General features: G+C 46.3%; 1 protein-coding gene across 1 annotated transcript; it reads right to left on the bottom strand.

The window, feature by feature from the left end:
- Positions 1 to 18,710: 18,710 nt before the first annotated feature.
- RHEBL1 (RHEB like 1) lies at positions 18,711 to 57,435 on the bottom strand. The gene is made up of 8 exons (XM_078685762.1): positions 57,201 to 57,435; positions 47,990 to 48,061; positions 47,298 to 47,365; positions 45,760 to 45,842; positions 38,946 to 39,002; positions 38,592 to 38,639; positions 38,420 to 38,504; positions 18,711 to 19,963 (listed from the first exon to the last, which is right to left on the bottom strand). Exons 1-8 carry the CDS (start codon positions 57,244 to 57,246, stop codon positions 19,871 to 19,873), a joined length of 552 nt encoding a protein of 183 aa, XP_078541888.1. The 5' UTR covers positions 57,247 to 57,435; the 3' UTR covers positions 18,711 to 19,870.
- Positions 57,436 to 72,089: the final 14,654 nt, after the last annotated feature.

Here is a 72,089-nt window from a genome sequence, read left to right as displayed (position 1 = left end):
CTCTGTCGGTACCACCACCGGATCAGAGGGATCTCTGGCCTCTAACCAGGCCTGCAATGCTTTAAGAAAATCTTCCTTAACTTTGAGGCCTGTTGTAGGAACTTTAAATTGCTTGCAAAAGGATTTCAGCTGCTGTGACTTGTAATCCTTTATCTTACTCCTATCAAACTCCTCCACAACAACAGGGGCAGTGACTCCGGCATCACTCATGGTCAAAACTGGCAGTTTCAAAAATCAAGTTCCAGGAAAGCGGAGAACAAAAATAGAATATCCAACCAAGTAGATTGTGAATGCGCTATGGTCTGCTTTCACTATGTAGCGTACACTAATCACTGCACATGGGTCATAAATGCAAAGTTCAAATCCTCACCGCTGACCCACCAATGTTAGAAGCGGCTGTCTCTAGTTGGCAGAGGTATACACTTCTGACAAATAGGGGCACACCTTTTCTAGTCAGGGCAAGGGGATCACACACTTAGATAACCCCTGCTCACCCCCTTGGTAGCTTGGCAAAGCAGACAGGCTTATCTCAGAGGCAGTGCGTTAAGCATTTATGACCACATACAGTAATAAAGTGAATACACTACAAATGGACACGACACAGTAGTATTATAAAAATAAGGATTTTTATATAAGGCTTAGCACAAGACCAAATAACGACAAAAATATACCACAATCTTAATAAATACTCTTGGAAGGAAAAATAATAGTTCAAGCGTAGTTTCTTCTTAGCACACAGCCTTTAGTATCAAAAGCAACTCTTCTTCTTTAAAACACAGTTCTTAGCAACAATGTAACCCACACGGGAGTCACACGACGTCGAGGCAAAGTTAATCCAAAGGTTCGGCGTCGACCGCGAGGAGCGCTACGTCGAGCCTGGAGTCGCACAGACCCCCACCACACAGTACCTTGGAAAAGTGAAGCACTCGATCAGCGGCGTCGGGTCTTCGGCGTCGATCGGGCCTCGGAGTCGGGGCGATCTGCAGCGGCGCCGACCGAAGTCAGGCAGGAGCAGCGGTCACGAGGTGCAGCAGGATACGGCGTCGTCGATGTCGATGTTGCAAGAGTGAGCAGCGCTCACGGCGTCGAGAGGGCTCGATGTTGATGCGATCAGCAGCGGCGTCGACACAGGGTCACTTGGAGCTGGAGCCGAACTCGCTACTCACTGGCGTCGCTACTGGTGTCGATCGGGCCCGGCGGCCGGCGTCGAAGGTGCGGGACACTGGAGCCGTTACTCACGATGTCGAGCTGGATTCGGCGGCGTCGTCGGCGTCGAGATTGCTGGATTCTTCAGAGGTGCTGGATTTCAGGTTCCAGCAACAAGCACTTTTAGCAAAATAGATGAAGTCCTTTAGCCCTGTGACTTCAACAGGAGACTGGCACTTCTTCCAGCCCTTGGAGATTTTCTTAGCAAAGATTGAGAGTACACACACAGTTCCTCTCTCCTGGTTCCTTGGCAAAAATAAAGAAGCAATGCAGGATTCCCCCAACAAACAGCACTCTGGCAGAAGGGGTAGGTAGTCCTTAGATCAGAAGGCTTCTTGTCCTTGGTTCAGGTTTCCTTGTCAGAAGTGATCTAAATTCTTGGTTCAGGGGTCCTTCCTCTTATACCCCTTTTTGGCTTTGATCCCTTTGTCCATGCAGGGGAATTTCCCCCCATCTTGGGTTTGTTGTGGGTGTTGCCAGGCCGAAGCACCTGGCCTATTCACTGTGCAGGGCAGAGTCTTCAGCCGCCCAGCAGGAGCGGAGCCAGCATTGTCACTGGCAGGGGCAGGGCCATCAGTTGCCCGGCAGGAGGTGGGCCAGGAAAGTCCCAGGCAGGCACAGAGTCATCAGTCGCCTGGCAGGGGGGCGGAGCCAGCATTGTATCAGGCAGGGCAGGCTATCAGGAGCTACTCTTCCCCTACTCTCAATGCAAATGCCCAACTCATCCCACACTGACTCATTCAGACCTCTGGAGCCACCCAGCTCCTGTCACACGCACACCAGAACCAGCAGAGACCGGTAGACAGTTAGACAAGAAAATAGCTACTTTCTAAAAGTGCTATTTTCAAACACAGAGTCCAAAAACCATCCACACAAACGGATGCGTTATTAAACCCTGAGTTCAGGGATACCAAACTCGACATTGCACCATGCTCCCCGAGCCCGCTAGGATTATAGCATTAATAATCCTGGCAGCCTATTCTAACTGATGGAGAGCAGGTTACCTTACAATAGTGGAAAACGAATATGGCTGTAATTCACTATTAGGACATGCCAACCTTGTCAGGCTTGTCCTACCTTATGCTTACAATGCACCCTGCCCTTGGGCCTACCATAGGGGTGACTAACATGAAGTTAAGGGAAGGTTTAGGGACTGGCAAGTAGGTGTACTTGCACAGTCTGCGTGACAGTACCAGACTGCACGTGGTCTAGCAATGGTAGACCTTCAGACATACTTTTACTAGGCCGCTCTTGTGGGTGGCACAACACGTGCTGCAGGCCCACTAGTAGCATTTGTATTTACAAGCCCTGGCACTCCTGGTGCACTCTACTAGGGACTGACAGTAAACCAAATAAGCCAAACATGGAATTCAATCAATACAGCAATTTCACATAGGGAGCACTTGCACTGTGGCACTGATCAGCAGTGGCACAGTGTCCAAAGCATTTACCAGCAAAAACATCGTAAACAGAGGAGGCAAACAGAAAAAAGGGAGGAGAGACTCATGCCAATGATGCCAGGTCTAACAGTCCCCATGGCAGCAGGAAGGGCGAGAAGCAGGATGGAATGGGTCCCACGCCGACTGTGATGGTTAAAGTTTTGGTGCTGCATGCCTGCAGGAAAGCGCAGCCACTCACCAGCAAGATCAGGGGTGCCAGAGTGCTCGCAGGTCTGAGAATCTATGTCCAGGACAGCCAGCAGAAGGCACACAGTTTAACCCAGTCTTTGCCACTACTGCTCCATCTTCAGTTCTGTTGTTGGGAAGTGCTTCAAGTACCCCCAGGATGGCATGGGTCAGGGCCCCAGTTGATTCCCTGAAGCAGTATGAGGGTTATAGGCTCGCCCAGCTGCTACAGGGTGTTGCGGTCTTCCTCTTAGCCCTCTCATGCGCAGGCCCACCTTTGCCAAGTGGACTCAAATAGACCTGAGGGGCACTCCTTTTCACCGCAGTGTTCCCACTCGTTTCAATCAGCTCAGACCCTGGGAGGGAGAAATACTGCAGGAGGCTCTTGGATCAATCAGCAAAGCACCCGGAGGACTGTTTCTCATCTCTGCATAGTAGGCTCCAGGGAATCGTGGTCTCTGGGGAGGATGCCACAGCTACATGCCACACCCATGCTCTGAAGGTCCACGAGGCCTTTCCAAGCCCCAAGGGACCTCCCTGTGTCGCTCTTGTGGTGTGATGGTGGGCACTGTAGCACCCAGTCAGTGCGGCTGTGGCATTTGGGCTGGGTCAGGCTTACCCCTTAAGCATTGCGAGGACCCCAGCCCATCTACTGCACCCGCAGGAGGGTACAGGCCCTGGGCACTTCCGGAGTCAGACACTCCTGTTGAGGTCTGGCTGGCATGGACAGCCCCTGCTGTACTTCCGCTCGAATACTGGCACTAGTTTGTGCCAATGGCAATATATTGAGCCTAGGCTGGTAGGATGGTGATGAGTTTGCCTGCTTGCCGACCCAGAGATCAGCTAGATGATGTTCACCATCAATGGCGGCTAGACCACACCCCCCATATATGTTTACTTTGAAAGTGCTATTTTTTTAAAAACTAGTTTACTATGTCATAAACAAATGCGTTTTCCTGATTCTCATGAAATAGACCTCAGTTCGAGCCCAGCAGCCATCTTTTTTAAAATGGATGTTTCCCCTGCACGTTTCACAGATTTTTATTTCTGCAACACATAGGAACGTAAAATCAGGTTTATTTCCATTGTCATGGTTAATGCTTTTCTCGATTAATCTTCCTCAGCTCAGTCACAAAACTGTTGCAAGGTCCTTCCGTTAGCTCACTGTACCATATTCATTCATAACAGCGTGCTGTTATTCATTTAATTTTTAATCGTGTTTAGAAATTATGTTTTGAGGGCACACTACCTTGCATTTCAACTGGAGGCTACCCCGGTCCGTCATGGTCGACACCGCTTGCACGGAGGGAAGGACCTCATTAGTTTCACTCTGAGGCTTCTCCCCGCACACTCATTTCCAGCGGTCAGCACTCTAGTTGTTGACATTTTCTCTATATAAGGCCACGCAGCGGGCGCCAAAGGCAAGCCCGTCTGCGCCTGCACCAGGCCCAGGGCCGGAAACCCTGGTCCATGCGCTCCAGATAAAATTCCTCTGATTACATATTCTGGTGAGAGCTTGCTGCGCCTACGCCCACTAATGCATAAAACTTTTTATCAGTTTGACTGTCCCTTATGCCCAGGTTGCGACAGCTTGCTACCAGCGATGCAGGTCGAGCCTCCTAGTTGTCAAGAAAGCCCACGGTTGCGGGACCTCACAAATAATGAATCAACTAGCACTCATCAATGCTAGATCATTGGTGAAACATAAATATGAAATTGCAGACGTTATTATAGATTACAAAATTGATGTTTTATTTCTGACAGACTTGGGGTGATAATTCGTCAAGCTTTGATTTCAATATTGCGACCCCACCAGGTTATAGTTATTATAGACTAGACAGGCAGTTAAAAAAAGGTGGTGGTCTTGCGGTGATATATAAAACCGAACTAGGTTCCTTCTGCTCAAAAATAGATACACCAGCCTGTGAAGCATTGCTTTTTAAGATCACTCTTTCCGCCCAAGAATCTTTTAAAGGCCGTCTGATATACCGTCCGCCAGGTCCTAGAGATGAGTTCCTAGTAAATATCCACTCTTTGCTAGAGTACAGCCTCCCCTCGAAATCTTTTACAGTGTTGGGAGATATGAATCTCAATTTGGAAACTAGGGAAGACAGAGACACGGAGGAATGCTAGATCTTACTGCGGAATGCGGTCTTAGTCAGTTGATTTTGGGCGCTACACATATGGCAGGACATACTCTTGATGGCCTGTTCACTAATGACCCAGCTATCTCTAAAGTCACTACTTTTCCGGTAATCTGGTCGGACCACCAAGTTATTTTATTTAAATATAAGTGTTCAGATTCCAATAATGAGAACATAAAGACTATAAGTAGGGCTTGGCAAAAAAAATTACCATAGTACTTTGGTCAATAAGCTTGGCAATAGTGAAGAGAAGGTGAAGGATGATGCTGACATGGCAGCTACAGAATATACCCTTTGGCTTGAAACCAATTTTGCAAAATTAGACCCCAAAATGCAGATTAACAAAACACAGAAAATGACCCTCGCCCCCTTGGTTTTCTGAAGCATTAAGGGTAGATAAGCAAGCATGTAGGAGACATGAAAGGATTTGGTGGAAAAAATATGAACTTAAGAGAGAAAAATAGATATAAACCTATGATCTCAGTTAAGAAAAAGTTGATTGAAGAAAAAACTCTATTACACTACAAAGATTGAAAAAGCTAGTGGGTCAAGTAAAGAACTTTTTCATACCGTGAAAAATTTAACTACAGATCAAAGAGATGACCCTACTACCTTTAGTCAAGAATTTTGCGACGCCATGGCCCTTTCTTTTAGATCCAAGGTGGAGCATATTTATGAGCAGTTCACTCAATCAACTTCAGCGGATAAAACACCTTTAAACGATACTACTGAGCATACTCTGGGGTTCAACTTTGCGCCAACGTTGCCCAAACAAATCACCAAACTAATAACCATGATTAAGTCTGGTTCCCCAGAAGATCCTTGTCCTCACAAAATTTTACAATCTATTAATAATCTTGTTGGTCCCCATCTCTCTAAAATATTTAACCAGATGATAGATCAGGGATCTTTCCCCACTATATGGAAGAAGGCTTGTATCCGGTCTCTCTTGAAAAAAAGCAACTTGGATGCAATGGACACTGCCAATTACCGTCCCATTTAGAGAATTCCCCTGCCAGCCAAGATAATGGAGAAGATCATGAATGCTGAACTGGCAACTTTTATTGCTGATAATCAGGTTTTAGATCATAGCCAGTTTGGTTTTAGACCGAACCATAGCACTGAGTCTGCTCAGATTAAGACCACAGAGGAAATACGCGTGTCATTGGACAGCGGGGGTTCAGCGGCCTTGGTGCTGCTGGACTTATCCGCTGCATTTGACACAGTGGATCATTCTCTTTCAGTTCAACGTTTAAAAGAGATTGGAATTGGAGGCAAAGCCCATGCCTTACTGACATCTTTCTCATCTGAAAGAACTCAATCAGTGCACTTGGGGAATTTTAGGTCGGCATCTTTTTCTCTCCCATGTGGAGTCCCACAGGGCTCCTCATTAAGCCCTACGCTTTTTAATATTTACGTAGCAGAGTTAGCACCTCTGATTAGAAGCTTCAATCGTATTCCAACGTCATATGCTGATGATACTCAGCTGGTGATTTCTACAGTGGATAAGGACATTAACCATTCACTTAACCCCTATAATTGTATGTTGTCTCTTAGCCACTGGATGAGCACCCATTGCTTGAAGTTGATCTCGAGTAAGACGGAGGTGATAATGTTTGGAAATCTCTCTCCCTCCTGGTGGCCGGACAATCTTGGACCTCCCCCTACACCTGCGGATAAAGCAAAAAATCTTGGGGTCATTATAGATGGAAAGTTGAACTTTAAGGCCCAAGTCTCTAAAGTAGTGTTGTCTTCATTTTACATGATTAAGACGATTAGGAAAGTTTTGTCATTAATTTCTAAATCCTGCTGAAAATCAGTGGTGACTGCCTTAGTTTTGTCCAAACTTGATTATTGTAATAGTTTGTACATTAAGGTTCAGTCTGCCCTTCTTAGGAATTTGCAGGCAGTACAATATGCGGCGGCAAGACTGATCCTGGATATTCCAAAATTTCAATCAGTAAGAGCCGAATTGAAAAAACTCCACTGGCTGCCAGTCTGCCAGCGGATAACACTTAAAACTAACTGCATTGCACATAAGTCACTACATAGAGAAGGACCAAAGTTCTTATTTATTTTTGAGATTTATAAAGCGCAAACAAAAGCCCTTGGGCGTCTCGGCGCTACAGATTCAGTGAGGATGTAGGAAAAGGCTGGGTTTACTGATTGAACAGCTGCTTTTTTATCATTTTGCGAAATTGGAGCAGTGAAGGAGCAAAGCGGATCTTTAGTGGTAGAGCATTCCATAGCTTGGCTGCTGTCACCACAAAACGTCTGTCTCCCCAGGCCACTGTCCTGGTACAAGGCACCACTAGCTGATAGGCAGTTGTAGATCTAAGCTGTCTGGTGGGACAGTATACAACCAGCTGTTTAGATAAAAATGTTGGGCCTTGATTGTGAACAGCTTTGTAAGTCAGACATAAGGTCTTGAATTTTATGCGATTCTTGATCGCCAGCCAGTGGTAGTTCCGAATAACTTGTGAGATGGCCTGGAATTTGGGTGTCCCTGAAAGCAAACGAGCAGCTGCATTTTGGACCGTCTGTATTTTTTTTATGACCCTGCATTGTGCATTTGCAAACAGTCCATTACAGTAATCTAATGACAACATTACCAGAGTGCTAATCAGTGTCTTCCCTGCACTTTCTGGTAGGAATGGGATACGTTTTTTGATCATTTTAAGTTTACAAAAGGCTGTGGACGTGACTTGGTTGGCATGGGAAACAAAATTTAAGTTGTCGTCAAATATTATTCCCAAGTTCCTAACCTTTGAGACTGGTTGAGGTGTCGGCCCCATTGATGGAGGCCACCATGAACTAGATCAGACTGGGGCTAGTTTCCCAAAAATAACCACTTCCGTCTTCTCGGAGTTAAGTTTGAGGCAGTTACTGGCCATCCAGTCCTTGATGGCCAGCATGCCTTCTTGGAAACATTTTGCCACTTTATCTCCATTCCTGTTAATTGCCAACACCAGCTGGGTGTCGTCGGCATAAGAGGTTTAGGCCCATCCCATGAGATTTTATAACTCTGGCTAAGTCCGACACATAGATATTAAAAAAGTGTCGGACTTGGGGATGAGCCTTGAGGAACTCCACAGGGGAGGGTTAGCTCGGCCGATCGAAATGGCCCCAGGCTAACTGCCTGCGTTCTTTCCGACAGGAAGGAGAGAAACTTAGAGAACTTGTTTAGATGGTACTCCCCAAACAGAGTGCTGCGGTCAGCTAATGCTTACCTTATGCAGCCAGCCAGGATCCATAAGATGAATTGGGGTGGGAGGAGTTTAGCTTTTAATACCATCAAAGAATGGAACTCTCTTCTGTTATATCTCAGAAAAATTACCCATCATCTTGAATTCAGGAAACCGCTTAAAACCTGGTTATTCCAATAGTAGTATAGTTGAGCACAGCATTTTTTGGTCCGCTAGCGCCAAGACGCCTGAGGGTATTCATGCACTGTACAAATTCTATTAACATGAATCTAGTTTGATCCACAATCTACAGATGGCATTAGCATAGAGTGGCAGGATCAATATACATGTGGTGGAATAGTGCTCAGGCAATGATGCTTAGTGAAACTGTCCTCAGATTTGCTGAGAAAGTAACATTTTCAATCACATCATAATAAATCTGCAGTTTTAGTAATTTCATATGTGAGAATAATGTATACAAACTCTACATTTTGGATTAATTGCATCTAAGGATGCAGTCTGATTTAATTGTGATGCTCACCTGGGACTTTAGTATTACAGAGAAGTGAAAAATGAATAATATTTTATTTCCTGAGCCCCTTCATGACAGACTCTGTAAAGCATTTCTTTGAATTTTTGTAATAAAATCTTTAAACTATTCTGAGGACCTAGAACTCCGTTACTGAGTAAATACGTTTACTTATCTGACTTTTATTCTGAAATTTTGATGGTAGATACCTCACCTTTGGGACACTGTTTCATGAAAGTGAGATTGAATAGTCTTCGATTAATTGAATTGTGGGTGTTTTTTTGTGGTAAAAGTGGAACCCCCTAAATTCACAGTCTCATGCTGTCTTCTCAAAGATGTATTACAGCTTTGGTACACTCCGGGTTTCCTGGGCTGATAGCATTGATGTATCCTCTTCCACACTGGTTTTAGTACGTGTAGATGGCGAGACCAGAGCACTTTGTATGTTTGCGCCTGGCCCGGTGGGCTCATTTATGTTCATTAAGCTGGTGAGGAATTCTGCGGTCGCAACTAAACATTTGGGTCCTTGTCTCTATGATCTGAATCAGCAAAGAGACTATCTTAAATGCCCTGAACACATGGAAACAAAAAGACATGGAGCTCCTGTTCAACATTTGATCCCCTCACATGATGTTTTTACAAGAAATTAATTATATAAACCAGGTCTACTCTAGGTTTGGTCACTATACTGTTATATAGGGAGTAAGTATGTCTAGGTTTGTATTGGTGACTATAAGGCTCAAGTCAATTCACCAAGTAAAAATGTTATATTCACACATAACGAACCCGCTGGAAATCACTGAGCTTAGCAGTAGACGTAAGGCAAGATGAAGGAATAAGGCTCTCAAACAAAACTGGGCACAATTTCCAAAAAGTATTTTTGCTGCTAGTAAAGAATTTTATGAACTGGCTTATATACAAATAGGTCGATTCATAAAATTTCAATTCGAAGTGGGTTGCAGTTTGAGGAAGTGGGTAGACTATATCCTTTGATCACCTCCTTTAAACTAAACTAAACAAAAAAAACAGCACCCCTCCATCCACAGTTCTAGGGGGTGTCTTTGCACCCTCCTTCGAATTTTAGTGTACTGGATTGCCAGTTAGACAAAAAATTCCATCTCAAACCCAACTTCTAAGGAGAAAAGTGGGGGGCGGGGTTTGTCTGGCTCCAAGATGGCTGCCTTCTAAAGGAGCTCCGCGAGCCCGGCGACTAATCCTCCAAGATCCTATTTTCCAGCCAGGCTCTGCCTGTCAATTTCTACTCGGGCGCCCTGATGAAAAGACAGCACGGAGGGCCTCGCTGTCCTGACGATCCTTGACCCGGGGAGTGCAGATACAGAGCCCTGCCGGGAGTGCGGCCTTCATGGGCGGTGTTTGCCGGTACTGCCCAGAGTACGTTCCTGCATCAGGTGGCGCTGCTGATGGACCCGTTCTCGGAGGGGGTCCTTCTCGGACTGTGCTGCCGGCAGTCAGGGGTGGATCTGCTTGCCCGCATGGGGGGGGGGTCCGAGACTCCGCCAGACCTGCGGCTGCCTGTACTGACTTAGCTGCCTCTGCAAAGTGGGCGCCCTGCTCATCGCTGCGCTCGAGGCACCAAGAGTGGCAGAATCGCAATAGATATTGGAGCGCTAATCCTACTTTGGAGAGAGGCTTTGGAAGACAGGAGGGCGGAAATGAGGCCTCTCTGCTGCTTACCTAGGTGGTCCCCGTTGCTCTGCGGGAGGCCTGCCCCATCCACGCATATCTTATTTGGGCCTGCAGGGGGCAGATGCTCGTTCCTTGTAGCCTCCTGAGTGCCACCCAAACCTCAAAGGTGAAGGATGAGGTGGCATAACTGCACACGATAAGGAAGTCGGGGTAAACTTTAACAGATCGACCTGCAGGGTGCTCTCCATACTGCCAGCATCTGTCTGACATTTTGCGGATTGGCGCTCAGGGAATCTGTTTAACAGCGGAGCGGGGATAGCTTCCCCTTTATCCCGAGCTGAATACAGTGTCCAAGCCCAGGAAATCATTCCCTCCCCACACAAGGGGTGCATGGACATTGTATGGTGAGCTCTGGCATCGTCTTGGGGTGAATACTGCGCCTCGTCCTATCTGGCAGCATAGGCCCTAACAAATATTAAACTTTGAACGCTGCTTTGGAGCAGCGAGTTTGGTCTTCACCTGTGCCTTTGGGGGCTTTCTGACCCAGTGGGTTTCTGAAATAGAAGTTTGGTGGATTTGTCAGTGGGGCGCTCTGATTGCTCCGATCATGAGGAGAACAGATAAGTCACAATCAAGGCTTCAGTTTGAACCCCGCAAAACATCTAGGCAGCAGGATATGGATACGAATGCTTCAGACTCTGGCTCTGAGACAGGGGAAACCACAGCAAATCCTGATCTGAAACACATCCTAACAGCAATGCAACGCAGCCTGACCAAAATTGATGGTAAAATAGACGAAAATAGACGCATTATCATTTCATATGGACAGAATGTCTGAGCGCCTTGACAAGAGTGTCTCAGATGCAAAATACGCTGTGGTCTCTGGTACACTTGCACCACGAAGATGGACAAAATCCTACAGGCATGCAAATCAAGGCAGAGGAATTGGAGGCGCGCTCTAGGCGCAATAACATTAGGTTGATTGGCATTGAGGAATCCACCAACATTCAGAATATGGAATTCTTTGTGGAGCATCTACTGGTGACCCTGTTTGGTAGAGATACTTTCGCAACTGTGTTTACTGTTCAACTGACCCATAGGTCATCGGCCCCCAGACCAGTCTCGGGTGCACCCCAAGGCCCATCATAGCCAAGCTGCTTAATTATAGGGATCCTGATGCAGCCCTACACCAGGCCAGAGAGCTACAGTCACTGACTTATGAAGGCATGGACATATCGCTATACCCCGACTTTACGCAGCAAGTTCAGGTTGCCCGTCGCCAGTTTCTATCGAACAAGAGAAAGCTCCGGGATCTGAACTTAGACCATAACATGATGTATCCTGCTAAATTGCGCATTCAGGTGGATGCTAAAGCTCATATCTTCACGGACCTGAAGCAGGTTCTACATTTCTTAAAGAAAAGGGAGAATGATAAGGCTAGTAAGGAACACTCCGACTCTTCTGTGGCTACAGGGGGAGCTGATGCGGAGCGGACAATAACTCCTTCAAGTGACCCTGTCCGTTGATTTCATTTAAGGAGTCCCATCTTGGAGGCGTTATGGACAGCTTATCTGTGAGCTTATTAGGGGTAACCCAATAGCCATCCAGTTACCGTCCTCTAAGGTAGTTTGGCACACAGATCTAATATGGGCTTGCTTGGGAAGTACTTGAAGTTATGTTGAGTCCCTGTAAGACCTGGTTTAATACTAGTATAGGCTAATCTGTACTCTTCATATCTATTTGATGGTTGCAGCTATGGTCACACACTGGTGAGAACTTCTCTATTAGCACCCGGAGTTACTTGCCCCAGATAACTGTTCTTGAGTACTGAATATGGGGCTGTCACTGTTCTATCTATAGTGTCTCATGTTATTGTGCTAAAGTGTCTTAGTTTTTTTACAATGTTTAAGCCGGCTAAAAGTAGTAGTAGTACACCAGTAACATCCTCCCTTGCGTGTTACACACTTCATGACAAGGAAACAGTTTTTTATTTTTAGAATTGCACTAATTTAGGTCATGTTTTGTTACAGGATGGTGGGAAGTATATAGGCTATGCCAAGTTGGGGACTGCATAGTGTGGGCAGGGGGGTTATTGTTTGCAAATTTACAGTATACATGCAATATGTACATAATGCTCAAATATGGCTGATGATGCAGCCATGGTGGTCAGAGATAGACCGGTAGTGTACTCTATGGCTTCTAACAAAATAACACACACCACTCCCAACAGAGTCAGATTTGTGACCTGGAACTTTAGGGGCCTCAGCGACTTTCGGAAATTGTGCAAAGTTGTGGCGTATCTAAAGCAACATACAGTAGATGTTGCATTTATACAAGAAACACATCTGCCCCCCATAGCAGCATGCTCACTCAAACGATTGCAAGGTCATTATAGTGCTGCTGGGTTTACTACACATGCTAGGGGAGTCCTCACATGGGTAAATCCAAGATTGGGTATCACATTGGAAGAAGTAGACATTGACCTCAATAGTGCATTTGTGATATCCCGGTGCCATAGGGAAGGTTTGAATATTCACTTAGTCAATGTCTACTGCCCGAACTATGATGATCCGCATTTTTCTTACACATTATCTGGCGGTATGTTGAAAGAACCAGACATACCACAGTTTGGGGGGTTCAACTGTGTCATGAACCCATCCCTGGACCGCTCTAGGGGCCATCCTCTGCGTCCCTCTGCGGCTGCTAGAGCTATAGAAGACATCAGTGGACAACTGGGCCTTTTGGATGTTTGACGTGCGAGATTCCCTGGCACAGAAGGTTTCACCCACTACTCTGCCCCACATGATATCTATCTACACCAGAATGGATTACTGGTTGATTTCCAGATTGCTCCTCTATCGCCCCCCCCCCCGAGTGGTCGCTTGTAATCCGCTTCCTCGTACATTCTCTGATCACTCTCCTGTACTGTTAGACATCGATATTCCCTCATAGAGGAGCGCGCCCTTCACATGGAGATTTCCTCAATACTAGACTCAATCTTTAAGGCAGAGTTGGCCTCATCTATCGAAGACTTTTTTAGGTCTCGCCTGTCGATGCGCATGCGCATCGAGCTTGCGAGACTATGGGGGCTTATCCACTCTTTATCCAACTTGCAAGGAATCGTGGCGATTCCTTGCAGTGCCCGTGACTTTTAAGCTCAATGCGCATGTGCATTGAGCTTAAAAGCGCGTGCACAGCCGCCCGCATTCCTCCGACACCTTTGAAGTGAAGCTTAGCTTCACTTCAAAGGCCCGGCTTCTTCACACCCACATGCCGCTCTGCCCCGCTCCGCCCCCTCCCCGGAGTCATCCTGCCTGCCCAGACTTCTCCTCCCCCCTACTTACATCCCGCTTTCACTTGTTAACTTTACCGCTGTCCGGGTGGTTCCATGTTATTTCTTTAACTACCTGCTCGTGACTGCCCGTCCTCGTGCTGGCACTGTGCTTTCCTCTGTGAACTTTAGGACTTCTCCATATAACTGTGGCATTCCAGAAATTCGTCATTGGAACGCAACGTGCAACGCATTGACCCGACGTTGCTCTTTGATTGCGCACCTAGAAACCTTGACGCGCAAACCAGCTTCATTCTCCTTGGCTGACACACCCAGCAGCCTTTACAGACGGACAACAGCGTGTACAACAGCTTTGTGCCAATACTAACGTGCACACCAGCTTTGTGTCCATTTTATGTACACAGCAGCTCCATGCTCTATCGCTCACGCGCACAGCGACGCTGTGTGCACTTTAATGCTCATTCGCTGGCACGCACAGCACATTTGTGCAAGTATTTGCATGTCTACCCTGCAATCCTTTCGCTGATACGCACAGCTTGATTTTAAAATTGTGTGTATAAGTTACAGTTCACTCGCTGATGCACACAGCAACTCCGCGGCGCTGACGCGCACAGTTGGATTTTAAATTGCGTGCCTACTTTACAGTTTACTCACTGATGCGCACAGCAGCTCCATGCTTTCTTGCAGACTCGCACAGCAGTGCCCAGTGCAGACTTTTACGTTCTTTCGCTGACACGCAGAGCACTTTTGTACAAGTATTTGGTCGTCTACCCTGCAATCTTTTCGCTGATACGCACATCTTGATTTTAAAACTGCGTGTCTAGTTTACAGTTCACTCGCTGATGCGCACAGCAACTCTGCTGACGCGTTTAGCTGGATTTTAAATTGCGTGCCTACAGTACAATCGCACAACACTTTAGTACAAGTATTGCGTGTCTACTCTGCAATCTTTTCGCTGATGCGCACAGCAACTCTGAGTGCAGTCTCTTTCAATCGCTGACACACACAGCACGTTCCCATCTAATTGTGTGTATACAGTACAACATATTATATCCTATGTCTTCATTAACAATATAGTGTATCTGTACTGAATATATATCCAGCATTTCAGACTGCATTTCAGAGCTTTTAGAAATGTTTATGGCTTTTTTTTTTTGAAATTCTTTAGCATTGGCTACAGGAAACAAAAATGCTAAAGATTTACAAAAAAAACCCATAAACAATTCTAAAAGCACTAACTCTAATGCTGCGAGACCTATTGCATTTCCAATGCTTGTTTTTAGTGTTAACATTGGGTCGGTTCATCATTTTTCTACAGTGTGAGACATTTAAGGTGTTTATTAGAGGGGTGGCCATCTCACAGCATACGGTAGTACTTTGCTCATTGCAGAACAGGCTGTTGACTCTTGAGGGGCAGATGGCTCGGTTGGAGCAGTCTCTCCTACAATGTGGCGACGCTCGGGTCCTTGAAGATCTGAAAAAGGCTCTTGAGGAACATCAGGAAGGTGCGGATAGTGAAGTGAAGCACATGGGCAAATATACTACAGCCAAGACATATGGCGAGGGGGAGTGTCCCAGCTCAGTACTTGCTGCACTGCAACCACGCAAAAAAGGCTAGCTCGATAGTAGAGTTGCGGGACGAGTATGGCAGCTCGTTGTAGGAGCCCTCAAAGATTTCTGATAGATAACGCAGACACTATACAGAGCTCTATAGCTCCACGGTTGTACTACACGAAACTGCTATGCAAGATTACTTAGAGCACATACAAATACCATGGCTTACCAACGCCCAGAGAGCACCTTATGGGCCCCCTTGATCCCGAGACCCATACTGCTCTTAATGCTATGCGAGACGGCAGAGCTCCAGGCCAAGATGGGCTTACAGTGTCCTTTTATAAATAATTTAAGGAGCTGCTCATTCCTCATCTAGCCACATTATTTGAAGAGATGGTGGAGGGAGGTGTGATGCCTCCCTCTACGAGAGAGGCATTAATAGTGACCCTATTGAAACCGGGTAAGCCTCCAAATGAATGCTCCTCCTATAGGCCCTCGTCACTTCTGAATGTGGACACAAAACATTTTGCCAAAATCTTAGCGAATCGATTGGCTCAGTTAGTCCCATTCCTGGTTAGACCGGAACAGGCGTGCATTGTTCCGGGCCGCACCTTAACATATAATCTGAGAACTGTATTTGGGCCCATTCAACATATAAAACCAGAGGTCAAAGCTGCTTGCGGTCTTCTTAGACGCGGAGAAGGCATTTGATTCAGTGGAATGGGCTTTATGAAAGCAGTGCTACGATGGGTTTTTGTGGGTGATGTCTTTCACAAACTGGTGACAATCTTTTATAACTTGCCGGTAGCTAGGGTTAGGGTGGGTGATACGGTCACGTCCCCTATTGCTATTTTGAGAGGCACTCAGCAAGGTTGCCTGTGTCCCCGCTACTATACGCCATTGTGGCACAGCCATTGGCTTGTGCACTAAGAGAGTACCATGGACACAGAGGAATTTGTTTTTTGTTTTCATAGTTCTCATTCTATATGTGTATGCTGATGATATGCTTTTATACATACGAGAGCCAAGAACAAATCTCACCCCTGTACTTACCATGGTTATGAGATTTGGCGCCACATCTGGCCTCAGTCATCTGGGCTAAATCCATAATGTTTCCACTGACTCCTTCCATGACACCTACTAAGCTGGATTTCCCTTTGCAATGGTCCTCTGATTCAGTTCGCTATTTAGGCATTAAAGTGCACACGGATTCGGAACTGGTGCTCAACGAGATTTATGGGAAGGCTATCTCCAAGCTTGAAGATGATGTGGATCGATGGATTTGTCTCCTATTATCATTGATATGTTGCATCTCCCTTATGAAAGTGATAGTTCTTCCCAGATTTCTATTCCTGTTCCAAAACATTCTGATAATACTTCTGAAGCATATGTTTAAAGTTCTCCGCTCAATATTAATAAAGCTTGCCTGGGTTGAGAAGCAACCTAGTTAAATCAGACATACTTACATTGCCTTATTCCATGGACGGCCTCAACGCGCCAGATCTAGAATTATATTACAGAACTGCGCAGTGCTCCCATGCGCACTATTGGATTCATGGCCCGCAGAACCTTCTGCACTTGAAAATTGAAAGGGTGGCAGATGGTCCTCAAACTCTCCTGCCAAAGCTGTTTCAGGCCTCCATCAGGAGACCCGGTACACTTGACTATTAATTCTACTGTCCATGCTTGGCAGGATTTATTAAACCGGCAGGCAAGCGCCCTCATGTAAAGTTAGCAGAGAAAAGGAAGTAGTCAAGTCAAGCTCTAATACAAGCTCTAATGACACTAAGTATTAATAAGATGGGAGATTTATTTTTAGATGGAGGAGTCGGCAGGTGGGCTGACATTGAAGTCGAAGGAGATGACATCACACCACTTACACAATATCACTTCTATAGTGTCAGACATGCTCTGCATGAGTTGGTGGGCAACGACATGCAGGAACCCCCAGAGTTACTGTCCCTTTCTTTCCTTCTACGCTCCACCTGCCCCTCTAAGAATGTGACTACTATTTATAATTTGACGCAGGAAACTAGGAGGACACGTTCCAATAAAGCCTAACTAGATTTGCAGGGCGGTCTAGGTATAGATGATAACACTTGGCAGTGCGGTTGTGAAATTACTAAACATTTCACTAAACGGAAAGCACCGCCTCATTCACTTTAAATTCCTCAACAGGGTCTATTGCGCTCCGAGAGACTGTTGGTATGGCCTGCGTGACTTGGCCGCTTGCTATCGCTGCAGAGAGGGTGAAGCTGGGTTCATGCATGTTGCCGGTTATTGCCCAAAGGTTACAACATTTTGGGACAAGGTGATCCGAATACTAAATGAGGTCACATGGCTCTCACTAAAACTAGACCCGCTACTTGCCTTGTTGGGTTATACCAAAAATCTAAATAAGGAGGTCAGACGTTTGGTAGCAATGGGTTTACTAATTGCCAAGCGCAGAATAGCAATGCACTGGGCTAGGGGCCCAGTTCAGACCATAGAGGATTGGTCCAAATACATGTTATAGTGTAACAAGCAGTCAGAAATTTACAATGAGCGGTTACCTCCTCAGAATCAGCCTAAAGGTTTTTGGGGGCTATATCAGCAATATCTTGTGGGAAAGAAAACTGGAGAACCAGAAGGAAATGATGATAATTAGATTTGCTGAATCTCAAACTGTATTGCAACCCAACTGCTTCTGCACATTTGGGGGTAAAGTCTGATGTGTTCTTGGGAATTCAATAATATGTATGCATATATTCCTATTGTACGTTATTAAGTGCCTATAATATATAATTTCTCTAGTTGTGATATTAATCACGCTTTAAGAACCCGCTGTGGGTCGGTGCTGCATCCAGCCAATATCACTGTGTATCATTAAGAGCTCATGTAATACTGTAAAAGGTTTAAATAAAATAATTTATGAAAACTTCTAAGGAGAAAGCACCAATCAATGGAATCAAATGTTTTCTCTGCACCTAAGAACAACATGGATGGCTTATAATTCCATACACTATAGAGCCTGTAAAGCTGCAGTCTAATGGATCTTCGGGACATGATGCCAAATAGTTTAAGCGTGTAAGGGTTGGGATCATTGGGTGTACTGTATTGGCCAGGACTATTGCCACTATGTTTGGCTCTATTTGTAGGAGGGAAATTGCACAGCAGGGTGATCATTCAATCACTGTTATTCAACATTATGTATATCAATATTCCAGGTACGGTTTTGCAAGGTCATATACTTCAAGCAAACCAACTTGGCTGAACAGTCTTTTGAACTGGATCATTCAACCTTAATATTTGGCCACCAACAGATCTCAAGAGGAGATATTTTTTTTATTTTTGGGCAATCACTAGCATGTCACCTGGACCTTGAAGAGACAGACACACAATTAATACATCTTTAAAAAACAGTCTTAATCTGGTTATAAATCCTCTGATCCTTTAAAATGTGAAAAAATGAAAAACTGGATAATACTATACCAGTGGTCAGTCTTACTATGCTGCACGAGTCCAGAGAAAGAAAAAAAACACAAGAAGTTGAAACTGAGTAACCATTTTATTTACAAAAAGCAGAAACTCTCCAAAATATATCAGTTTTTGTCACTTGTGTAAAAACCTTCACAAAACAAAATTTTCTTTGAAATAAAGAACAAAAAATACTTATTAAAAAACTAAAGTAAATAACTCCCTGCAACCACCCCCTAACAGCTTTAAGAAACATTATTTACTACAAAATTCTAAACAAAAGGCACAGATTTCGGAGGAGAGGGTAACCACCTGGTGAAGAAATGACTCTTCACATGTGCACAACCATCTGCGCAACAAGCACTCCTGCCTCTTTTCCTGTAAACCATCACTAAGTCTGTTTGTGCAACACAGGGCCCAACTCTGCTCCACCACAATCATACAATATACAAAACAGCAGCAGCAATAGGGTTTGTGGGGAATACACCGCCTCGACACCCTGCTGTAGCAGGTCTTGCCATGGAGGAACAGCAGGATTCTCATGAGGCTCTGCGTCAAGAGAATGCATACATCCAGTGCAAAGCTTCTGGAGCAAAGCTCAGGGAAACCCAGCAGAAGCAGCCTTTGCATTGGACAGCTCCACTAAGACGCCCTCACTCAAACCTGAACATTTCAGTCAAGAATGAGGAAGTTCATAAACTGAGGTAGAACGGACACATTCACAGTATGAGGCGCCCCAACCAGCCATCTGAGGCCAGTGAGACGCCTTTTGTAAACACCCACTCAAGGGCCCGACTGGACATAAATACATCAAAATCCTGCAGAACATAAATTAGATCATGTAACACACCCTCCGCCAATCAAAATACTGAAGTAAGGGGGATGGGGGAGAGGAGGAATACACAATGCATGTATGCAAAAAAAGAGACAAAAAAATAAGTGAATGACTATATTGCCTCCACCTCATCTAATCCTGGAGTGTGGAGTTACAGACTCTGCCACTTTATATGCAGGTGACAGAGCAACAGAATCAGGACTTTGCACCTGGTGAGGGCTCTGCATAAACCGATAGAAGTATGGAGTTACCACAGTGAACAGGACCAGTATAGAGATGAAGCGAAATTTAGGACAGAGGCACATATTAAACTTCACTTCCTGCAGTCCCACACTGTACATAAGCCAGCGGCATAGAGCATTCCCTTCAGCAACAGCTCCATAACAGGGTGAAGTGCTCACATCACAGTGCACTTCTTTTCATCCTCACCAAAGGACCGCTCCACACGGTCAATCTCTTCGATGATCTTTGTGAAGATGATGCAGCTCTTCTGTGAAAAGAAAGAAGATCAGGTTGCAGGTATGGAGCAAGGGATTCAACGACGGGCTAGAATGCGAGAGCACACGGTGCATGCCGTCAATGAAATGGTATTACAACACAACAGGCACACTGTAAATGGAATCTTCACAACACAACTTCTGTTTGAAAGTGGAACTGCTCATACATTTAAAAGGTGGGTTTCTTGGAATGTAAGGTTGTCTCTGCAGAAGACTTGACATTCCCATTTTTTCCTCCTCAAACAGCTGTACGTTTTTCATCAACTGCCACTTCTGGTTTCAGATAGGTAGCTCCTTAATAAATTGCAGAGGTATTTTTGGAGTCGTTAGTCGGATTAACTTAGAGGCGACGTGAAATACAGGATATTTGGATCACCACAGCGTGCATTAAGAAAAAAAACCTGTTCTGGGAACGGAGGACATAGTAAAGCAAAGATGCATTTTAGCCTTTTTTTTTTTTTAAGTGCTGTGGAGCATCAGATCAGTTGCTATGAAGATGGTGCTATGATGGGGCATTAGGATTATGGCTTAAGTCCTGCCTTACATTTGAATGCAGTAGATTGGAGGAAACTTGTGGTTCACCTTTGGTCGAGGTCTGACTTTTTTTGGCTACGAGAGAATAATTAAACATGTTTTATAAGTTTTGAAAATAGAACATATGAAACCATACAGCCATCCCGTGCTGCTGTTGAACCATCGTATTCTAAACAAGAGCAAGTTAACCGCCATACATGAGAAAAATCAGATTCCAGACCCCCCCCCCCCCCCCCCCCCTTCATTGGCTTTAAGCCTAATTTCCATACAACCTGGTACTATGGTTTGAACAAAATACTTTGACTAGGGGGACTAGGAAAGGGCTGCCATGTGTGTCAGTGAGAGTGTGGTCCTTGGGGTTTGTATGAACATGTGTGCATATAAATGAGATGTGTATGGGTGACTGGGAGCTTGTGTCGCATGTACCTATGGCGCAGGACATACCGTTCGTCATTTATGGCGCTTTTACATGTATAATGCAAATATACAACTTTTTTTGTATGGGAGAAATGTTACGTGCAGAAAAAATGCCAGCAAAAATGTACACGATATGGCACATTTCTGAACTGGGGTGGCAAAGTGAGCTAAAGAATGATGATGGATTCAACCCAGATCTGTGACTGGGGGCGAGTGTTTGAAAAGTTTCAGCTCTCTGTCCATCATCTCCTTGTGTTTGCCTTGAAATACAGAGATGCCATAACTTCAGTTTATTCCTCTTTATAACCTTATTTGGAGAAATTCCACAATATAGCGTTTAAATGGTAACAAAATCCCAAATAGGCTAAATGTTTTTTTAATTACTCCATGTGACCCTTTCAAATGTGGGGATAAGCTCTACTCCCAACTAACTATAGGGTAGCTGAGCACTATTAGCAAGCTGTGTAATACTTTTTAAAGTAAAAAGGTCCCCATCTCGCTGGATGATTTTATTTAGTACGATAATTCACTGTGGTATCAAGTAAAACCTTATGGTAGGTTTATGGTTATCTGTTTTCTACACACACACAGCAAGCAAAAGACTTCAATCCATTGTTTAAAACAAACCAAAAAACATTTGAGTGTATGCTCATTCTTTCAGACACCCACATGGTAGACAACTGACAACATGTGAGTTATAAATTTATAATAAAAAGGGTATTATTAAGGTATAATGCTGAGAGATTCATACAAGTGTATTCTTCTATGACTGATAACGGTACTATCAAACACTAGTGTACGCTAATCTGTTTAATAAAAGAAATGCAGATTGCAGCTTTACACGAACACAAAATATTTAGGAATACGCTGAATTAAATAATAAATATGGAAAAAAACAGTGGAAATGTTAAAGCCCTGGACATAATTATTATTATAAGTCGCTGGCTCTGCTTTCAGTAGTGTTGCAACAGAAACCATTGGAGTCAAAGCCATCCGAGAGTCTAAAAATCAGCGCCCTTTTCTAGATGCCATAGAAACGTTTGTGGTAGTAAAATAATCTGGAAGATAACAGACACAGAAGCAGTATGAATTTTCCTTGTCCCTTGGCTTGAAAGAGTATTTATTAACCTTGGTTTACGTTGGGATCCTCGGACACAGATTATGATGGTACAAATCACTACCGAATTGAAGAAACTGGCAAATTACACCAGAACCTGCTGAGGAAGCAGGCATCGGTTAACAGTTCATTTACACAATATATACAACTGGGGTGTGTCAAAGTTGCGCCAGAGGGGGGGGTGGGTGGTGTGTGTGTGTAAGAGAGCGCGGTTAGGGGCACACCTGCTTGTGCATTTCCGCCGATCTCTTGGTGTAATTACTGGCGTTGTAATGGAGCTTACAGGTGAGCAATCCGAGCAACATAGATCAATGCCACCAAGAGCACCTGGTCACAAAAGGATGTCAGTCAAGGTGGTTTTGCAGGTTTATGTATTACAAACATGGCATTCATATATATTCATTCATTCATATTCTCTCTCTCTCTCTCTCTCTCTCTCTCTCTCTGTCTGTCTCTGTCTGTCTCTGTCTCTCTCTCTCTCTCTCTCTCTCTCTCTCTCTCTGTCTCTGTCTGTCTCTCTGTCTCTCTGTCTCTCTGTCTCTCTGTCTCTCTGTCTGTGTAAAACAGTGTACCAAGGGGGAACCAGACAAACCTCTTAAGTGGAGCTTTGTGGAAAACATGTAATACAAGCGTCTCCGACTGCAACTTGGGGCAGTATATAAAATCAGTTTACTATTCTACTTTTAATAAGCCACTCAAAATGTAGACATAGCAGTCAGTGTCTGCTCATGTTAATGGTGAAAACACAATTGCTTATGTGAAGTCAGCATTGTTTCAGCAATGCTCTTAAAGTAGTGTTCAAAAGTTCAGGATGCTTCTATTGTGCTGGATGTTTCATGTAGATCAGTGATATTCAAGGTGTGGCCCTCATGTCCTTTATGTGTGGCCCCCTGGTCAACAGCAGCACTGGGCTGCTGTTTCTCGACTCAACACGAACATTGAAAAATATGTTAAATGAAGGGGAACATATTTATTTACAGCTTAACTGACGTTAAAGGAAGTAATTAAGGTGTTGTGCACTACTTAAATTTAGTAACACCTTAATTTTAAAGACGTGTTGCAACTGTAAAAATCTGATAGTCTCTTGAAAATTCAAAAAGTGTATTTCATTAACATACAGAAGCATTTCATCTTAGTACATCAGATTATATCAGCGCATTGAGAATTTTTTTTCTTTAAGATGATAGTTTGCAAAGATGATTTAGAAAAATGCATGCTTTCCCTCCACCTGGCAACTCTGCAAATAATGAACTAAGAGGCAAATCCGTTGTTTTGTTTACCCCCCGAGTGGCCAGTGTTCCTATTACACATGGATAACATTATAGTTTAGCAAATAAAAAGCAAGAGAACGTTTTGTACAGTGCTCATCCTGAAGTCATGCATTTTGAGGTCCTCTTATATGTGATAATGAAGAAAACGAAGGTAAAGTGAGGGACATCTTAAGGATTTCAGAGCCCTGGGACAAACATTTGTGGGGCCCCCGTTTGGAACAACTTTGAATTTATGGTTCAATTTCAGCCCTTTCATGCCCTTTTTAGGTTTCGCCTGGGGCCGGAGCTCCTAGCTCCGCCCAGGTGAAATCTTTTGTTTTGCAGTATGGGGGACTTGAATCCGCCCCTTCTTCCATTGGCTAGCTCCATAAATGGAAGCCAGCCATTGGAAGCCGGATCTGTCCGTCAAGGCCGGACCAGATTCGTGGGCGTTCCCGAGATTTTTTCCCTCTCCACCCTTTTTGCATCGTCATCGGGCGGTGGGCGGAGTTTCGTTTTTTTTTTAGGTGTTTGTTTGTGTCATTATGCAGACCACGGCCGCCGGAAGAAGTCCAGATGAGTGCCCGTTCCCGCCCCCCCTCCCGCTGACCGTATGCCCGTTCCCCCCCCCCTCCCGCTGTTCGTGTTCCCGCCCCCCTCCCGCTGTCCGTTCCGCCCCCCCCCCCTCCCGCTGGATTGGCTGAGAGCCAGGGTTGCCAGCCACTCACTCAGAGAAGGCGCCATTCCAATGCACCGGACCCCGGCCCAGGAGCAGACAGCAGAGGAGGTGCGGACCCACCCGTTCAAGTATGTTCAAGTTTTTCTTTTAAACTTAATTTTTAAAACCCGTCACCATCCCTGCGCGACCCCGCGAGTATTGCAAGCCGCGAGGTACGTTTTAAAATTATTATTAATCCCCTCCCCCGCTCCCTCTCCCCCGATGCTCTCTCCACCGTTTGTTATTGGCGAGCACCACTGAAACACCATTTTCTAAGATAGAATGTGGGGGTGTTACATCTGGTGCATAGCAGTTCGACTTAATTGTTGTAGTACTCATATATCGTATTACACCCCTCGTGAGGTCATGACGCGCTGTGAGGACGAGATGCACACTACATGCTGGCAGAGTGCTTGGTTGGAAGGGTTTTATGGGAGCCGATGTCATAGGAACTTGGAAGCATTTTCAATATTCAACGTACGAGACCACCAAGTAGACAAACTGACAGCTGAAGAACGTGACTTTTCTAAACGAGGGGCCCAACTGCACTTGAAAACAGTTAACACAAATGGATGGAGTGGCTAAAAACAATCCCGATGTGTCCGGAAACCATCCTGACGGAACAAGCTGAGAGTAGGCAGAATACATGAGCCCTGCCCGGATCAGCCAGGATTCTAGTTTCCTTGGAACTTAAAAAAACTGAAAGTAAAGACAAGAGCGGCATGTCTAAAGAGTTTGGGTAGGTGCCCCCTCCCTGCCAGCGCTACTCGGAGTGTGACTGGAGTGTCAGGGAGCAAAGCCCGCTGCCAGGCAGTGCCGTCTGCAGCCGCACAACATTGTCTCCGGCAAACAAACACATCTGCCTCTGCCAGTGCGTCCCCCACTGTGCCGCCCATCTGGAGCAGGTGAGCTAAGAGGCGGGTCGCAGGGCACAGCGGGGCCCAGGGGAGGGGGAGATGGCACGTCGGGAAAGCGGGCAACGCGGCACAATGTCACATCCTGCTGGCGTTGTGTGCCGAGAAGCAGATTAAATTCCCTTCGTTAGCGACTGTATTTTTAATGGCTGACTATGCCTAAGTAGGCAGGACACTTGCAGTCTCACCCTCACCTCTGCCATATGCTCACGCCATGCCATGGCCTGCTAATAAGCAAGCTACCACCGCCACGGCAGGGCTTGCTAATAAGCAAGCTACCCACGTGGTTACCACAAACCGGTGCTGGCGTATTGGGCTAGTAGTTATGCCCCCCTGGTGGCATCCAAAGAATCCTACGCAATAGCCAGGATGTCCGCAAAATGGCCTGGCGAGCAGACCACCTACCTGGAAGTGTGCGCGCGCCCTGAAGCTCATATGTTAGGCCAAAAGGACAGCAAATGAGCCCTGTATGTGCCAAGAGGCAATTTAGTTAGTTGGCAGCATGCGCTATAAAGCACAATTCTAAACACAGAACGAGTCGCTTTAAAGGTAAACCGGGCACGAGGTATGCGGCGCAGCTCGGGCACAGGTTACAAGCTGCCCGAGATGTGCACAGCTATACTATAATTATGCGGTACATTATTTCACAGGAGGCAAAAGTGCCCGACAAATTATCTACCTGTGGCTATTTTACACAAAATGGAGATCATTGTAGAGGAAATACATTCATTGCGCCCATCAGAACAGGGCGCTGAAGAAGCAGGTGACAACCTACTGGTAATCATTCAGACTATACCCTCGTCCACCGCCCAAGAAACACAATGCCCATTGCCCACCTTCAGAGCGCTGCGGCGTTCTGGAAGTCCCCAAGTGTTCGCAGGATAACGTCCCTCCCTTATCTCTCACTCCCAAATCAAACGAACACCAACCTATCAGCAAGGTGCAGAACTCGCCCTGCGATATGTAATCCGGCAAGTGTCTCGGCTTGTCACTTGGGTGGGAGTAGAAAGCCAGCAAGGTGTTCAGCACGAGGACTCGTATCCTGTCCCCTGGAATCGAACTAGAAGCCTGCAGCAGGTTCTGAGGAGTCTCATAGGCTGCCGTCAGGTGTGAGCTTAACGCATCCGCGGTGCATTCTGTGAGGAGACTTGTAGCTTGTCACCTGGGTGCAGACCATCAGACTACAATGAATATTCTGGGAGGTCTCCTAGTTTCAGTAGGCAGGAACTGAAAGCCTACAATGTGTCTTTTTCTCCAAGTGTTGCAGCCTATCACCTCGGAGCAGACCACCACCACCCTGAGATGGGTTTTCTAGGTAGAGTCTCACAGCATGCCACCTGCGTTACATCCTGTCACAGAAGTGAGAGAAGAGTTTGGCAGACTGGCCCCCTTCAATGCATCTCCTGGGCAGTCTCCTAACCAGGGGCGTAGTTTTGTCAATGACATTCAGGGGCTGCGAACCTCATTTCCCCCAAGTAAAAAATAAAAAAGTAAAATAGCGGATGGCTGCAGGGTAGACAGGAGATGACCAAGGTTTGCTTTGGACTGTTTCCATGAGAAACAGTGTCAGTACTGAATTGAATTAGGTGGGCCTCTCTTTAAAGTGGCACACTGGGGAGAAAAAAATGGTGGTTTGGAATGATGCCCGTTGGTGACGAGCTAAGTACATCCATCACCGCTACCTTCTTCCCGGAGGACTGGAAACAAACGGAAGTGAGGCCCCTCCTGAAAAAAACATCTGCAGACTCAGCCAAAATGAAGAACTACTGGCCCATCTCTCTGCTCCCCTATCCAGCAAAAGTATTGAGAAAGCAGTAAACTGAAATGAAATGAAAAAAGTATTTGTACAGCGCGATTGCTGCCCGAAGGCGTCCAAGCGCTAAATGAGAGGTATATTTGCTGCAACAAAAAGAGGGAGGAGTAAACAGGGAGGCAGTGCTTACAGCTGGACGGAAAACAAAAGGGTCTTTAATTGTTTTCGGAACGAAAGAAGATTGGGGTTGGATCTAAGCTTCAGAGGAAGGGAGTTCCAATGTTTGGCAGCATTGAGAGAGAACATCCTGCCACCTGCTCTCAATCTCCTAATTCTGGGGACCACAGCTAAAAAGGACTGACTAGATCTAAGATTTCTAGAAGGATGATATTGAGTTATCAGTTGGTGGTTGATTGCTGGGCCCGAGCCCCAGAAAGACTGGTGGGCGATGCACATCGCCTTAAAAATGATTCTCTGTCGTACAGGCAGCCAATGTAATTTAATCAGCCCTGGTTTGGCAGATTGCCTGCGAGGCAGTTGGAGCAGGGTTCAGGCGCTGCAGTTCTGCACAATCTGTAGCTTACGTAGAGTGTAGTCCGGAGCACCGAGATACAGCGCGTTATTGCAGTCCAGGCGAGATTGAATAAGGCCCTGGATGGCTACCTGTTTGGCCTCCATCGGCAAGAGAGGGAGGACTTTCCTCAACATCCGAAGGAGGCCAAAACAGGTTGCGGAGAGTTTTGTAGCATGGATGTTAAAGGAGAGAGCCCTATCCAACCAGACACCCAAGCTCTTTATGGTGTCCTTTGGAGAAGGGGGGCTACCTAAGCAGGGGGGCCAGAGAGAGTTGAAATGTGCTGGGAAGGAGGATCCCAGGAGCATCAGCTCCGTCTTATCTCCATTGAGTTTTAGGGAGGATGCTGTCATCCATCCCTTAACTGCTTCCAAACAACTCCGTAGCCTCGATGGGGCAGATTGATCATCCTCCTGCGACAGAGAGACCACTAGCTGGGTGTCATCTGCATATGATATAATTTTTATGCCAAACGGACGGACAACCTCAGCTAGTGGTCTCATATAAATGTTAACTGCAACTCACCCAACACCTACAAGAGCACAAACTTCTGGATCCCTCCCAATCAGGATTTCAAACTAACCACAGCACCGAGACAGCCTAGATTGCAGCCACAGACTACATCAGATCCCTGGACAGTGGGGAAACAGCAGCCCTCATCCTACTGGAACTGTCAGACACGTCATCACCAGCAGACTGAACTACGGACATACCCTATGTAGGAATCACTGCACGTCTCCTGAAGAAATGGCATATAATACAGAACTCAGGGGCAAGACTCGTGCTCTACCTCCCCAGAAGAGCCCACTTCACACAACATTTCAAGGCCGGACCAGATTCGTGGGCGTTCCCAAGAATTTTTCCCTCTCCACCCTTTTTGCATCGTCATCGGGCGGTGTTTCGTTTTTTAGGTGTTTGTTTTCGTCATTATGCCGACCACGGCCGCCGGAAGAAGTCCAGGTGAGTGCCTGTTCCCACCCCCCCTCCCGCTGACCGTGTGCCCGTTCCCCCCCTCCCGCTGTTCGTGTTCCCGCCCCCCCTCATGCTGTCTGTTCCGCCCCCCCCCCCGCTGTCCTGTGCCTGCCCGCCCCCCTCCTGCGGTCCGTGTGCCTACTGAATCCGCCCACATTAGGTCGTCAATACTGGAGACTCCGAGCTATTCCCGCTCCAACATGTTGACTAATACTCAACAAAACATTCTTTCTTCGTCTGGTTAACCAGGTCAGTCTACAATTAAATTCCTTTCTAGTTGGCGACTGAGTTCGCTCCCATTGGATGATGGCAGCATGTTAGCGCCACGGGGACGGATCCCCAGTCCTTCTTTGTTCACGCACGCACGGTTCCTAACGTAGCGTCCGTCTGCTGTTTCTATGTGGGCGTTGGAGGGCTCGCTGCCCCCAGTTCCGGCCAGCCCCTCCCTTACCCGGAGGAGTCGCCGAGCCTAGGAAGAGTAGCCAGGCTGGGAACAGCCGCTGGGCGTGATGAGCGACCCGGCACGGGGCTGGATGGGGGCTTGAAGGGCAATTGCTGATATAGGGGAACGGGCATGTCGCGAGGCAGCATGGAGCAGGCGGTGATCCTACGGAGCTTTATCCAGCGGGTGAGAGCCATGGAGAGGAAGGACCCCTGCGGTGACGACAGCTTCTGTAGCGACTTCATGGTGAGTCCTGGGCACTGGGATGTTTCAGTGGTACCGTGGGAGCTGGATGTATATGTAATTAAACTAATTCGGGACCGAAGGGTAAACGCACGAGCGTCGGTGGTCTGTGCGGGAGGGGCACTGATAAGCTGTGGAGGAGAGGCTGGTGGGCAGTGTATGTTATGGTCCTAGCTGGAGAGGGACCGATGAGCCGTGGAGGGTAAACGCAGGTAGGCTGCGGAGAAGCATTGGGGCGGTATAACGGATTATGACAGTTCCATACAGCGGTGGCTCTGCCGGTGGTGTGTTCAGGACAGACGCTGTTGGGTATGAGCTGTTTTGTTCTGTAGGAGAGATGCAATGTGTAAGAGGCAATGGAAGCTGCAGTAGATGCTATCAGTGCTGGTATTAACAGTGGTAGCTTAGAGCTCTGCAAAAGAGCCATTGGTTAGCTGTGCACGAGGGCCATTCGGAAGGCTGTAGGGCAGTGGCGCTACATGATGGGCCCTGTGTGTCTGCAGAAAGGATAAGGGCGGTAAAGTTCTTCCAAACGAGCAAAAGCACACATGTCCCATCTGAGACTCTGATGAATTGGTGAAGGATGAGTAGGGGCAAAAGGATGGGGCATCTGTTATTCCCAACATTGGATTTTCACATCTGACATATTGCCTACTCCTCAAATAATGAGCGGGTCATGTTTCTTACTAGTTTCTGCGAGTAATACTTGGCTGGGTGTATTAGCTGTCAAACCATTCATTAAGTTTGCCGTAGCATTTAAAGTAGTAGTGACTGCTAGGTCATGTTTACTGAGCCGCGAGTGTACGTTGACGGGTTCATCTTTGATTAATACTCCCAGAACACGAGTGAAGGGGGCTGGCAAACTATGCCCACCTCTTGAAGATTTAGCGTGTGCTTTTCCATGATTGCACCTACTGTAAGGTGGGCCTGTGTTGCACAAACGAGGAGAATTGGTCTGTTGGCTTAATTGCGCCCCAATCCGTACCCAGTCTTTCACCGGGATCCCCTTGTTCTCTGTGGTGTTCATGATATACGGATGCCCTCGGACCCCAAGAGGCCGTTGCTGACCGTGTGTCATGCAGGGATGGTTAAGCCCTCGGATGTTGCGCAAGGCTGACGGGATGTTGGGAGGGTCTGGGAGTGAGAGGAAGTGCTTCCCTGCCCTCTCGCTGTGCTTGCTTCCCTGCCCCCTCACTGTGCTTGCTTCCCTGCCCCCTCACTGTGCTTGCTTCCCTGCCCCCTCGCTGTGCTTGCTTCCCTGCCCCCTCGCTGTGCGTGGCTCTGGGTGGGTGGGTGTGGCTCTGGGTGGGTGTGTGTGGCTCTGGGTGGGTGTGTGTGGCTCTGGATGGGGGGGTGTGGCTCTGGATGGGGGGGTGTGGCTCTGGGTGGGGGTGTGTGGCTCTGGGTGGGTGTGTGTGGCTCTTGGTGGGTGTGTGTGGCTCTGGGTGGGTGTGTGTGGCTCTGGGTGGGTGTGTGTGTGGCTCTGTGTGGGTGTGTGTGGCTCTCTGTGTGTGGCTCTCTGTGTGTGGCGGTGGGTGGGTGTGGCTCTGGGTGGGTGTGGCTCTGGGGGTGTGTGTGGCTCTGGGGGTGTGTGTGTGGCTCTGGGTGTGTGTGTGTGGCTCTGGGTGGGTGGGGGTGGCTCTGGGTGGGTGGGGGTGGCTCTGGGTGGGGGTGGCTCTGGGTGGGTGTGTGTGGCTCTGGGTGGGTGTGTGTGGCTCTGGGTGGGTGTGTGTGGCTCTGGGTGGGTGTGTGTGGCTCTGGGTGGGTGTGTGTGGCTCTGGGTGGGTGTGTGTGGCTCTGGGTGGGTGTGTGTGGCTCTGGGTGGGTGTGTGTGGCTCTGGGTGGGTGTGTGTGGCTCTGGGTGGGTGTGTGTGGCTCTGGGTGGGTGTGTGTGGCTCTGGGTGGGTGTGTGTGGCTCTGGGTGGGTGTGTGTGGCTCTCTGTGTGTGGCGTGGGTGGGTGTGGCTCTAGGTGGGTGGGTGTGGCTCTGGGTGGGTGTGTGTGGCTCTGGGTGGGTGTGTGTGGCTCTGGGTGTGTGGGTGTGTGTGTCTCTGGGTGTGTGGGTGTGTGTGTCTCTGGGTGTGTGGGTGTGTGTGTCTCTGGGTGTGTGGGTGTGTGTGTCTCTGGGTGTGTGGGTGTGTGTGTCTCTGGGTGTGTGGGTGTGTGTGGCTCTGGGTGTGTGTGTGTGGCTCTGGGTGTGTGTGTGTGGCTCTGGGTGTGTGTGTGTGGCTCTGGGTGGGTGTGTGTGGCTCTGGGTGGGTGGGGGTGGCTCTGGGTGGGTGGGGGTGGCTCTGGGTGGGTGGGGGTGGCTCTGGGTGGGTGGGGGTGGCTCTGGGTGGGTGGGGGTGGCTCTGGGTGGGTGTGTGTGGCTCTGGGTGGGTGTGTGTGGCTCTGGGTGGGTGTGTGTGGCTCTGGGTGGGTGTGTGTGGCTCTGGGTGGGTGTGTGTGGCTCTGGGTGGGTGTGTGTGGCTCTGGGTGGGTGTGTGTGGCTCTGGGTGGGTGTGTGTGGCTCTGGGTGGCTGTGTGTGGCTCTGGGTGGGTGTGTGTGGCTCTCTGTGTGTGGCGTGGGTGGGTGTGGCTCTAGGTGGGTGGGTGTGGCTCTGGGTGGGTGTGTGTGGCTCTGGGTGGGTGTGTGTGGCTCTGGGTGTGTGGGTGTGTGTGTCTCTGGGTGTGTGGGTGTGTGTGTCTCTGGGTGTGTGGGTGTGTGTGTCTCTGGGTGTGTGGGTGTGTGTGTCTCTGGGTGTGTGGGTGTGTGTGGCTCTGGGTGTGTGTGTGTGGCTCTGGGTGGGTGTGTGTGGCTCTGGGTGGGTGTGTGTGGCTCTGGGTGGGTGTGTGTGGCTCTGGGTGGGTGTGTGTGGCTCTGGGTGGGTGTGTGTGGCTCTGGGTGGGTGTGTGTGGCTCTGGGTGTGTGTGGCTCTGGGTGTGTGTGGCTCTGGGTGTGTGTGGCTCTGGGTGTGTGTGTGTGGCTCTGGGTGTGCGTGTGGCTCTGGGTGGATGTGTGTGTGTGGCTCTGGGTGGGTGTGTGTGTGTGTGTGGCCGTGGGTGGGTGTGTGTGTGTGTGTGTGTGTGTGTGTGTGGCTCTGGGTGGGTGTGTGTGGCTCTGGGTGGGTGTGTGTGGCTCTGGGTGGGTGATTGTGTGTGTGGCTCTGGGTGGGTGGGTGTGTGTGGCTCTGGGTGGGTGTGTGTGGCTCTGGGTGGGTGTGTGTGGCTCTGGGTGGGTGTGTGTGGCTCTGGGTGGGTGTGTGTGGCTCTGGGTGGGTGTGTGTGGCTCTGGGTGGGTGTGTGGCTCTCTGTGTGTGGCGGTGGGTGGGTGTGGCTCTGGGTGGGTGTGTGGCTCTGGGGGTGTGTGTGTGTGGCTCTGGGTGGGTGTGTGTGTGGCTCTGGGTGGGTGTGTGTGTGGCTCTGGGTGTGTGTGTGTGTGGCTCTGGGTGGGTGTGTGTGGCTCTGGGTGGGTGTGTGGCTCTGGGTGGGTGTGTGGCTCTGGGTGGGTGTGTGTGTGTGGCTCTGGGTGTGTGTGTGTGGCACTGGGTGTGTGTGTGTGGCACTGGGTGTGTGTGTGGCTCTGGGTGTGTGTGTGTGTGGCTCTGGGTGTGTGTGTGTGTGGCTCTGGGTGGGTGTGTGTGGCTCTGGGTGGGTGTGTGTGGCTCTGGGTGGGTGTGTGTGGCTCTGGGTGGGTGTGTGTGGCTCTGGGTGGGTGTGTGTGGCTCTGGGTGGGTGTGTGTGGCTCTGGGTGGGTGGGTGTGGCTCTGGGTGGGTGGGTGTGGCTCTGGGTGGGTGGGTGTGGCTCTGGGTGGGTGTGTGTGGCTCTGGGTGTGTGGGGCTCTGGGTGTGTGGGTGTGTGTGGCTCTGGGTGTGTGTGGCTCTGGGTGTGTGTGTGGCTCTGGGTGTGTGTGTGTGTGTGTGTGTGTGTGTGTGGCTCTGGGTGTGTGTGTGTGTGTGTGGGGCTCTGGGTGTGTGTGTGTGGCTCTGGGTGTGTGTGTGTGTGGCTCTGGGTGTGGGTGTGTGTGTGGCTCTGGGTGGGTGTGTGTGTGGCTCTGGGTGGGTATGTGTGGCTCTGGGTGGGTATGTGTGGCTCTGGGTGGGTGTGTGTGGCTCTGGGTGGGTGTGTGTGGCTCTGGGTGGGTGTGTGTGGCTCTGGGTGGGTGTGTGTGGCTCTGGGTGGGTGTGTGTGGCTCTGGGTGGGTGTGTGTGGCTCTGGGTGGGTGTGTGTGGCTCTGGGTGGGTGTGTGTGGCTCTGGGTGGGTGTGTGTGGCTCTGGGTGGGTGTGTGTGGCTCTGGGTGGGTGTGTGTGGCTCTGGGTGGGTGTGTGTGGCTCTGGGTGGGTGTGTGTGGCTCTGGGTGGGTGTGTGGCTCTGGGTGGGTGTGTGGTTCTGGGTGGGTGTGTGGCTCTGGGTGGGTGTGTGTGGCGCGGGTGGGTGGGTGTGGCTCTGGGTGGGTGGGTGTGGCTCTGGGTGTGTGGGTGTGTGTGTCTCTGGGTGTGTGTGTGTGGCTCTGGGTGCGTGTGTGTGGCTCTGGGTGCGTGTGTGTGGCTCTGGGTGCGTGTGTGTGGCTCTGGGTGCGTGTGTGTGGCTCTGGGTGGGTGTGTGTGGCTCTGGGTGTGTGTGTGTGGCTCTGGGTGTGTGTGTGTGGCTCTGGGTGTGTGTGTGTGTGGCTCTGGGTGTGTGTGTGTGTGGCTCTGGGTGTGTGTGTGTGTGGCTCTGGGTGTGTGTGTGTGTGGCTCTGGGTGTGTGTGTGTGTGGCTCTGGGTGTGTGTGTGTGTGGCTCTGGGTGTGTGTGTGTGTGGCTCTGGGTGTGTGTGGCTCTGGGTGTGTGTGTGTGTGGCTCTGGGTGTGTGTGTGTGTGGCTCTGGGTGTGTGTGTGTGTGGCTCTGGGTGTGTGTGTGTGTGGCTCTGGGTGTGTGTGTGTGTGGCTCTGGGTGTGTGTGTGTGTGGCTCTGGGTGTGTGTGTGGCTCTGGGTGTGTGTGTGGCTCTGGGTGTGTGTGTGTGGGTGTGTGTGGCTCTGGGTGTGTGTGTGTGTGGCTCTGGGTGTGTGTGTGTGTGGCTGTGGGTGGGTGTGTGGCTCTGGGTGGGTGGGTGTGTGGCGGTGGGTGGGTGTGTGTGTGGCCGTGGGAGTGTGTGTGTGTGTGTGTGTGGCTCTATGTGTGGGTCTGTGTGTGTGTGTGGCTCTGTGTGTGTGTGGCTCTGTGTGTGTGTGGCTCTGTGTGTGTGGCTCTGTGTGTGTGTGGCTCTGTGTGTGTGTGGCTCTGTGTGTGTGTGGCTCAGTGTGTGTGTGGCTCAGTGTGTGGCTCTGTGTGTGTGTGTGGCTCTGTGTGTGTGTGTGGCTCTGTGTGTGTGTGTGGCTCTGTGTGTGTGTGTGTGTGGCTCTGTGTGTTTTTGTGTGGCATTTGCCAGAGATTAAACTATTGGCATTGTAAATGACAATGCAATTTATTTATCTGTTTTCAAAACCAACACATAAATACTAATTTTGTAATTTACAATGCCAATAGCTCAAACTTTTCAAAAGGCGAAACCATTGCATTGTAAATGCTTGTTGGCCTTCTTACTGACAGTGGACAGGTGCGCTCGCCCAAATTCTAAATGTGTTTGCAGCAAATATTCAAGGATATTGATGAGTGTTTTTAATATTGTAACACATCAGAAGGTCATTAGTATTACTGCAAATAATCTCAGACACCTTCCAATTTCTCATTTGTGAGGTCCTGTTGTGATCTAAAAGAAACTATTTTTTATGGATTCTGCATGAACCATAAACACATTTCTCTGCAAAATGTCTGTAATAGACTCTCACACAACACCAATGTTAAAAATTAATTAAAGGAAAATGCTAATTAAAATAATAAGTTTAAGAATTACTCAAGTTCACCAGGGCAAGACTTTTCAGAACAGAGCTGGTTCTATTAGGGGGCCCTTGAAGGGCTGGGGCCCTGGGCTAGAGCCCACTTTGTCAATGCCTTAAAATGACCCTGGGCAAAGTGAAATAAAACAATTGTCTACACACAAGTGGGAAAGTTGGTTTATCCCAGGATTTCTTGCCTCATAATGTGCAATTCAGCCTTTATATGTACATGCTTTGCTTGCCCTAGGCACACCTTACACCTCCCACATGCCATTATTGCGGCCCTAGATAACACAACAGCCACACTTTTTGGCCCCCTGGAACATATTTGCGCGTACCCATGATGTAGATCCTCTGTACATAGTGTGAAATGGTGATATGGGGGGGTCTCGATACCAGATTATATTTTCGTGCATTTCATAGGTTTATTTCCCGTTATACTACTCAAATCGTCAAGAAGGGGCTTAAGCAGAGGTACAAACAGCTTACAGCTTCGAGGCTGGGGTGGGGGTGGAGTCTATGGTGAAGGAACAGAACAGTCAAGAAAGGATCTTATCCAAGGAAACGATTGGCACGTAATCTGGCCATTGCAGGCTGCTTTTGTAGCTTTATACCTGGTATAGATTCACATGCCTTGAATTTTCCTGCAATCTAGTGTTTGGATCCAGAAGACCCCCCTCAAACAAATCTCTACAGACAGACATCAAATTAAACTTTAACAAAAATCAGTATATTGATCAGGATCCAACAAGAACAGGTTTTATTTGTAGATCTTTCAATGTTGTTTAGCTGGGACAATATGAAGATGGTTCTGTCCCATTAGCAGGTGGGTAGAATCCATATAATGTAACAATGTGCATTTGTAAAGCATGCGTTCACCCGTAGGCATCTTGGCGCTAAATACACAAAGGTTTATGGTTATCCAACTCAATGGTTCTATAGGGTTCAGTGGCCATTTGTAACGTTCCGTGTGGGGCCTCCTGGCTCTCACATCAGGACATAGGGACAAAACGCAAACTTTTGCAAAAAGGAATACACCTTTAGAAATGTAACCAAGGTGGTGTGACCAAAGGAGTGAACTAGCTTAGGTCAGTACCTACCAGTAAGACTGTGAAAGTAATCCAGTCAGTTAACTTACTCCTTACAAGGTCAGTAACCGGCTCACCAAGAGGACAGGGGAATATAGTCTTTTACGTTATTACTGCATTCAACATGTGACAAACCAAGTTTCTCCACAAACACTGCTATCTCCAACCGTATGGAACTGTGGTAATGTCCTCCTTTACCAGAATATTAAACTGCAGAAGTTGCTAACAGCCACGGCAGCTGCCTCTATCATCCGTAGAGCCAGTTTTATTCCGAATGGTAACAATATAGACATCAAATCAGAGAGCTTGTGAATAATAGATTACAATATTTTGGATGAATTGAAAGGTCAAATTACACTACAACTTGAGCGTGTGTGCTACTGCACAAGAGACCCAGTGCTTCAGGGATCCGTCAAGTTTTTAACTTTGTATGGGTTTTCCCCCACCTGCACAACCCTTACCTTAAAAAAACAAAAAAAGAACCAGAGACTATGGGAGGCATTTGGGCTTCATTCGGAGTTCAACCGCAAACCTCTAAATTCCTGTCATCTGGTCTCATTGCAGCTGATCGATGTACGCTGCTTCTCACATTCACCTAGTGAATTTATATTATCCTCAACAGAAACGTCTGCCATCCGCTTATACCATTCATTTATCCATCCATCTATCTTATTCCACAACCATGAACAGCAACAACGCTTTCCATTGATCGTCTAGTGTCCTTTACTCTCCAGGTCTGGTTAGTCTCATTAAAAGAAATGCTCAATGACGTCATGCAATATTCGGGCAGTGTACTGGTCACCATCATTCATGCCAGATCCAGTTTTCTTTGGGGAGTTAACATACCCTTTTTTAAAATAAAAATACTGGACCCTCCATCACATATCAGTGCACGATAATTTTGTTCCTAATGAATAAACGTTATTGAGTTGAAGTTCGTGCCCAAAATTCAAAGGGCGTTTGGCATAAGCAGGTTTTAGTCAAAGTTATTATCGATGCAGAATGATCTTTGGCTCCAAGACAGATATTAGTCAAAATTGTAAGAGATGTAGAGACAGCAGGAGTAGATGCAGGCTGTCTGCTTTGAGGCCCCAGGCGCAATGTTTTAAGAGTCTGATGGACTGAAAAGTTTTTCCAGGGATGAAAGTTGAACAGCTACGATCTTCCCCGCTAAATCAAACCCCTTATAACCAGTCCAATATTCAGGAGTCACAAGGCTAGTCCAGTGGTCAAAGTATTATTTAGGTCCGAAACCCTGACATCCAAGTTGTACAGTGCTTCTGGAACCCAGTCTAGACCTCCACCAGTCACATGCAAATGTTTTGAATGAAATCTGTATACAGGTTAGACTGATGTTTTTAAGGACGACAGCAGTTGCACAGATCGATTTACTGCAACCTGGGAAAAACTAAAAAGCTTGCTGCACAATAACTCCGCTAAGCTGGAAAAATCAATGAGAAAAAAAACCAAGCCTGCGCCCAGGCTTTACGGGCTAGAATACACATTCATCGATACCAAAAGCAAGGCTCAATGCTGTTTAATTATAGTTTACTTTCCACATGATGATAAAGCCAAAAAACAAAAGACTGGCTTATAAAACATGCGGGGGAGATTCACCATGATAAGGGAAAGTAGGAGGTTATTTAAGTCTGTTTCGACAAATATATGAGCTATTTTAATTTCCCTGCCTGTAAAGCGGAGACCAAATCTGGGTCATGCAACTAGATGGCAGAAAATAAACCTAGCTTTCCACACAGGACTAGCTCCATCAGATGTACCAGATTGTCTCCAATTCCTTCATATTCTCTACAGCATTCTTCCAAAACATTTTCGAACCATAATCCAATTTTACAACAAACTTTTATGAGCCACCTTACTTTAAAGGAGACAAGCAATTTTTGGATGGAAATAAAGCATAGTGTGGTAGCGCATTTGTTTACAGACAACACATTTCCCCATAAAATAGCCACTTAATTTGCACAGAAAAAGTTTTACTGAAAAATGTATGGCACACAAGTGTTAATATATGGAAATCAGGTGTCTGAGAAGATCTATCATTTGTGCATCATCAAGTAAAGGGTCTTGATTTCCTCGTAATATCAAAGTTTCCAGCACACTTTAGATTTACAAACAAAACTGTGCCTCCAGTTTCTTTAACTGCTGAATACATACAGTTAATTTACAGGTATTCACATTTTCGTGTGCTGAAAAAAAAAACACCAAAAAAAACACCCATTGTAACGTCTTTCCTTTCACATAACCTATACTCCTGCAAAATAGTCACACAAGTCGCTTTAAAATACTCCTCTCGCTTTGCAGTCACCAATCCCCATGTTAAAAGAATAAGCAGCAATTTGTCAGAAGACGTAGCCTTGTTTTAAAGGTCTTGGTCTTAAAAAACAGCATATGTGGCAGGCTAAACACAGAATTTAAGGACCTCTTTATTTATTGCTTGGACTTTCCCCAACCCACCAAAAATCAGCTCGACCCACAGTTGAGGAACGCTGCTCTATAGACTAATCAACAGAAAGCAGCACCCTTAGTGCACCCTCTGTAAACCACTGCCCCCATAACAGCCCACTTACATACCTCAGGGTCTTTGGCAGATGACTCCATGAAGGCTGCACCCCAGGCATCAGCCAACTTCTGCCCCTCTTCAACCTGGACCTCCCGACTGCGTAAGACAGAACAGAGAGGTGAGATTACTACAGAGTGCACACAAGATTAGGGCACGGATATTAAATCCAAAAGGGCGACTTACCTGTGGGGAGGAAGATCAGTCTTGTTCCCAACCAGGACAATTGGCATTCTGAGAGAGAGAAAGCAAAGGGATTCAGAGAAAACAGGAGTAAGTGTGCTTGAGTGGCAAAAGTGGACAGATGCACTGGATGGTCTACAGCACAGTGGGGAGAATTATTTAAGCAGGGGGATCCTTCCAGGATGTGTATTAGAAGAAGAAAGGGAGGGAAAATGCACCTGCTTGAGTCAATAGCCCAGAGCAACAAATGGATGCGCCCAGAGTTAAAAAAAAAAATTGGGAGCTGCAACGGTAGGAGAGGTTTATACCAAGAGTGGTTACTTGACATAAGTGTGCCTTAGAGACAGAGATACTTACAAACACTTTCCTCTCCGGTCCTGCAGCTTGGAGAAGATAGATTTAGCAATGATGAAGCTGGAAGAAGAAAGAAAACAAACATTGCTATATTGAACTAACATATCCCACCGCCACAAATAGCCTTCTGTATAGCACTTGGTATGTTTCCTGTAGTGCCAAAAAGGTATAGATGAAGCAGTGATCAGTTACAAAAGGGGAAAGTACTTTACCAAGGGATAGGTTAACTCAAGGTAAAGATATATACAGATAGGCTTATTAGAATGCCTGAAGAAAACTGGCCACTTCAAATACAATTTCCGCTGAGCTACATAGATCGAGGTGTTCAACACTTGTAGTATTGTGACTTGTAGTAATCTCCTGCCCCTTTGACAACAAGAAACTGTCACATATTTCACAAGGAAGAGAAGCCTTTGGTTCTTGCAGTAGTTCCATGCATACCATTTTATTTCACCACTAGCAGAACGCCAGTGTGCACGAAGAGGTATGGGAATACCTTTTGCGATTCTTTCCTTTTATAATACAAGAGCTACTAAAAAAAGGCTGCAGCAAACTCACTTTCCAACAACTATAGGTATTTCAGAATAAAATATGATTTTGATTCACCTGCCACGTACATACAATTATCTGCATAGTTTCAAGTGTCACCTGCATGGTATATGGGAGTACAATTTAGTTTTTTATTTAATGTAACTTTTATTTTGGCTTTGCCGCGCATCTATTGTGTGAGCAGAGGCCCAAGCCCATTCCTGAAAATTTTACATCCAGGACCTGTACTGTTATATGGGGCGGTGTGCTAAGTATGTCCTAATAGTGGATGAATGACAATGGGCGCAGTACTGGGCATAGCACAAAGTGGTGCTGTCAGAATATAGTGTTTTATGAATCCTTAGTATCAACAGCACTATATGTCTCTATGAATGAGAGTGCGATCTATTTACCATTCCAGTGTTGAGTTCTTCTGTTGTATTCTCCAGAACCTTTTGCCGTCACTCAGTGTGCATGGCAAATACAAGGAGATGATGGACAGAGCGCTGAAACTTTTCAGACACTCGCCCCTAGTCACAGATCAGGGTTAAATCCATTGTTCTTTTGCTCCCCATGCCACCCCAGTTTAGACCCAGCCATATGCAAATCAGTCTTGACCATGTGCCTCATGATCCTGAACTGCCAAGCCATGTCTTCCCTGGACCGGAAACAAGCATACTGGGACTGGTGTGCCTGGCCCTTCAGGAGACTGTCAAGGAATAGAAGCCTAGTGTGTTCCTGATGTCTGGGGCACCCAGACACAGCAAACCGTATCAGAGGGCGTAACCATGCGCTTACTATAAATTGAATTGTAAGCATGTAGCTCTGTTGCATGATGAAAGTATCGGCTTCTTTCGAAAGACAATCACTGTACTGAGATATATATATATATTTGGGGTGATCGGGCTACTCAGCTGATCTTAGCCCTGTGTACTCCTAAGTAACGTGATTACAGTACTTTCTTTTACTCAAAAGACTAGCACTGTGCTGGACCAATACTTTACTGTGCCTGTTGGTGGTTTGTTGATTTCACTGGTGATTGGAAACTAAAGAAACAAGAAAGCACTGGCAAAAGCCAACGGGTCTTGCCGTAGAGACCTCCTGTTTACGCAAATGTATTTTCTTCATGCTCTACATAATCAGAGCAGATATTGTACAGCATAAAGGAAAAAAGAAAATCAGTATAATTATGCGGCCACGAGGCTGCGTCATTTTCTACAAAATGAGGAACGCAAAGGACTTCTTCATTACTCTTATTTTGGTTGGAGAGGAAGGGCAGAGAAGCACACGGGCAAGAGCCAGCAATGTGGAGCGGTGAGCGAATCACATGAATGAATGAGAGGGGAACATGGAAGAAAGGCAGGGGGCGGGACAGAAAACAGAAGCATGAAAAGGAGGCAACTGGAATACACAGTGGCGTGGCTCACTGGTTAGAGGCGGCAGACCCGGAAGCAGAGGACAGCCTGGGATCAGGGTTCAATTCCCGACGCGGCAGGGTCGTGGACCAGGGTCAGCGGACTCTATAATTCTCGCTTCGGTGCCTACTCTAACCAGGGATCACACTCGGCAACTCTGGGCATTAGCTTGCCTCATCTCCACAACGGCCCCCCACATACACCGGGGATGCCTGGTTTCACCTTGGAAATACCCAGCAGGGATCATCTCACAGGGAAAAGCCAGGACGGGTTCCCCAGTGGTCTACAGCGCTGGGACACCCCATTGCTGGGGTAGCCATGCGCTTTACAAGACAACCTAACATAACATACGCTCATTAGGCACTTTAACAAAAAACAAGCAAAAATGTTTGTCTTATATAATAAAATATTTTTTGGGGTCACTGATGGGTTTAGGCACTCAATAAGTAATTACACATGCACTATGTTACACGTCTTTGCACGCATGCGTCCATACACTGACTCACTCCTGCATTTATCTTTTCATAAAACTGCAAAAAACAGATTCAACAATATATGTAATATAAATTACAATACAAGTAACAAGCATTTACAATGCAATAGGTCTCCCAGCATAAAAGTTTGAGCTATTGGCATTGTATATTACAATGTGTTACATTAATTTGTTATCAAACTCTGAATTGTTGTATAAAGATGATTTGCAAACTGTCAAATGTTGCTGAATAGTAAGCAACGTTGTGAATAATATTGTTTGCTAGTCATCCTTGGGTACCAGAGTACTTCACTTGAGGCAGCTCACTACTCACTACTCTGCACTCACTACTCTGCACTCACTACTCTGCACTCACTAATCACTACTCTGCACTCACTACTCTGCACTCACTACTCTGCACTCACTACTCTGCACTCACTACTCTGCACTCACTACTCACTACTCACTACTCTGCACTCACTAATCACTACTCTGCACTCACTACTCTGCACTCACTACTCACTACTCTGCACTCACTACTCACTACTCTGCACTCACTACTCACTACTCTGCACTCCCTGTAGTGTGCTGTCTCTCTGTAGTGTCTCTCTGTAGTGTGCTGTCTCCCTGTAGTGTGCTGTCTCCCTGTAGTGTGCTGTCTCTCTGTAGAGAAATGCGCGCGGCCAGGTGCTGTCTCCTGGGAAGCAGAGTCAGCGACAAAAGATCTCCTGGCGGACACAGCGCTTACGCGCTGTTAAACGCCAGGAGACCTAAAAATGCATAGCACTGTCACAGCAGTGCTGAGGTTCGACACTAAACCTGCCTCCACGCCCAAGGAAAAAGGAGCACTTATGTTTATGATAAAAAGAAAACATTCTATGAGAAGGATAACACCCAGCAGCCGAGCCCCGGATATATCTCCTTATTCCTGCAAACCAATGATCAATTTATCCTATCTATGTCTTCTTTAATCATATAAGACTCCTATGTGACTAAGACGTGTCACTCTGTAAAAGTTGTTTATTGAACAAATAACTGCGGATAAAGAGTATGGGAGAGTGAAGCGGATAGGTTTGCTAATGCAGTGTTGCAAAGTCAGGAAACTCAACATTTTTACTTAGAAGTGTGAGGTTTTTCGACTTTGCAATAAAGTTTCAGACACCGTATCCCTGCTGTTGATCATTCTGCCTGACATGGAAGCTAGTCAATGGGCCCATTGGAGACAGGAAATACAGGAAGATGCTTCTGGTGCTGCACCTTTACGGCATTTAGCAGTTTTGTGGCGCTTGCACAATGCATTTGTGCACGGAGTTTCTGTATTGAAGGTGGTGCTACGTCATAATTAATCGTTCCAGCAGTCACACCAAGCAGGTGCTTAGCGGCACGAGGGGGGCGCGCGTGGCAGCCAGGCAATACAGCTGCAGTGCAAAGCCCAATTAGATGCCCCACCCACATTGTTTTTCAAGGCCCAAGTGTTTCTCAAACTCTCGGGTTAAATAAAAATACCTAACTGATTTCACATCACACGAGAATTCCGAAAGAATAAGAATCCAAAAGTAATTTTCAGCTCAGCAGTTCCATAGAGATCCAAAAAATGACATGCCGGCAAACGAAATCAAGTAGAAACCATTTGCACTTGGTCAACTGGAATAATACATATTATTATTATTAATATATTTCTATTATTATTGTTATCATTATTATTGATATTATTAGTTTGTTTTATACGGTTTGCACTAATTAATTCTGGCCGTTTCTCGGTGCTGTAAAAGAACAGGTATTAGCATTATCAGATTTAAAGATACAGAATTTATCGCCCTCAGAAAGATGAATGTCAAACAGTAGATAGTGCTCGAGAACAACAGAACGTGAGGAGCAACAGCCATAGGAATTCTAAATGCTGGCAGCCGATGGTATGTTTTTTTCTCCAAAAAGGGGGCCACTTCAGTACTAATGAAATGAGAGTCGGTGTTCCGACACACGTAGCTTAACTGTGTAACACTGTTCCAATTGCAGCGCCTCTAGGGTGGCAGAATTCAGGTGGGAAAAAAAACACTTCCAGATGCGCCGGTTTCCAATTTAAAAACACCGCTTATAACATTAGAGAAATGTCCCCCGGCATATTTTAACCTTTAGCGAGTGCCTGCACATTTTGCATTCACACAGTCGCGACCTTACGAAACAGCCTAAAACTGGTTCAGAGGAGTGCAAGAGAAGTATTTCGCTAGAATCACAGAGGTGTGCACCACGGCTGTTAGACTGTGAAAACACAAATGTAAGCGAAAGGAAAATATGGGGCTTTTCATTATGATGCTGTCGTTGTACCCAGCTGGAGTGATTTAAGGTAAAAATTCATTAATCTTTATAATTTCTTCACGTGAGCAAAAAACAGCAAAACTATGCCCTCAGAAGATCGGTCCTGCTTTTAGAAAGCAAACAATGCATTCTTGTGGCGGTTGTAATGAAAAAAAAAAAAAACATTTCACGTTTGCTCTTGACCTGTGACAAACACGAATGAGACACAAAGACCTAAAACATAAGTGGAAGGAGGAGGTGGGAGGAGGACGCTACTGCGCGCGCACTCCTAAAAACGAAACCTATGGTGGGGGCGGGACTTCCGTTTTGTGAAGCCCGTGCCCACGGAGTGCCTGGAGCCGAGGAGCAGTTGTGACGCGGGGCTCCCATGCCCAAGGGAGAGCCCCGCGGTCGGAGGCTGCACAAGTCCAGAGTGCGGGTGAGCGGGGAATGCCTGTATGTGTGCGTGTGCGTGTGTCTGTGTGTGCGATGGCGGAGGGGTGGGGGGGGGGGGATGTCTCTCCGTGCGTGTATGTGTGCTTGTGTATGTGTGTGCGCGCATGCGTGCAGGCGGAGGTGTGCCTGTGTATGTTTGTGCTTCCCAGGAGACAGCCACGGCGAGCGCGAGCGCGCGCGCGTGGCCTGCGCCCATCGCCTTTTGCGAAATGCGCGCGTCCAGGTGCTGTCTCCTGGGAAGCAGTCTCAGCAACAAAAGATCTCCTGGCGGACACAGCGCTGACGCGCTGTTAAACGCCAGGAGACCTAAAAAATTAAACATGCTGCTATATTAATAAAGCGGGCCTAAGCTTCCACAAAAGAAGCTAAACATAGCAGCAGTCATCCATATTACAGATGTATTGTAAATAGTCCTTTCTTGTTTTAAAGTTCCAGCAGGGCTACTACATTTAGAACCAGTGTGCTGGCCATCGTGAAACAGTAAAATAATAAGAGGCCAATAAAATATATAATAAAAAGAAATTAAAAAGGGAAAATGGTGCCGGTATTATTCAGTAGGTGTGTAGCAATCGCAGCAACGCCATCATGCCTCATTTTTTCCCTCAAATACTTATCAGCATCAGCAAAAAGCACTGGCAAAGCCAGTTGGTCCCAGAGTGTTGATTGGTCGTCACATCACTCCTTGACCAGCTGGAACCAGTACAATTGCCTTGAAGTGAGAGGGTGGGTGAGCTAAAATGGCTGCCATTTACCCACGGAGCAACCAACAAATGTAGGGACTACATACATACAGGCAGAGAGCCACTGGAATTACGCGACTGAGGCAGCGGTGTTTTATTTTTGTGCATAATTATACTTTTGCCCCATAGTTGCATCATCTGCTGCAAAATCTGCAGATTTTAACAAAAAATTTAATTCATTTCCAGCTCGAACAGTTCAAAAAGTTAATAAAAATTAAGCAACATGTGTTCACGTGCAGTGGAAGGCCCTTTCCAAAGGTTGACCGGTCCCATTTCTGTAGCTTCTTGCTATATTTGGGTGTTAAACTAGTACTAATAAAGTGCAACCAATGCCCAGACAGTGTTAACAAGTGCAAAAATGACAAAATAATGAAGAAATACTATCACAAAATGTGCTGCATATTTTACCTTTCCTTGTTGCATAATTTACTCAAACCTGCCACATAATTTGGCCCTCCCCTGCTATACAATTCCAGTGGCCCTACATTTAGGATGGAACTTAAACAAGGAATCCTACCCTAGCCACCGCAGGCACTACACATAAGCTGGGGGAATTGAGGGAACCAAGTTATGAAATTCTACATAGACTGCCAGACTGCAAACAAATTTGTGCTACACAGAAAACAGGTGTGGTAAGTTGAGGACAGAGTTGGCTCACTGATTGCTTTTGGTGCGATTTGCTAACTAGCATGTCAACGAGGAGACTATCCTTCCCCAACTGTTGGGAGGCCAAGGTATTGTTTGTTACTGTGGAATTCACATCTGTGAGCAGGATTATATAAGATTTACCTCAGTAGCTGTTACAAGCATCAGTACTTCTTCACAGGTAGCTGTGTATAAGCAAAGGATGCTGATCACATGTCAATAGACTGACGAAAGCCTTGGCGCTGCCCACACATGCAGGTACGTACCTCTTCTGTGAAGCGACCGAGTACACAACGATGTAGCCATGAATTCCCAGGACAAATGCAGGAGGTAGCAGACTGTACTCATCCTGAGAAAGAAATAAAAAATAAGTTATTACCAAAACCCAAACATAATGCCAACACTCTTCCAGTTCATATTCAAGTAATATATTTTTAAAACAATGGTGCTTTCTTGTGCGAGAGTATATTGGCAATGACTCAAAATCCCAAACTCCCAAGTGCAGATATGTGGTTTTCTGTAGGAAACGAAAACTTTTGCAAAATGGATTTGCGGCTGGCAATGTTTTTTGTTGTTGTTTTTACAGCTGCAATATTTCAAATTTAAAAAAAAAATAACTTTTCAATACATTTTGAAATTCTCAGATTGTCTTCAGGAGCCTAAAAGAGGGTTGTACATTTTGATACTGTGCAGTTTATTAACTTTTAGAGTTATGACCAAAGCCCACCGAACAAAGGCATAGATGAGCAAGCGACAACCCTGGTGAGCAGTACACGCCACACGTTTCAGCAAATATTAAGGCAAGTGCATCCCACCATGCAATTTTTTATCATCAGTAAAATAACGGTCCTCGACCAACTTCCCTTGGTATGTGGAGGTTGGTTTAAGCCAGGAAATTAGTGCTAGAAGCAAGTAGCAACATTGATAATTTAGTATTTAGCCGGTTGTTGTCAAGCACAAACTACTATAGGCCTGGGCAAAATTTTAATTACACAGTATAATTTGGGGATTTCTATGTTACGATGCTTACGAAAAAATCCCTGAAACTACTCCACAATTATGTGCGGAGGCAAATATTTGAGGCAAACAGAATGAGAGTAGCTGTTTGCAGTGCAAATGCACCCTGGCATGATATGCAAATCTGTCATTTTGTGCTATATTTTAGTGCAAAATACATCCGCTCATCAATTTTGCCAAAATTGTGTGCAATTCTGATACCGCAAATTACACACCATCCTAACTACTATACATTCATTATGCTTCTCCCATTCCCTGCGGTTGGCTAACCCACCTTTCACAATACTTAAGTACAGCACAATCTGATCCCACACATTTGGAAATGAGCTCCAATCCCCTTCACATGACAAGAAATCAGACATGAACAAGAAAGACAAAAGAACAGGGGACGTATTTCAGAACATGATAAGATCAGCATGGATTCTATGTCAAGACCTGAGGCACAATTATGACTGCAAAATCTCTGGCAGCCCAAACACCAGGTGCCTTTGAGATCTACCACAGTAAGATACCAAAGGCACCCGTTAGTGCCTCTATCACTATAGTGTCACAAACACCCCACAAATCCTACACACGCCACACTACTTAAGAACGGACCGAACGTCATTTCTCCTTTGCTACTCAAGGAGATAAGTGCATTTTAAATAGACATAGCTAATATACAGAACAGTAACTACCACCAAGAAATTTTGGGGGGGGAAACAAAAGCGGATGACAATGTGTTGCCAGATGAAGACCCTAATAAGAAGCATTAATTTTACATATGCTTTTAATGTGCAACCCTCACCTGCCCTGCTGTGTCCACCACCGTCATCTGAAACTCGTCTTCTCCAATTTTAAATGTTTTGTTAAAGGCTATAAGGCGGGGGGGGGGGGGGAGAGGGAGGGGAGAAAAACTGGCAGTCAGTTTTCAAGCCACTTCAAAGAAATACGTGTGTCTCCCACCCATCCAACCCCCACTTCCAAACAAGTGTCCCAGGCAGGTGTCAGAAGCCAGACACCAAATATTCATCAGCAAAGAGAATACCAATGATAAAGATATGACATCACCATTCCAAATAGATATTAGAAACTGGGTGTTTCGTGTACAGGTCAGTAACACACAGATGCTACACTATGGACATTTTACCTCTTGGAAGAGGTGTGGCGCCGCGGCCAGGGCGACTGACTCCGGAATCTGGGGATCACGGTTCGATCCCCGGCACCGGCGGCAGATTAGTCCAGCACCATGTGACTCTAGGCAATAGCTTGCTTAATCTTCCCGACGGCCCCCAGCGCCTAGAGACCCTAACGGGTGATTGTGCGCTTTACAAATGTGGATATTTATTTATTTAATCAAAAGGTACACATTTCGATGAAGTTTGAGAAAGAAGAACCTGGGCCAAAAGGGGCATAACTGAATGTTGGCAAGGAAGGAGGGGCATTGGTGGTTTGAGGAGACTTCCTTCATTTCCGCATATGCAGCCTTGGGGTACCTACTGTTCTCAATAGTAGGTTCATAATCCTCACAGAAGTTTCCCCGAATGAACTGCAGGGCCAGAGAGGATTTCCCTGTGGAGAGAAAGATACAGCGTCAGAATCCACAGCCCCCATGTGGACAGAGAAACACAGGCACTATAGCCTCCACGGGGATACATTTACCAGGACTACAGCCCTTCCTTCATAATAGATCATTTACAAATTCGTTTTCTGAAGCACATCAGAGAATGTTAGTTAAACAACCCTAAAAGGTGGACCCAAACCTCCTCCCACCACCTATTCTTCTGGGCATTTGTGTGAACTAAGGGCCACTCACTCCTAAGGAAGTATCGCGATGAGTGGTTTAACTAATCATCGTTATAAAGGACTATTTACTTATACTTTTTAATAGCATTCATATCAGGCTTTCTGGGCAGTGCAGTGCTTTACACCGTAGAAAATAAGTAATTTGGTGAAACTCAATTTGACATTATAGAAAGAAGCAAATGACAATGGAAAGCAGAGACTCCGAGGAAAATTTTGGGAAATCCAAAGTGATTTCTAGATAGTGGGGAAGGTTTATTTGCTAAAGAAGGGGTCTTTCCATACACACAAAAAAATTTAGTGTGAAGTTAAACAAATGGCCAATCATAATACTGGTTTTCGTTTGCTTCTGGAAGTGCATTTGCCGCCAGATATTTATGCATGCTTGGGTTATATCGATAATTTGTATTTACATCTTTGCTCCAGAGGGCGTCACTTGAGGTCCTTTAGCACAATGGTATTATGATCACTGTGGTATTTCCAAGCAAGCAATCTTGCAGTGGCATGTAATACTGCTTTTCAAAGATGCCAATCTGTACTTCGGGAAACCAACTAGGAATGCATTACCATAATCAATTCTGATCAGAACCTAGGGCTGTAGTACTAGTTCTAAATGATCTGGATGTGACTGGTTTCATTATGTACTGTGCTCCAGTCAAAACATCATAACACACACATACATATATCATGCGATCAAATCAAGGCTTTTTCAAATCAAATATCTTTTTATTTAGGTTTTCCAAACAGACCATATTACATATCTTCCAAATTAAGAAGACCGCCATAATGTTAGTGTCTGGAATCTAAGTTATTTAAGGGTGACAAAAACGATAGGAAGGAAGACCCCCCCCATGTCATTATGCCCATTTAACATATTACAGACTCTAGTTCAACACAATCACCCCCCTCAGATTTCATCTAAAGAGTAATCCCTTCATGTACTGGGTTTGCCATTTCTCTCAATGAAAACTCAACCCCTCCTACCAAGAGACCGATTGCCATCGAGCGCAGGAGACATAGGATGTTGGACAAACCCCGGCAACGGTTTCAAATGAAATTCCCATCCTTGTGGCAGCCTTCTTAAATCTGAGATGTAAAACCCTGTGTCAAACCTGTGCTTATCTTAGTCTTTCTTCCTCATCTATGTGACAGCCCTCCTTGCACTGTTCAAAAGATTTGACAATGCGGTCATGTTACATGTCCAAGACCATTTCACAACAACCCTTTAAAAAAAATGTAATCCCTAAATATTGAATATGTCGCTTAGCAAATCTAAAGGGAAATGCTTGTTCCCAGTCCCGGACCTATTCTTTGGGGGGGGTCTATTAAATGTTTCTGATTGTTCATTAATCTTATAACCTAACACACTCTCAAAGGCTTCCAATTGTCTCCTTACTTCTGGAAAGGAGGTTGTAGGTGATCCTAGACATAAAGGACATCATCTGCATACAAATTAATTTATATTAGTTTATCACAAATGTAATACTGGTGTTAATTGATGATGGTCTCATTGGCACGCATGGGGCTCAACAAAAAGAGAAAAGGTAGGAGTGAGACGGGACAACCTTGCCCAGTGCCCTTGTTTGAATGTAAGCATATATACTGGTGGCCTTCTGGCAGTGGTGTGAGCGTAGTTAGAGAACACCATGCTGATATGCGCGCCAAAAATTCCAGGCTTGTGAGGAGGTATGCAGGATCAAGACTATTTTGACCACATTAAGCCACATTCCAAGCATTAGACTAGAGCCATGGCGTTCAACCGTTTTTGCTCTGAGCCCGCCTGAACAAAAGGTTTTGAAATCAGAGCCCCCTCCAAAACTTTATGACAGACTGGGGGTGCGGGAGGGGCATGGCTTATGAGATGGTCTCTGGGGTACTTTTTCTGCAACTCATAATCCACCCTAAATGGAAGGCCTATAAAAGAGCAAATGTTGTTATAGCTGAGATCCCAAGTAGGATGCTGCCTTCTCTTCCTCCTTCACACCCTCCCCACAATGCCTATCACTCCTATCTTGAAACAGTCGACATGTCCCTTTTGTGAAAGGTGAATAAATAATAACAGGTCTCACATGTTGCCCCGCTCTTTGAAGCAAGGGTGCCTTCAGCAATAATGCTAGCAGGTAATACAAGCCTTGACACCCTTCTTGTAAAGCAAGACAGACATAATTGTGATTCACTGGGCCGTGCACACAGCTGGGCCCCAGTGCCACTGCACCTGCTTCACTAATGATAGCTGCTAACTTCATCATTGCCAGCGGGCTGTCTACTCTGCATTGCCTATAAAAGCATGGGCCGCCATCTGCTCCCATCCCTCTCCCTACTATTTATTTCCCTGTGGTCCAAGGTTTCTCCTCTGCTTACATTTTTCCTTCCGTTAAGCAATTGCTGAAGCCCAAAGAAACAAAGGCACTGCAAGAGTGCACTGGGCACTAAGGCATGCAAGAAAGGATAGCAAAACAGCCAAAATGGAGGTATTAGTTCCAGTGCACCTGTAGAACCAATGATACATACAGGCTGTCTCCTCGGCCCACCCCACAGGGCCATCAAACCTAGCGGCTTTGAATTATAAAAAAAAAACAGCGGGGGTCTTGCCCCTCATTTTCTTGGGCCCTGCGCAGTAAGGAGGACATGGCGTAATTGCTACCAAGGAAAATCTACATGTAAACAGGGGTCGAAGTGGATGGGATCTATGGTGGGGACTAAAATACCCATGTTTTTACAAGAAGAGGTCTGATACTTTTTGTTAAATACACAACTATCACATCCCTGAACAACTAATCCAGACCTTGGGTGCCTTTTTCTGGAGAGAAAGAGAGAGAGAGAGAGAAAGAGAAGAAACAGGCCTTCTCACAAGGGTGCCTGCTATCTGAAAGAAATGTAATTGTGTGGGATTTGTTAATCACCAAATATAAAGGCTGCCTTGAAGCCAGTATGGAGAACAAGCATTGAAAATGCAATAGGTCTCGCCTTTGATTAACTTAAAACAATTTGTTTTGCTAATGGTATTGTACAGCAAAGCTAATAGCTTTAACTTAATAAAAGAAGAGACCTATTGCATATTCAATGCTAGTTTGATTTACCAACCCAAAATGGTGGACACCACGTAGGAATACAAAAAATTATTTAATGCTGCTAACGAGCAGATCTTAAAGTGCTTAATATGGAGTGGCACGACAGGAAAACAGAAGAGCTGGGTACTCTAAAAACTGTTAAATAACTAAGGACTGCAACTCTGCAAGGGGTAGGACAGAAACGGTGTGGGTGGAGTGAGAAGAGGAAAGTAAGCACACAGGGGACAAAGAAACACAGGAGTATGAAAGAAGCACCCAAAGAAGAGGCCCACAGAGTAGCATGGAAGTCGCACAGAAGAGAAACACAGTGAGCAACACATGAGGGACTGAGCAACAAAGAACAGCTATCCGACAGGGGTACATGAGTGAGTGAGAACGTAAACTTGCACTTTTAAGGAGTGCTTAAACAAATGTTCTGAGAGCGAGCAATGGAAGGGCACAAGACAGCCATTTAAAAGCATAGTAAACAAAATATACTCTAGATGCGAGAGAAACAAGAAAGCATGCCATCTAATAAGAAGCAGGCAAATAAGTGACAAAGCCAACTAATGGTAAGCAATGGACTGGTTATAGGGCAATTGTACTTTTTTTGGCAAGCCTAAAATAGATCCTCCACAACCAGGCAGCTTATGCTGTCTGGTGAGACCTAAAAAATGCTTCCTGCATCAATGTGTACAAGTAGCGGCTGAGGAACGCCCACACACAGCATAGGCAACAGCTGGGCATGTAAGCTTAAAATCACGATAAAGAACTGACAGCAAATGTCCAAGAAACGCACACCGTCTTTCTTCTGGCTTTAAACATGTAGTCCTAAATAAACATAAGAGAACCTAAGCTGTCAGCGGATCCAGAACACCTCAGCACGACTCATCCTGGACATCCCCCGCCGCAGCCACATCTCCGGACACCTGAGAGACCTGCACTGGCTCCCGGTCAACAAGAGAATCACCTTCCGGCTCCTCACCCACGCACACAAAGCCCTACACAACCAAGGCCCAGGATACCTCAACAGACGCCTCAACTTCTACGCTCCCAAACGCCAGCTTCGATCGACCAGCCACGCCCTCTCCGCCGTCCCCCGCATCCGAAGAGCCACCACGGGAGGAAGGTCCTTCTCCTACCTGGCCACCAAGACTTGGAACTCCCTCCCGACCCACCTCCGCCTGACCCAAGACCACCTGGCCTTCAGGAAGCAGCTCAACACCTGGCTGTTCGAGCAGTAGCGGACCCCCCCCCAGCGCCTTGAGACCCCCCGGGTGAGTAGTGCGCTATACAAATGATTTGATTGATTGGTCAGCTAAAATCAGAAGACTTTAAAAGACACCTTTGTTTCATCTTCAATTCTGGCTACCTTATATTTATGTGGACAACAGTAATAGATTAAAAACAAATATTGGGCAAGTAAGACAAAGTTTTTATTTTTTTCAGGCATGCAAAAAAAAAAAACAAGGCAGCGCTGGGAGGGGGGCTGGTCACGAAGGAAGGAGAAATGCGAGTCACGGCCGGAGGCCGGCCGTGAAAACAATGCAGCGCTCGTGAAACTGAAAGCACGGCCGGCCGTGAAAGCCTTTGATGCCGCAGGGGGTGGAGCGGCAAACTGAAAGCACGGCCGGCCGACCGTGAAAGCCTTTGATGCCGCAAGGGGTGGAGCGGCACCAAGCTGGGCAACAGACGGCTGACGATTTGATGCTGTGCACGCGCATTATAGGTCAATGCGCTTGCGCATTGACCGAAAAGCGCACGGGCACAGCATCAAATCGCCAGTTAGTTAAAGTCTGTTTAAGCCCCAATAGTCTCGCTCCGCTCAATGCGCATGCGCATTGACAGGACGCGAGACCTAAAAACGGGATGGTGTGGAGGGATACCACACAATTTACGTAGGTAAAGGATGACTTAATTCCTACTTATAGGTACACAGCCCCTTCATATTTATTTGCATTAATTTCTCTAGTCACATATCACCTCCAAATGCAATTGAAACAATGAATTCTTAAGTTATCCTTTTTCACAACATATAAAATACATAGAACATTAAAAGGACGCATGGCATTTTTTACATGAATGTATGTATTTTTGATGATGCTTTCCGACCCCTGGGAAAATGCAATTAGGTCCCAAAGAGGAGACCTATTCGCTTTGCCAATGCCTGCTTCTTATTGTTACAAGAAGGATTGGATCTGTGATTTCCGTCAGAGAGTCCTGGATAATTTTACACAAACCTTCTGGCAAAGGCAAATTGTTCAGTAGAATCATGGAAGAGGATATAGATTTGGAGCGAGACAAATGTTAGGAGAGACTAGTAGGTTGTAGGTACGATATTGGAGTGATTTGGGGAGGATAAAGATGGCACAAAATGTGAAGAAATGTTACACTGGCTATCATGGTTCATCTACCCCTGTTCCATAAACAGCAACATATACAACAGTTCAGCTGCTCCTATAAAAGATCTGCAACCTTATCTTGGTTCAAAAGTCACCATTTCCCACTGAAGTGTGGTGCATTACGTAAGCTGGGAGGTGTAATCCAGAGGATCTTTCAAAGTATTGCGGGCTGGCTAATCGGGGCGCCTGCATTCAACTCATGAAATTGGTAGATCTGTGAGACAACCAACCTAAATTACATGTTAGGGGCTTGCAGCAAAATCTGCAGTAGGGACTGTTTTGGAACACCTCACACTATCCCAGCTGCATTGAAGTCTGTAGATCTATTAGTGTTATCCAACACAATATACATAAGGAGTACAAGATCGACATTACCATCTGCTAGTGGAGTGTCTCTCACTACTTAATTCTCAAAGGACAGGTCAACTTGAAATGGTGGTACACTGCCAAGCATTAGACTGTATAGTGTGCTTACTGTCTGGGGAAAAAGAGGAGACTCCTTGAGCTGACAAATCAGGCAAAGCTAAAAGAGGAATGGAATTGTGAGGCACGAGTAATAAGAACTAAGTGCGTGAAAGAGCTGACTGGAACCGGATGAACGGTCAATAGGACTGTGGAATTCGTATTGCCCAACTACCAGGACATATTGTTTGTGGTCAAGGACAAGTTTTAATGTTTATTTTGTCCTTGGGACAAGTAGGCCTAACTTCATGGAGTACAAACCGTTTGGCTGGCAGTTTACTGTACCACATTATGGATCAAGGAAGGGCATTGTCTGCAGTTAAGGTAATATTTGTGTTCATATGTTAATGGGGTTTGAACTTGTATTTATGGTTTGTTCATGCAAAGCCTTTATTTATTATGGTATGCACTCTTAGGAAATGTTGTAAGCTCGACTGCACTGCTGACAGCTGTCCAAGGATAAAAAGGTGTATACACGTTTGAAAGTTTAACATGATGCTATGTATAATGCTGTACAAAAGGGGGTGGTGATGGACGAAGCATCCGAACCAATCAAACACTCACACCCAGTCAAAAGATCTGGGTTTGATCCATCACCGTTCTTTAGCCCACTCTGCCACCCAGTTTAGATGCAAATATTTGCAGGAGTTTGAATGCAAGATTGAAGAGTGTGCTTTCAAATAATTTGTTCGCAAAAACATGCAACTAGAAAAAAAAGTTTTTGCTACACTACTATGAAATTAACTATTTCTTGAAGCATTAGCTACTCAAATGTATTGATGCATGCTAGTATTCCCAAAAATATTTATAAAGGAAAAGTTAGTGCAACCAGTTTCAACAAGTTTATAGGAAACATGAAATAAACAATCACTGGCAAAGCCAATAGCTCTGACGTAGGTGGTCAGCCTTTTAGTTTTGTCAATGCGTCTTTTTCTGACATGATTTTTATAAAACATTATTATATTTACGATGCCAGGCCCTCATCATTATAACAAACATTGGCAAAAGGGAATAATATTTTTTGGTCTAAAAAAAAAAAAAAGCACACATTGCCACAGTAGTCTCTGGCACTTAGCAAAAATATTTTGTGTGCCGATATGCTCCTTGTCAAATAATGCCATCACTCACAGTGAAGCCAGTCTATAGAAAGAAACAGAATTTTAATAAAAATAGGCTAGGTTAACTCAAGTCTAAATTAAAGGCCCAAATAGTAAAGGCACTAAAGTGTACCCATTTGTTAGTGCAGATTTACAGCTTTCATTAATTCACAATAATTTACAGAAAGTAGGCCAAGAAATCGTACTACTGAAAAATATTTGTGAAACACATTTTAGCCCAAGCACATATGCATGTGTGGTTTTACTCCCCCCAAGCCCCCCCCCCCCCCCAACCAGTGGAAGAAGTTTAATTTCTGCTCTTTTTCAGGACTACATTTCCAGCCTCTCTCAGTGAGGGAAAAAGATTAGAGAACAGCATGTGAAAACCCCTAAAATATACAAGCTAGTATGTTTGCACATACCCTGTTTCCAGCCCAAAATTATTGCTCAACGCTACCTCCAGCCCTAATATGTAGATCTGAGGTAAGGTTGCAAAACGCAGAGACTGCTGGAATTCAAGCCCTACTGTAGTATGAGCCCTGGCACAATCAGTGAGGCTATTAGAAGATCTCTTATATAATAAGATTACTGCTATAATTTATCGCCGTACTACATGGCACCAAAGGAACAAGTGGATTATTTAACAGAACATGTAGATTTCTGAAGCAACTATCCCATCGCCAAGTAGCTTTGATCAAAAGGACCTGCAACTAAATGGAAAGTTAATAACGTTCCTGCAATTAGCAGCACCAAAGCAAGGGCCAGTGGTACCCTGAGCTAGCGTAATAACTATAAAAACCTTAAGCCTTCACAATTACAACTTGTGTATTGATCCTGGACTGCCCTGAGAACAGCGGGAATATTAGAAACGTTTCAGTTTTTAGAAATTAACTAATATTTCTTAACAAATACGATTTTTATCAAAGTGCATTTTTGTTATGGTTTTAATTCATCAAAAACAATAGAAAAAAAATTACTCTTACCATCGCCAAGTAGATATTTTATTAAATTCCACAACCCTGACTAAGGGAACAAAATCTGTCAACAGTTAGACCTAGGTAGCTTTGCAGGATTCAGACAGCAAGGACTGGTCTTGTGTGACTTGGATTATGCACAGTCACTTGCAAGCCTCATGCATGTCAATAGACCCAATGGAGACTTCAATATAATTAAACGGGAGAAATACATTCCGATTATTTTTTAGAAGTCTCCCACCTTCTTCCTCTTCCTAAATGTTGGCATGTAAAAAAAAAATATATATATATATATATACACACACACACTTATTTGGAAACAGCATTTGGCTATTATCAAATTAGGGGGGGGGGCTTATTTTCCCCAACTGAATTTAAAGCAATTGTAAGTGGAAGAAAACTAAAATAAAGACCATTTTTGCATTCAAATATGGGTGTCTACCACCTGAATCGATCGGGTGTGCTGGCATGATATACTCATACATAGAGTCCTCTACTTTGACACAGCCAGTCTATCGCAACACATCAATTCAATTACTTTGTGGTAAGGCAAACTACGAAGGAGTACGCCGCATGGCAGAAGAGGGACGCAGGGAGGACCTTCAGACGCGGAAGGTGGATATGAAGCACACCATAAGAGGGCGTCTCCCGTTAAAGTAGCAAATAAACTAAAGTTTGTTAAAATATAGTCGAAACTTTAAGGGGCAGAGAAGCGTAAACAAGGCAGGAGCCGTGTGTCGAGAACACGAAGATATCCTAATAACAGACACTAAGTAACATTTCTCTTTCAAAGAGGTGCAGTTCATTGCTCTCTAAAAGAGCTGTCCTCTTTACTCTCGCAAGCGCATGCGCAGTAACCGAAGCGCGGGACGCGTATTCCTTCGATGCACGCATGCGCAGTATGACGACCGTTTTTCACTCACCGACCGATGGGTAGCCAAGAATTACTATTTTACGGAACTTCGGCATGGTGCGAGCCAAACAAAGTGTTCAGAAGGCTTTAGGCTGCCAAAGAACTAGCCGAACCGGAGCAGGCGTGTATGAATGCTGGCTGCGACGGCGAATCGTAACACGAACACTCGCGCTTCTAATTCGCAGACTGAAAAATTCCGAAGACCAAGCGCTACTCCTACATCCTTTCCGCTTCCAGCCCGCCATAAAGAACACCCCGCTGGCTGCCCCTCCCCGAGGCAGTACATTCCAACGACCCATTGGCTGAAGGAAAGAGACGTAGGCCAGGTGGAGCATGCGCAGTGCGGCACTCGCTGACTGTTCATTCAAGAATTTTTGGGGCACCGCCTATCCTGGCTAGGGGGCGGTTCATCGGTCGAGTGATTGGCGGTTAACGCCCTACTCTTGCACGTAGTTGGCGGGCAGAGGCCGCTCTGTACTGTTTGCAAACAAAGCCATGTGAGAGGGGGGAGGGTGCGTATTAGTGCCCGCTTGTCTAGTCAAACGAGGCGGAGCAGACTGAAGGCCTCAGGGATGGTGTTTCGTCTTAAGTGGGAGCATGAGAAAGCACACCAACGGGCCATAGAAAACACAACGAAATAAAGATCACCCTCAATCTTATAATTACCTGGAGTTATAGGATTCGCGCTAAAATTGGTAGAATACCCGGGAAACAATCTATACGTATCCTGGTTCTAAGGGATCGAAATAAAAACAAGCATTTGCAATGCAATAGGTCTCGCATTAGGAAAGTTTGAGCAATTGGTCTTGTAAATGACAAATATTTTATTTATTGTGTTGGTTTTGAAAAAGCGAAATTAAGAGCTTTGTCATTTACAATGCCAATAGTTTTAACTTTCGCAAATGTGACACCTATAGTATTTGTAATGCAATATGTGTTGTATTTACGTGACTTAAATGTATTGATATTACAAAGAACAATGGCTTTTAATTTTTTTTAATAATTAATACTTAATTAAAAGTTATTGTAATTTATAATGGCAATAGCTTAAACTTTTGTAAATAACTTTTGTGAAGATTATGTTCAGTGTATTTTATTGTGACGAAAATCTAAGAACAGAAGTGAAATATTAACATCTTTTTGTGACATTTGTAATAAAGCTTGAAACATTGAGATAACATATTTGAACCAGTTGTTGTTGAATGGTTGCACAGATTAATGCTGTGGTGGCGCTGAGTGATGTGGTGGCGACAAGCGATGCTGTGGTAGCGCATAGTGATGTTGTGGTGTCCCTTAGTGATGCTGTGGTGGTGCTGAGTAATGCTGTGGTGATACGATAGATAGAGTGAGGGCGATTGATAGATAGAGGTAGGCCGATATATAGAGTGAGGGCGATAGATAGATAGCGTGAGGGCGATAGATAGATAGATAGAGTGAGGGCGATAGATAGATAGATAGATAGAGTGAGGGAGGGCGATCAATAGATAGAGTGAGGGCGATCTATAGAGTGAGTGCGATAGACAGATAGAGTGAGGGCGATCGATAGAGTGAGTGCGATAGATAGACAGACTGAGTGCGATAGATAGAGTGAGGGTGATAGATAGATAGAGTGAGGGCGATAGATAGAGTGATGGCGATAGATAGATAGAGTGAGGGTGATAGATAGAGTGAGGGCAATAGATAGATAGAGAAATATACAGCCTTGTAAACCACCTAGAATGCAGAGTGGAGTTACTAGGTTTAGGTTTAATACAATATAATGAAAAGAAAATGGAAGTTCTTAGCGTACATATCTGCTAATACTGTAATACATTTTAAATTTATTATGGAGAAGGATTCAAGTTGACCGAGTTGAACACAATAAGAAGATGGGTGGGCTTTCTGAGTAAATTGTCCGATTCCTCTGTGAAATATGGGCCACGAAGTTAAACATTTTCAGGGTTGGTGATTGTTTTAGCTTTTCGTTCTACCCTGTTCAGTGTTCTGTTCTGTATCTACTTAAATCAGTAGACCTACCCAATCTCTTGTAGCTCGTCATCTGTGCCTGAAATTACGCCATCGGTGATTAGGGGCATGATTTACAATTTGTGACGGACATCTCGTTCGTCTAATTACAAGGGGTTGCATAATTTCATACTTGCAATAGGCCGGATGGATATCCCTCACGGTTGTGTCATAAAAACCTGCCCCTTCTAATCCATATCAGCCCCTTATCTGTTGTTTGGCGAATGGGCCCGACCTGGGAATCTGTGCAGAACCTCTCCGCCTTCGAGCGAGCTGAGGTAAGAGAAAACGAGACCATGCAAAGTGGTGATTCCGCTCTGAGAATCAAAACTGTCAGGTTCATTATAGAACGAGCCTTTGGTCAAAGTCGACTTCCATAATTCGACTGCCTGCTAGTAGACATGTTTTTCCCAGCGTTGCAAATGAAAATTCATTTTTAGATCCAACCATCACCAGGTCGGTCTCTCTGGCATGTAGTGCTTACCAGCTCATGAATGACTTTCAGGTAGAGTGAGCATTTTTTGGCAGCTATTCGATTACACTACTGTTGGAAGGCTCGATGAAATGTCATCAGACCAAGAAAAGCTGACTTTTCTTGTTGTCCTGTCTGATCAACAAGATACAGCTGACTTAACCAGCCCCTTAGTCTATCACAGGAAAGGATCCAAGTCCTAAAATTAGATGGGCATACATTCATTCATATTGCTTCCATGGCAGCCTCAGTAAAGAGGCCAGAGATTGAATGGGCCCAGATGCACACGGATATTCCCCTCTTCTCCCTCAGGCAGCACATCATTGCAGAGCATGTCCTGCTACTCACAATACCCACATAAAGATAGCAAAAAAGAACTGCTTCAGGGAAGGGTGCATAAGGAGTGGGCATGTGTGTGATTAAAAATAGACCAGAAGAAGCCATGTTTGTGGGCATGGCTGCTCACAATACCCACATAAAAACAGCAAAAAAGAACTGCTTTTGGGAAGGGTGCAGAAGGAGTGGGCACGTGTGTGATTAAAAAAAGATAAGAAGAAGCCATTATTGTGGGCAGGGTCTGCATGGCGATGTTGAAAGCTTCATTTGCTGTGTTTAATTCAGGGTTGAAAGCAAGTGGGAAAGAGCAGAGGAAGTGAGCAGGCAGACACAGAAGCCAAACAGTCTGTGTAGCTGCCTTTAAAAGAGTGGCGGAAATGTCAGGGGGTCTCGAGGAGCCCCTGCAGGATGCGGTGACAGGGCTTATCAAAGAGGCATTGAAAGGGTTGGCTCACCCCAGTAGGCAGCCTGTCTGTCCTTTAGAGACATTTCAAAGGCCTGTGCAGGCAGACCTGGGCTCTGTGAGGGCTCATGGAAGGGCTGGGTGTTTACACCGCGCGGCTCACTGAGGACATCAAAGGGGTGCCGCCAAAGTGATTGCGGGCGCTTAATGTGATTGCGGGCGCTTAATGAGATGTGTACCTCTCGGGTGGCCTTTGGTGGAGGGGGATGGTCTGTCCTCCTGCAGTCTGACTGGTGAGCGGCAGAAAGTAAATACTGCTTTTGTATGCGTTCGTTTGGAATGGCTTGGGTTCCATGTTAATTTGTAGTGGGTAAGGCAGTGGCACTCGGAGCCCTGACTGGCTATATTGTGTGCACTTGGGTGGACCTGCGCCGGCTACCAGTCTTTGCACTGGTGGGGAAAAGCAGCTCCTTTGACTGGTTTTCGAAGCACTAGTTCACAAGTGGGACTCTCGAACCTAATGTTTAGTACATTTCGCAGTTGGTGTGCTTGTAGGACGAGATTCCTCGAGGGACCTGGACATATGGAGGCTAAGAAGTGACGCAAGAGACTGCATGTTTTGCAGTCCCGTCAGCAAGATAGCGCAGTCACAGATCCTGAGCCAAAAATAATACTTACGTTTTCGCTTTTAATATTGTATGCTGCGTTTTTTGTTTTTTTTACATACTAGAAAGTTGTTACTCTTCAAGAAACTGAGGATGCAAATCGCGTGGACACTTTTCAAATGACTAAATACAAATATAAAAAATACATTCATTCATATTGCTTCCTTGGCAGCCTCAGTAAAGAGGCCAGAGGTTGAATGGGCCCAGATGCACACGTATATTTCCCTCTTCTCCCTCAGGCAGCACATCATTACAGAGCATATCCTGCGGCTGCTGCTCACAATACCCACGCGCTGCTCACTGAGACGAGAACATTAAAGCGGCCGAAAGGGGAGAAAGGAGGGGTGAGTGCACGCCGAGGTGACAAGAAGGACTGGGCGAGAAGGGAGGGGGGAATGCCAGCAGGTACAGTGATGGGGGAGGGTGGGGTAAACATTAGAGTGGTGCGCGCGCGCCCGCTCACATGCACTGAAGCCCCCCCTCGCTCCGTGGCTTTTATAGAATTAAACAGAAAAGCAGTTCTGTTTTATATACTCCAAGCAATGTAGGGGACACTGTAAATACATAAAATAAAAGCAGGATAGTCACGTACTGTGGAAAGGACAATGCCATGTGTCCAAAAATCGTGCATTTGGCCAATCGTGCACACAAAAATGTAAACGCACTGCTCAATTTGGAAGAAATCGATTTCAAACATTTGTAAAAGTGAAACATTTTCAGGAAAGAAAATAGACCTCACCATCACAAAACTTTTAAAAACTAAAAGTACATGCACAGGGTGGTCTTGTTTGGATTCCATGAAGAAAAATTAATGCAAAATATGTGTACTATTTCCGTTCATCACATTTGTGAAGATGGGAAAAGGACTACCACTTGGAAATAGAAAGAAAATATTTAAAAATTGCGTTCATTGACCATAACCATTAATGCCAGTACAACAGTCGACTAGAAATACGGTGCCTTGAAAAACCCAAAAAACAGCGTTGGTTATAGTTAAAACTCCGCCAATGTGACTGCTTGTTTAACGAGAACTGTGAACATAGAGCAGCAGAGGAGAGTGTCCCACCAAATTTGAGAATTGCCTTCCGCTGGCAGCGCACTCCAAAACAACAAACCCTGCCCTGCTAGTTTGGACTGAGGAGGGGTGCAGCGAAGTCCCCGCAAGCCGGCAAACATAACCCCAGCATTTAACCTACTGTATTTAACAAAAATCATGTATTCTACAGTGGTTGGCGTCATTAAAGGAACACTTATTCGCTTTACATTATGTATAATCACACAAGAGCACTGTGTGCGGCCTGCCACACTCGCAGTGCAGATAGCTAACAATCACGTTATATACAGACAGAAGCAACCAGTATCTACCGTGCTCGATATGTGTTCAGAATTATAAGTCTGTACAATGAAGCACCTTACTGCAAACTAATACAGCTGGGCGCCTTTTCAAGCTAGTCTCGCCTCTTTGACCTCAGACCACCGCGCATGAGAGAATTATTCACGACATTTGTATGAAATTCACAACAAACAAGCATTGGAAATGCAATAGGTCTCGCAGCATTAGAGTTAGTGCATTTAGAATTGTTTATGGGTTTTTTGTTGTAAATCTTTTGCATTTTTATTTTTTGTAGCCAATGCTAAAGAATTACAAATCAAAAAAGCAATAAACATTTGTAAAAGCTTTAACTAAAAATCCTGTGAGACCTATTGCACTGTGTGAGGGTGAGGTGTTGAGGGTGAGTGAGGGTGGGGGTGAGTGAGGAGTTGAGTGTGAGTGAGGTGTTGAGGGTGAGTGAGGTGTTGAGGGTGAGTGAGAGTGAGAGTGAGTGAGGGTGAGGGTGAGGGAGGGTTATTGTGAGTTAGGGTGAGGGGTTGAGGGTGGGTGAGGGTGAGGTGTTGAGGGTGAGTGAGGATGAGTGAGGGTGAGTGAGGGGTTGAGGGTGAGTGAGGGTGAGTGAGGGTGAGTGAGGGTGACTGAGTGTGAGTGAGAGTGACTGAGTGTGAGTGAGTGTGAGTGAGGGTGAGTGAGTTATGAGACGCCTCACGCCTGTATCATAGTGAGGTGCAAAAGGAGACGCACGGTGCGAGAACCTTACAAATATGAAAAGCTTGCAGCATGCCAGATGCTAGGATGCGCGGGCGTGTGTGAGATACAGGTACACGCGCGAGAAGCCCTGATGTGGAGCGGGAAATGCACAATGATGAGCATAGTTCGATATACAGAACGAGGTGGCTGTGTGTGGGTGGTACTCAGAAGTGTGGTGTTTGCGATGAACACAGCACGAGAGCCCGAGGGAGATACTTGAAAACTGTGAGAAACATTTCCAAGCGAGTACACCGCACGAGGTCACAAAAGAGCAGTGCATGAGATGCTCACAACACAAGCACAACAAACTCAAGTATGTGGGAGACAAACACATGAAGCATTTTGTATGTAATGCGTGGGGCTCCTCACACACGGGAAGGTGGAGAAGGAATAGAAACACAGAAGTGTGAGGTGGGAAAAGATCGTTTAACATGGGAAACTGGTGTGAGGTGCCAACAAACGAGCCCTGTGTGTGATTTTACCACACAGGGTAACCCTGGTGTGAGAATACGAGCGTGTACAGTGCGTGTGAACCGCTCAGAGCGCGAGAGGCTCACACACACGGGTGTGAGATAGACGCCGAGTATGGGCGAGTCTGACGCTCTCGAGACGCCTGGTGTGTGCCTGTGATGCCCCTGTAAAGCGCTCTGACACCTTGGATAATATTCGCGCTATATAAAATCGCATTAAATAAAATAAATGAAAAAAATAACATGGAAGATGCTCACAGACGCAGGAATAGTGTGAGATACTCGGAAACATAAGCGTGTTGTGTGTGACTCTCAAAAACAAAGTGTGTGAGGTGAACACCGGTACCATGCCTGTACGAGATTCAGGGTGCGTGAGATATACTCAAACACGTGGCGCCCGGTGCGTGAAATGTGTAGAGCTGCGACAAGCATTGTGTAGAGCTGCGACAAGCATAGTGCGTGCGACGCTCACAGGCAGGAGAACCGAGCTGCCCAGCCCACCCCCTCCCCCAGGTAGAGACTGAGGCCGGAGTCGTACACAGAAGCCGAATGCACGTGCGACACAACTGCAAAGACCACGAACAGTACTAGGGTCTTATGGAGAAATAACCCCCTGGGGACTGTAACTGGTAGTCAGACCGTGGGAGTTGCACCGATTTTATGGTATACGCCAAAATAATGCAGTTTAATAGGGCATTCTCGAAATCATGTACTCCTCCTGCCTAGACGTGTAGCCATATGCGATAGTTCTTGTATTGAAGGTGCAAAATGCGTTGTACGAGGCAAATAGAAAAGAATAAAAACAATAAGGTTCGGAGGTGGTAATACACGTTTAATCTCATTTCCATACAACACAAGGGCTTCTGTATAAATATGCTCAGATTCAAAAAAACATTTGTGTACGCGAAATGAGTGTCATTTCTCCCACCGAAGCCTAACAAATACTGCAGGAATAAAATATATCAAGCGTGTACAAACAGAGGAATCCGGGGTGAGGCGTTCAGGCTGGCTACTTGCATATCTCGTTCGAAGCAACAAAAGACTTGCGCTTCGTGTTGCCGCCACCCGTGGTGACTGGAAAGCCATTTTAAGTGAGCGAGAAGGAAGGCGAAAGATAATGGCCGATGCACAGGCTTCAAAGCGTGAGGCGGCTTTCTCTGCAGTGCTGACTCAGGGGAGGGGGCGGAGCGGGGCAGAGCGGCATGTGGGTGTGAAGAAGCCGGGCCTTTGAAGTGAAGCTAAGCTTCACTTCAAAGGTGTCGGAGGAATGCGGGCGGCTGTGCACGCGCTTTTAAGCTCAATGCACATGCGCATTGAGCTTAAAAGTCACGGGCACTGCAAGGAATCGCCACGATTCCTTGCAAGTTAGATAAAGAGTCGATGAGCCCCTATAGTCTCGCTTGCTCGATGCGCATGCGCATCGACAGGCGAGACCTAAAAAGAGGGTACGGCCAATGGAGAGGCATTCCTTCCCTTGATACAAAGTAAAACATGTGCCGACAATGTGCATTACAAGACTTACGGTAAAATGCCCCAACAAATAATTATATGGAGAACTGCCAGGAGATGCTTGCAAGGTATGGGTCATTTCAGCAATTGCCTACCTGCACGATCTCACCGGGGACGATGGGGCTTCCATATCTTTCACTGACGGAGATAAGATGGTTTGTAAAAAGAAACATGTTCTCTACAAGTTCTTTTTCATTGACTTGCTTTATTCTAAATCAAGTCAAATGATCTCATGTTGTAAAAATTAGAAAAACCGGCGGAAGCACAGCAGCCAAGGGAGAGCATAATTTACAACAAGGGGTGGTGATGGACAGAGTCTCTGAATTAAGCAGAGTACTCTCACCCAGTCAAGAGATCAGGGCTAGATCCAACACCGTTTTTTAGCTCATTGCACCATCCCAGTTTCAGAACCTGGCTGTATGCAAATTAGTCTGTCCCTGGCCCAGTGCATCATGGGAACAGGGCAGACCAGACTACAAAAGCCAATTCTTACACTGGGAAGGAAACAAGCTTCCGGGGACCGGTTTCTGCCATTTCAGGCGTCTTTGGCCCGGCTTGCTTGAATCCTGATGGTGCAATGAGCAAGGGACTCACATCTGAGTATGCCCTTCCACGCTTAGGGTGGACAAAATAATTTACAACAAGGGGTGGTGATGGACAGAGTCTCTGAATTAAGCAGAGTACTCTCACCCAGTCAAGAGATCAGGGCTAGATCCAACACCGTTTTTTAGCTCATTGCACCATCCCAGTTTCAGAACCTGGCTGTATGCAAATTAGTCTGTCCCTGGCCCAGTGCATCATGGGAACAGGGCAGACCAGACTACAAAAGCCAATTCTTACACTGGGAAGGAAACAAGCTTCCGGGGACCGGTTTCTGCCATTTCAGGCGTCTTCGGCCCGGCTTGCTTGAATCCTGATGGTGCACTGAGCAAGGGACTCACATCTGAGTATGCCCTTCCACGCTTAGGGTGGACAAAATAATTTACAACAAGGGGTGGTGATGGACAGAGTCTCTGAATTAAGCAGAGTACTCTCACCCAGTCAAGAGATCAGGGCTAGATCCAACACCGTTTTTTAGCTCATTGCACCATCCCAGTTTCAGAACCTGGCTGTATGCAAATTAGTCTGTCCCTGGCCCAGTGCATCATGGGAACAGGGCAGACCAGACTACAAAAGCCAATTCTTACACTGGGAAGGAAACAAGCTTCCGGGGACCGGTTTCTGCCATTTCAGGCGTCTTCGGCCCGGCTTGCTTGAATCCTGATGGTGCAATGAGCAAGGGACTCACATCTGAGTATGCCCTTCCACGCTTAGGGTGGACAAAATAATTTACAACAAGGGGTGGTGATGGACAGAGTCTCTGAATTAAGCAGAGTACTCTCACCCAGTCAAGAGATCAGGGCTAGATCCAACACCGTTTTTTAGCTCATTGCACCATCCCAGTTTCAGAACCTGGCTGTATGCAAATTAGTCTGTCCCTGGCCCAGTGCATCATGGGAACAGGGCAGACCAGACTACAAAAGCCAATTCTTACACTGGGAAGGAAACAAGCTTCCGGGGACCGGTTTCTGCCATTTCAGGCGTCTTCGGCCCGGCTTGCTTGAATCCTGATGGTGCAATGAGCAAGGGACTCACATCTGAGTATGCCCTTCCACGCTTAGGGTGGACAAAATAATTTACAACAAGGGGTGGTGATGGACAGAGTCTCTGAATTAAGCAGAGTACTCTCGCCCTGTTCCCATCATGCACTGGGACAGGAACAGACTAATTTGCATACAGCCAGGTTCTGAAACTGGGATGGTGCAATGAGCTAAAAAACGGTGTTGGATCTAGCCCTGATCTCTTGACTGGGTGAGAGTATTCTGCTTCATTCAGAGACTCTGTCCCTCACCACCCCTGGTTGTAAATAATTTTGTCCACCCTAAGCGTGGAAGGGTATACTCAGACATGAGTCCCTTGCTCATTGCACCATCAGGATTCAAGCAAGCCGGGCCGAAGACGGCTGTAATGCCAGAAACCGGTCCCCGGAAGCTTGTTTTCTTCCCAGTGTAAGAATTGGCTTTTGTAGTTTGGTTTGCCCTGTTCCCATCATGCACTGGGACAGGAACAGACTAATTTGCATACAGCCAGGTTCTGAAACTGGGATGGTGCAATGAGCTACAAAACGGTGTTGGATCTAGCCCTGATCCCTTGACTGGGTGAGAGTATTCTGCTTCATTCAGAGACTCTGTCCCTCACCACCCCTTGTTGTAAATAATTTTGTCCACCCTAAGCGTGGAAGGGTATACTCAGACATGAGTCCCTTGCTCATTGCACCATCAGGATTCAAGCAAGCCGGGCCGAAGACGGCTGTAATGCCAGAAACCGGTCCCCGGAAGCTTGTTTTCTTCCCAGTGTAAGAATTGGCTTTTGTAGTTTGGTTTGCCCTGTTCCCATCATGCACTGGGACAGGAACAGACTAATTTGCATACAGCCAGGTTCTGAAACTGGGATGGTGCAATGAGCTAAAAAACGGTGTTGGATCTAGCCCTGATCTCTTGACTGGGTGAGAGTATTCTGCTTCATTCAGAGACTCTGTCCCTCACCACCCCTTGTTGTAAATAATTTTGTCCACCCTAAGCGTGGAAGGGTATACTCAGACATGAGTCCCTTGCTCATTGCACCATCAGGATTCAAGCAAGCCGGGCCGAAGACGGCTGTAATGCCAGAAACCGGTCCCCGGAAGCTTGTTTTCTTCCCAGTGTAAGAATTGGCTTTTGTAGTTTGGTTTGCCCTGTTCCCATCATGCACTGGGACAGGAACAGACTAATTTGCATACAGCCAGGTTCTGAAACTGGGATGGTGCAATGAGCTAAAAAACGGTGTTGGATCTAGCCCTGATCTCTTGACTGGGTGAGAGTATTCTGCTTCATTCAGAGACTCTGTCCCTCACCACCCCTTGTTGTAAATAATTTTGTCCACCCTAAGCGTGGAAGGGTATACTCAGACATGAGTCCCTTGCTCATTGCACCATCAGGATTCAAGCAAGCCGGGCCGAAGACGGCTGTAATGCCAGAAACCGGTCCCCGGAAGCTTGTTTTCTTCCCAGTGTAAGAATTGGCTTTTGTAGTTTGGTTTGCCCTGTTCCCATCATGCACTGGGACAGGAACAGACTAATTTGCATACAGCCAGGTTCTGAAACTGGGATGGTGCAATGAGCTAAAAAACGGTGTTGGATCTAGCCCTGATCTCTTGACTGGGTGAGAGTATTCTGCTTCATTCAGAGACTCTGTCCCTCACCACCCCTTGTTGTAAATAATTTTGTCCACCCTAAGCGTGGAAGGGTATACTCAGACATGAGTCCCTTGCTCATTGCACCATCAGGATTCAAGCAAGCCGGGCCGAAGACGGCTGTAATGCCAGAAACCGGTCCCCGGAAGCTTGTTTTCTTCCCAGTGTAAGAATTGGCTTTTGTAGTTTGGTTTGCCCTGTTCCCATCATGCACTGGGACAGGAACAGACTAATTCGCATACAGCCAGGTTCTGAAACTGGGATGGTGCAATGAGCTAAAAAACGGTGTTGGATCTAGCCCTGATCTCTTGACTGGGTGAGAGTATTCTGCTTCATTCAGAGACTCTGTCCCTCACCACCCCTTGTTGTAAATAATTTTGTCCACCCTAAGCGTGGAAGGGTATACTCAGACATGAGTCCCTTGCTCATTGCACCATCAGGATTCAAGCAAGCCGGGCCGAAGACGGCTGTAATGCCAGAAACCGGTCCCCGGAAGCTTGTTTTCTTCCCAGTGTAAGAATTGGCTTTTGTAGTTTGGTTTGCCCTGTTCCCATCATGCACTGGGACAGGAACAGACTAATTTGCATACAGCCAGGTTCTGAAACTGGGATGGTGCAATGAGCTAAAAAACGGTGTTGGATCTAGCCCTGATCTCTTGACTGGGTGAGAGTATTCTGCTTCATTCAGAGACTCTGTCCCTCACCACCCCTTGTTGTAAATAATTTTGTCCACCCTAAGCGTGGAAGGGTATACTCAGACATGAGTCCCTTGCTCATTGCACCATCAGGATTCAAGCAAGCCGGGCCGAAGACGGCTGTAATGCCAGAAACCGGTCCCCGGAAGCTTGTTTTCTTCCCAGTGTAAGAATTGGCTTTTGTAGTTTGGTTTGCCCTGTTCCCATCATGCACTGGGACAGGAACAGACTAATTTGCATACAGCCAGGTTCTGAAACTGGGATGGTGCAATGAGCTAAAAAACGGTGTTGGATCTAGCCCTGATCTCTTGACTGGGTGAGAGTATTCTGCTTCATTCAGAGACTCTGTCCCTCACCACCCCTTGTTGTAAATAATTTTGTCCACCCTAAGCGTGGAAGGGTATACTCAGACATGAGTCCCTTGCTCATTGCACCATCAGGATTCAAGCAAGCCGGGCCGAAGACGGCTGTAATGCCAGAAACCGGTCCCCAGAAGCTTGTTTTCTTCCCAGTGTAAGAATTGGCTTTTGTAGTTTGGTTTGCCCTGTTCCCATCATGCACTGGGACAGGAACAGACTAATTTGCATACAGCCAGGTTCTGAAACTGGGATGGTGCAATGAGCTAAAAAACGGTGTTGGATCTAGCCCTGATCTCTTGACTGGGTGAGAGTATTCTGCTTCATTCAGAGACTCTGTCCCTCACCACCCCTTGTTGTAAATAATTTTGTCCACCCTAAGCGTGGAAGGGTATACTCAGACATGAGTCCCTTGCTCATTGCACCATCAGGATTCAAGCAAGCCGGGCCGAAGACGGCTGTAATGCCAGAAACCGGTCCCCGGAAGCTTGTCTTCTTCCCAGTGTAAGAATTGGCTTTTGTAGTTTGGTTTGCCCTGTTCCCATCATGCACTGGGACAGGAACAGACTAATTTGCATACAGCCAGGTTCTGAAACTGGGATGGTGCAATGAGCTAAAAAACGGTGTTGGATCTAGCCCTGATCTCTTGACTGGGTGAGAGTATTCTGCTTCATTCAGAGACTCTGTCCCTCACCACCCCTTGTTGTAAATAATTTTGTCCACCCTAAGCGTGGAAGGGTATACTCAGACATGAGTCCCTTGCTCATTGCACCATCAGGATTCAAGCAAGCCGGGCCGAAGACGGCTGTAATGCCAGAAACCGGTCCCCGGAAGCTTGTTTTCTTCCCAGTGTAAGAATTGGCTTTTGTAGTTTGGTTTGCCCTGTTCCCATCATGCACTGGGACAGGAACAGACTAATTTGCATACAGCCAGGTTCTGAAACTGGGATGGTGCAATGAGCTAAAAAACGGTGTTGGATCTAGCCCTGATCTCTTGACTGGGTGAGAGTATTCTGCTTCATTCAGAGACTCTGTCCCTCACCACCCCTTGTTGTAAATAATTTTGTCCACCCTAAGCGTGGAAGGGTATACTCAGACATGAGTCCCTTGCTCATTGCACCATCAGGATTCAAGCAAGCCGGGCCGAAGACGGCTGTAATGCCAGAAACCGGTCCCCGGAAGCTTGTTTTCTTCCCAGTGTAAGAATTGGCTTTTGTAGTTTGGTTTGCCCTGTTCCCATCATGCACTGGGACAGGAACAGACTAATTTGCATACAGCCAGGTTCTGAAACTGGGATGGTGCAATGAGCTAAAAAACGGTGTTGGATCTAGCCCTGATCTCTTGACTGGGTGAGAGTATTCTGCTTCATTCAGAGACTCTGTCCCTCACCACCCCTTGTTGTAAATAATTTTGTCCACCCTAAGCGTGGAAGGGTATACTCAGACATGAGTCCCTTGCTCATTGCACCATCAGGATTCAAGCAAGCCGGGCCGAAGACGGCTGTAATGCCAGAAACCGGTCCCCGGAAGCTTGTTTTCTTCCCAGTGTAAGAATTGGCTTTTGTAGTTTGGTTTGCCCTGTTCCCATCATGCACTGGGACAGGAACAGACTAATTTGCATACAGCCAGGTTCTGAAACTGGGATGGTGCAATGAGCTAAAAAACGGTGTTGGATCTAGCCCTGATCTCTTGACTGGGTGAGAGTATTCTGCTTCATTCAGAGACTCTGTCCCTCACCACCCCTTGTTGTAAATAATTTTGTCCACCCTAAGCGTGGAAGGGTATACTCAGACATGAGTCCCTTGCTCATTGCACCATCAGGATTCAAGCAAGCCGGGCCGAAGACGGCTGTAATGCCAGAAACCGGTCCCCGGAAGCTTGTTTTCTTCCCAGTGTAAGAATTGGCTTTTGTAGTTTGGTTTGCCCTGTTCCCATCATGCACTGGGACAGGAACAGACTAATTTGCATACAGCCAGGTTCTGAAACTGGGATGGTGCAATGAGCTAAAAAACGGTGTTGGATCTAGCCCTGATCTCTTGACTGGGTGAGAGTATTCTGCTTCATTCAGAGACTCTGTCCCTCACCACCCCTTGTTGTAAATAATTTTGTCCACCCTAAGCGTGGAAGGGTATACTCAGACATGAGTCCCTTGCTCATTGCACCATCAGGATTCAAGCAAGCCGGGCCGAAGACGGCTGTAATGCCAGAAACCGGTCCCCGGAAGCTTGTTTTCTTCCCAGTGTAAGAATTGGCTTTTGTAGTTTGGTTTGCCCTGTTCCCATCATGCACTGGGACAGGAACAGACTAATTTGCATACAGCCAGGTTCTGAAACTGGGATGGTGCAATGAGCTAAAAAACGGTGTTGGATCTAGCCCTGATCTCTTGACTGGGTGAGAGTATTCTGCTTCATTCAGAGACTCTGTCCCTCACCACCCCTTGTTGTAAATAATTTTGTCCACCCTAAGCGTGGAAGGGTATACTCAGACATGAGTCCCTTGCTCATTGCACCATCAGGATTCAAGCAAGCCGGGCCGAAGACGGCTGTAATGCCAGAAACCGGTCCCCGGAAGCTTGTTTTCTTCCCAGTGTAAGAATTGGCTTTTGTAGTTTGGTTTGCCCTGTTCCCATCATGCACTGG

This window comes from Lissotriton helveticus, chromosome 1_1 (assembly GCF_964261635.1).
Source record: "Lissotriton helveticus chromosome 1_1, aLisHel1.1, whole genome shotgun sequence".
In the NCBI taxonomy this organism is placed as follows: domain Eukaryota; kingdom Metazoa; phylum Chordata; class Amphibia; order Caudata; family Salamandridae; genus Lissotriton; species Lissotriton helveticus.
This window is presented reverse-complemented; position numbering and strand designations above follow the sequence as displayed.

Bases quoted from the DNA above. Each gene is read 5' to 3' on its own strand.
- RHEBL1 (XM_078685762.1), bottom strand. From the start codon at position 57,246: ATGCCGAAGTTCCGTAAAATAGTAATTCTTGGCTACCCATCGGTCG. The intron at 48,062-57,200 runs GTGAGTGAAAAA...TTCTCTCCACAG, and splicing joins TCTTGGCTACCCATCGGTCG to GGAAATCCTCTCTGGCCCTG. The intron at 45,843-47,297 runs GTGAGGGTTGCA...TTTCTTTCTCAG, and splicing joins TGGTGGACACAGCAGGGCAG to GATGAGTACAGTCTGCTACC.